Below are 72,089 nucleotides of genomic sequence, written 5' to 3' on the forward strand. Positions count from 1 at the left end.
TAGTGGCAATGGCACCAGAATACTAATAAGAACCAATCCTCCCCCCTCCCAATATTTTTCTCCTAAAAGAATTTCTGAGAATGATAGTAGGCTCAAGGCCTTTGGCGATGGAAGGTTATTTTAGCAAACATAGAAATATATGTGTATTTCTCATTTAATTATTATTTAAGCAGGAAGAAAAAGAGAGTGTGAGCACAAAATTTTTAAATCTTTCCAAAAAAATAAAAATAAAATATTGGAGTAGAGTTCCCTTCAAGAGTTAACTCTTTCTCGCCTTTCTAAAGCAGAGCAAGTTCCAGGGTCTGGAATTAAGTGACAGACCGTGGGCACTGGAAGGTCTCGCTTAAATCAGGGGGGCCGACCCGCCCCTGCACGCAGAGCCGCCGTTCCCCAGCCGTAGGCCGACCTGCCCCGGGCACCGCCGCTCGGGGCGCAGCGACGCGCCAGGAAGCGCCCGCGGCTGCCCCGCTGCCCCGCCGCTCCGCTGGTGGCCGGGAGAAGTTAGTCACCGGGAGCCCGAAGCCTGCTAGCGGTGGAGTTCAGAAGGGCGGCGGAATGAGGCGACGGGAGAGCAGGTACCGGGAGGGCTGGGAAGAAGCAAAGGGAGTGCGGGGCTCCGGGACGCGCCGGAGGCGGACCGCGCCGGCTGTGGAAGGAGCCACTGGATCTGCGGGGCCAGGGCGCTGCGCACCCGCGTGCAGAAGGGAAAAACTTGCGGCAGGAACTTCCTACCGAGGGCAAGGGAAGCCAGCGCGAAGGCGGCAGGGAGAGACTCGAAGCGTCTCAGTAGCTCTAAAAACACAGCAAACCATCCCTGCAGGAGGTGAGCTAAGCCGAGGTTAGCCAACCCCGATTGGTTGTGAAATATCCCACAGACCCGGAGTCGCTGTGGCTTTAAATGAGGCCAAGGAAATTTTTCGGGTTTTCCTGCCCAAATACTTTTTTTCTCCCCTCCTCGCCGTAGCTCCCTGCTTTGTCCCTCCTTCCCCGTGGTCGGGTCCCGGTCCTTTCCTCCGTCCCGGCCTGGCTTTCTGCGATCGCCCTCCTCCTGGCCTTTCACCCTCCCCCTCTGATTAGGCGCGGAGGGGCAGGGTGGGAGTGGTGGGGGAAGCTCTCCCTTTAAGAGGCAGCTTGCAGTGACGAATTGTTGAAATTGCCATTGCAGGATGGCAGGCCGCTATAAATGCATTGTTCCACCTCCTCGCATCTTCACAGCGCTCGCGCTGCTCCCTGCGCTCGCAGCGGCGGACTGGGGGTGACCGCGGGCAGGAGGACGCCGCAGCCGGAGGGACGCGGAGGCGCCGCGGGGCCAGCTCGCCGCGGGCCACCCCCTGCGCTTTTGTTCTGATTTTTAGGGCCTTTTCCCGTCTGTTTCTTCCTTTCCTCCTGCTTCCAGCAGAGCCAAGGAAAGCCACAAAATAAGAAAGGAAGTGCGCCCCACAGCTTGGAACCCCCGCAGCCGGCAAGCCCCCGAGCGACACGGGGCAGGAGGCGGTGCGCACCAGTTGCCAGCCCGGTGCGCGGTTTCTTCTCTACTTTTCTTGGTGCGACGACCGGACCGTGGCTGCCTTTCGCTCTTCTCCTTTTCCTATGTTTGCTGAATCGCCATCACCTGGCATTTGTCATTCTTTATTTTTCTCCTCTCTCTTACTCTTTCTTGTTTTCCCCCCCGTTCCCCCTCTTTCCGGACCATAAATCCAAACATTTTCTAAACCAACAAAGAAAAGTTCGCACGCTGGCATTGCGGCCAGGACAGCCTGGCTCTGCTGCGGGTCCCCCTCCCGCCGACACTTGACTCGACCTGCAAGCGAGTGTGTGGATGCCCCCCCCCCCCAGGCAACTTCCTAGCGAGTAGCAAATACCCGTAAAGTCCTGGTGGCGCAGCCCCTCCCCGCGGGCAGCGCACTATGCTGCTCGGGTGGGCGCCCCTGCTGCTGTGCGCGTTCCGCCTGCCCCTGGCCGTGGCCAGCCCCGCCGCGGCACCTGCCCAGGAGAAAGCCAGGCAGCCTCGGGCTGCTGCAGCTGCCGCCCAGCCCCGCCAGAGGCAGGGGGAGGAGGCGCAGTTGCGGGTCGAGCCTCCGGGCCACCCGCGCGCCCTGGCGCCGGCGCCGCAGCACGGGAGCAGGGGGCTGGTGCGGAACATCGACCAGCTCTATTCTGGCGGCGGCAAGGTGGGCTACCTCGTCTACGCGGGCGGCCGAAGGTTCCTCTTAGACTTGGAGAGGGATGGCTCCCTGGGCGCTGCTGGCTTCGTGCCTGCAGGAGGCGGGCTGAGCGTACCCGGGCAGCACGGCGGCCACTGCTTCTACCGGGGCACGGTGGACGGCAGCCCTCGCTCCCTGGCTGTCTTTGACCTCTGCGGAGGTCTCCAGGGCTTCTTCGCGGTCAAGCACGCGCGTTACACCGTAAAGCCGCTACTGCGCGGGCCGTGGGCCGAGGCGGAGACCGGGCGCGTGTACGGGGATGGGTCTGCGCGGATCCTGCACGTCTACACCCGCGAGGGCTTCGCTTTCGAGGCCCTGCCACCACACGCCAGCTGCGAGACCCCCGCGTCCCGGCCTGGGCCACACAAGCGCCCCCCTGCGCACAACAGCCCGGGGCGACAGGCGGCGCTGGCTCCGCAGCTCCCAGATCAGCCAACTCTTTTGCCCGCTGGAGACCCAGGACCTCAGACTTGGTGGCGGCGGCGACGCCGCTCCATCTCCCGGGCACGCCAGGTGGAGCTGCTCCTGGTGGCTGATGCGTCCATGGCGAAGATGTACGGGCGAGGCCTGCAGCATTACCTGCTGACCCTGGCTTCCATCGCCAACCGGCTGTACAGCCACGCCAGCATCGAGAACCACATCCGCCTGGCTGTGGTGAAGGTGGTGGTGTTGGGAGACAAGGACAAGAGCCTGGAGGTGAGCAAGAACGCGGCTACCACGCTCAAGAGCTTCTGCAAATGGCAGCACCAGCACAACCAGCTGGGAGATGACCACGACGAGCACTACGATGCCGCCATCCTGTTCACTCGGGAGGTAGGTGCGCCCCGGCGGGCACGCCGGGCCCTGGGAGGCAGAAGGGACACACAAGGCACCTGCCGCGATGGATTTGTTTAAATGTATTTTGCAGGAACCTCAGCCAGTCTCTATGTCACTGCCTTTAGCCTCAGTAGGGATTTCTGCCTGAGTGACTACACTTCCTAGGCAATCAGCAGTTCATGATACTGGACGTCATCCCGTCTGAGATGGGATACCATGGGCACTTAAACCCGGGAAGAAAGCACTAGAGTGGTAGAAAATGTACATAGTTAAACGGGGAACAGGGAAAGCAAGATCACCTTTGGAACCATCAGTCTTCTACTTGCCAGTGAATCCAAAAGTAGGCCTCTGACCAACCTGATAGAAAGAGCTCAGTGGTTCCTCTGTGGTAGTCACTTTTATCTCATGACTTTCCTTTGTAAGTGTCCCTGTGTGAACCCCTTCTGCAGCACAACTGAAGGGAAGACTTTCCAAAGGGCTCCTCCTAATCTGGCTCTCTACTGGAGTTCTTACACATTCACCTTGGAATCTGGGTTCTGGGAAGGAAGGAAGGAAGGAATGTGGGAGGGCCAGAAGGATACAGAAGCCCAATCAGCTGACGGAACAAACTTCTGAGTTTTCTTAACAGGCCCTGCCCTAGTCAGTCAGTGCATCAGAGGCTCTGCCCTGGCCAGCTGGGCAGCCAAAGAAGGCCTGAATCCAGTTCCCAGGTCTGGGTTCTGGATGAATATGTTCCTGAAGCCCCGGTTCAGAGTAACTGGGCAAAGAGTCAGGACTCGAAGAAGGAATGCTTTCCCAGGATTTCCCCATTTTAAGGAAGATGGTAACAGGAAAGGAAAGACATGGGTCTTTCTAGTTCAGCAGCTCTGGGAGGAAGGAAATATCTATTTCTGCAGTTATTAGACCACCAAGTTAGAGTGATATTGAGGCAAAGTCCGGATTGGTTTGGAGCCTGGCTTGCCAGCAGTTCTGAGCCTCAGTTTTCAAAACTCTGCTTTGATTGGCAGTTTTAAACTGTGTCTCTCAAATGGCTGGGAAGAATCAGCTTCTAAAGCCATTCTTGAGGTGTTCGAGATCCATCCAGAATAGATGAAGGATTATAAACGTTGAAGTATTATGTAAAGACATGAAATGGAGCAAACAGGCAAGAATAGGAAATTAACGATACATTGCAGGAAACTTCAGAATCACACAGCTTCACTACTAATTTTTCTATTTTTTTAAGGTGCCCCTGGTATGAAGGAAAAGTGTTGATAAATTTGGAGTAGAGAAATGCTTGTGGTTCCTGACGTGGACATAGATGTAGACCACATGTAAACAAAGAAACCAGAGGAGCTGCCCTACAGAGAGAACCAGACCGTGCCCGGGGCAGGCACCATGGGAAATCTTTCTCCTCATTAAGTGATATTCTGGAAGCCATCCTTTAATTCCACTGCCCAATATTAGTCTTTGAAATGGTAGAGCATTCAGTGTGTAGCCTGCCCTGTGAAGTTCTCCTGTAAAACTATCCCTTTCTTATTTGGCTTCCAAGTCTTTTTTTTTTTTTTTTCTTTTCATAAGCAACTTTCCATGCCTGGGTTTCCTTGCTTTGCTAACATCACAAGAACCTGCCAAGAAGGAGGCTTTGGAGAGTTTATGGAATGAGGCACCCTAAAGAAAGAGGAAAAAATACTTTTGCAGCTATATCACTCCAAAGACTAGGTCATTTTAATAATTTGTTTTAATTTTTGAATAAAACCTATATTCTTCATGCTTCTAAAATAATAAAAATGAGAAGGCCCATCATTCATTGCCCTCTGACCCATAATTTTCCTAATTGTTTCCCAGCCGGAAAAAAAAAAAAAGGAAAAAAACTAGGCAGGGGATTCTAAATGGTGTCTGTTGCTTTTTCTGGATTTCTTTTTTGCTTGAGTAGTTAACAACTCCTATCTCCCAAACTGTGAAACTTACCAGCACACTTTAAATAGGTGAAAGCAAAGAAGAAATAAATTAATGGTGTATCATAATTTTAATAATTTTTGTAATAACATACTTTTTTCAAACTAATCTGCACATGGAAAATATTTTACATGGTCCCTTCCTGGACTCTTTGCCAAAGAGAAGCATAGTTTAGGTAGAGCAAATGTCATTTAGCCCAGAGTTGGCTTTCTGGTGTATAAATCTAATTTTATAAAAACTGAATATTTGAAAAACACTTGTATTATGAATATATGCATCTAATTTTAAAAATGTCAAGACCTTTATGAAGCATCCAATTGCAAAGTTAATCTCCTAATACTTAAGAACGTGAAAGAAAGTCAAGAAGACTAGAGGAGAGATTATCTGAATGCTTCAATCTCATGGAAACCAGATATCTTCAGGCTTAAAGAAAAACTTTCATAGCTATTTCTTTTCAATGAGAAATAACCAGAGTTGGCACCAGGATTCTACTTTTACTACTCTGTTTTGAATGTAAGAAGTGTGTTGCTTAGCAGCGAGATGCTAAACCATCAAATCCATGTTTTGATGGGCTCAGAGTCCTCTTCAAATTTTGAGTCCAGATGTCTTCTCCTAAATTGCTTGTTTTTCAGACATGAAGCGAATGTCTGAGGACATGTTCTCCACCCCTGTTTACCAGCCCAGGCCACCTTAAACTATATACCTGGGCATCAGCAAATAGTGTTCAGATGCACCTGTCAATTAATACAGTACACTGTCAGGACTGTAACCCAACACTTCAGTACTGCTCTAATTAGAGAACTTAACAGCCCTGGATTTTCTGGCAGAGGAGCCATTTTCACTGTGGAATGGCACTTATGCTGGAATTCACACCATTTATGCCATCAAAAGTAGAAATTCTCTGGGTCTCTTTGGGTTTATTTTTGGCATTCCAGAGTCCTTTCTTGTTTCTGATTTTCTCCTTAAACCCATGTGCAGATTGATCACGCTTCCTAAGAAACAAAACCCTGGCTGATAACAAAATTGAAAACTGTTGAAGATCTCCCTGCAAACCAGAGAAAGCTTTACCCTTTCAAGCTTTGAAAGCATTAGTTTGAGTTGAACCACCTAAGTGGCTGTCCAATATGTTTCATTCACTTTTATTAGCTGTCGATGTACCATTTAATAGGCTACTGTCCCCCAGCTAAAACCTCTTCTATTCTGCCTTTGAGGCTGGAATTTTAAGGCATTTCTTCTTTACTGCCTGGTTTCTTCTTATGTCCTGACAATAGAGGGGGCACTAGAGGGAGACATAAAGCTTGGGAGAAAGGGATGTGCTTTTTCTTATTGGCTTGCTGATTAGACCAACTAACTTAGTCATATTTGAGTTCAAATTCATTTAAAAGTGAACCTTTATCAAGAAATCATAGGCTACAGATACATCTTAATGGATAAAAGTCTAAATAACTCAAAAACAGGGAGATTGTGAGCAAGTTGAGGCACTCTGGTTGTTACTTTTAAAATAAAATGAGAAATAGTTCTGAAAAATCTGGTCTGTGAGAGGCAATATACCACAATACACAGGACCTATGACACTGTTGTGCTTCTCACATTTGCTGGACAGCTATGTATACCACCTATGTGTGAGAGACTCATTTAGGAAGCTGAAGGTAACAAAGTGGAAAATACCTGGTCCCGCCCACCAAGCTTATCAGCAGCAGAGAGGAAACAGACACGTGCATAAATCATTCTAGTATTAGGAAAACTGGTAAATGCTGTGACTGACGTATAAACGGTGCCTGTGAAAGGAAAGAGAACACTTCTACATATGGGTCGTCACACAGGTCTGATTGCAAATGGAGAGCTGAATTGGGAATTGGTTGGTCCTCAGAGAAATGACAGATCTGATTTAGATTCAACCACCTGTTGTTAAGCATTTTTATATGTGCTATCTATGAGCGTAAACCATTTTATAATTTTTCCTTTCAGCAATCTGCAACCCTTATAGTATTTTTAAAATTTTACAGATGAGAAACTTGTGTGCAGAGGAACAAAGATAATCTCAGAGGAATGGCTTACAAATGGCGGAAAGAAAGATAGTCCTGGCTAGTGCTCTCAACACTAAAAATAATTTATTGAAACATTCAATATGCCTTAGGCACACAAAGATTCAGAGGTTTAAAGTTGACACCTTTCTTAAGAATCTATTCCAGGAAATAGACAAAGAAATGGGTTACTTTGGTTTAAGATGATGACTTTTATGATACTTAGATGTGGTTGTCAGACATGATAGAAGGATATTGTGAAGAAAGAGTAGGAGTGAGCTTGACCATGAGGAGGTAGGCGCCATAGACACACCATTGATACACCAGACCAACACATGTAATCGTGATGATTCTAGGAGGTAACACAACAGGAAAATGAGGGTGGTATGGTGATGAATTGGTTGGAGAAGACATTAATAAGCAGATTACAGAAGAAATGGCGCATCATGAGTGCTCGTCATAGAATGGGTGGCTTTTAGAGAAACATATTTTCATTTAGTGTTAGGCTGAAAATTTGAAGATCAAAGTTCTAGCCTATTCAATGAGGCCTCATTTTTGCCTTTTTCCCTTTTTTCCTAGATATCTTTACTGTTCCCTCACATGGCCTTTCCTAAATATGTGCACTCAGAGTGAGGAGGGGCAGACAGAGAGATAGATAGAGACAGAAAATTGCTTTAATGCACCAATCCTGTCTGATCTGGGCTTCGTGATTATGATCTCATTTAACCTTATTTACTCTCTCACAGATCCTTTCTTCAAATACAGTCACATTCCGGGTTAGGGATTCAGTTTAGCAATTTAGGAAAACACAATTCAGTCTATAACACCATGCTAAGAAGTTAACATTGTAAACTAAGTGCAGGTGGTAAGAACAGCAGTGATCAGAAGGTGTGTTCTCTAAAGAGCTTTTGGCCTAAGTGGCTGCACTGGATCCTATGGGATCCAGGCTTTTCCAATAATCCAAACTGCAGAGGAGCCTCAAAATGGTCTCAACTAAAGCAGGTGCACTGGGAGGTGAGAGGCATGGCCCAGTAAAGAAGTGCTAAGAAGAGGCAGATGTGGGTAGATTAATGTTTTCTAGCAGAAAGAATATTTTGTGCTAAGGTTGTGGACCAAAATATTCACGAGATATACAGGAAATCATGGACAAGATAGAACAGGAAGGTCAGTAGAGGGAAGTAGGAAGTCTGGGTTACTCTGTCCAAGGATTTGAATGGCAGGCTAAGGTCAATGTGGAGGAGCAGGGGAATCTTATAAGGCGCACACTCTAAGAAGATAAGTGATCAGAGCATATTTATTGGGACATTACAGGAGGCAAAAGGACAAGTTAGAAGTCTCAGGTAATAGAGGAAAGAATAGCCGAAAGAATGCGAAAGAGCGCGCACCTACAGTGACTTAGAGTGGCCGATTAGATGTGGCAGGTAAGGGAGAGAGAGAAGGGCAAGTCAGTGGTATCATCAGGTTTCCTACCTGTCACTTCTGTTTTCTTATTTTCTGGAAGATCTCTTACAGGGCATTGTGTATATTTTGTTTGCCTCTAAATAATTGAATTTTGCCAAACATACCATAGAGATGAAGATCGTGCTGTTTTCATTTAGGGTAAAAAGAAATTTGCTTCATCAAGAGCAGATTGTGAATGTAAAAGATAAGATTAACGTCAAAAATAACATATGTAATTATTTAGCAATACCGTGGTGAAGTAAATTCGGGAATTGAAATGTCTAGATGTAAGTTTGAATTTCAGCTTTACTTTGCTAGAGCTTCAAACCTTGAGCACTTGCTGCTCCTGAGCTTCAATTTGTTCACCTATGTATAAATTGGAATGGTTCCAGTTAATATCAGCACCTGTGTAGCTGGACCTAGCCCTAGAGCTTGCCGGATCCAAATGCCTTATGTTAATAATGAGAGGACTTTGTCTCAAATTATCTAAATAATTTTTACAATGCTTCTTCCTTCCTATTAGAAATACACTTTTAAAAGCAATCTACCTGCCATTCTCCTTTTCTAACAACTTTATTCTCATTTCCAGACTAATTCTGCCAAGTATCCAATCTTTCCATCTCCAGTTTGCTTTGTCCCTTCTTTTCTTTCTCATCTTCTGACCTCATATCTAACAGAGAAGTCCTTTCTAGTAACTCTGGGTCCAGATCATCCTCCCAACTTTTCACTATAGTCCACCCAAAACTTGTCATTTCCAAAACACACCCTACCTTTTTACCGCCAGTCATGTTTCCATGACTCCTTCTTTGTTAAAATCCCCCTCATCCCACACTGTCAGATCCAGTAAAGCTATCCGCAGCCCTTTGAGAACTTCTGTTGATTCCCTAAAGAAAAGTTCACCAATTCCTCTTCTGTACTCCGCAACAATCTTTCCCTCATAGCATCCTACCTTTTGCTTCCCTCTTGACTTCTCTGTTTTGCTTATTAGATTATGTTTCTTCTTAAGGATGGAGATTATATTTTATTTACTAGTCATTTTATTTATTTATCATATATTTTATTTTATTTATTTACTATTTATATTTTATTTACCGTAGTGTCAGCACTTAGCACAATGGCTTGCAGATTGTAGGCATGCAGTAAATGATCCTGTACGTCTTAATCCCTAATTCATCTGGGCTCTATATATTTCTTATCACCTAGTCGTGTCCAGAGATATGAGTAGAGATTGTGCAACATGAGTATTTCAATGATTGCCAATTTCCTGTTAATATAGTTTCTGCTAAAATACAAACTAAGGCTTCTGATATTGGGAATTACTATACAAGTAGCCAGAAAAGTGAATGACACCTCAAGAATTAGATGCATTTGGATATAGGTGGTGGGTAAAGGGAAATGAAATTTGATCAGGGCATATTGTTTGGATATGTGGAAATATGACATTGAATCCATTCATATGTACAATTAATGCATACTAATCAAAGCTTAAATAATTACAAAAAATACCCATAGAACAAACATGTATGAGTATATAAGCAGGTATATACAGTATGTGTAATATCTATGTTTAAATATGCACTGAACTATTAATTCTTCTGTCACTAATATCTCTCCAGTGAAAACTGTGTAGATAGAGGGTTGGACATCTCAAGACAGGCAAGCCTTGTTTATGCCCATTTCTTTCTTTTTTTTTTTTTAGTTCCACTTTTTAGTTTATTGAAAGAATAATGGTGATATTTTGTATTTCTTATTTTTCTGCACTTTTAATTGGTTTGGTTTGCCCTACAGATTCTTCTCATTGATCCTGAGATTTTTTTTATTTATATATTAATTGGTACAGTTTAGGTATACAATACATTTACATTTATCATTGGGTGCTTGTACCTGAACATGATGTATCTTGGTTCTTATTCTTTTCCCCACTACCTGTGCACTCTTCACCCCCTCCACCCTTCCCTATTTACATAGGAGGTAATTACAAGAAACAGAAATCGTTGTTTAACTCCCATCGGACTTTGGCTGCCACTGCTGATAGTATCTACCCTTATCGGCACTTGGGTTTCCTCTAGTCCTTCCCTCAGCATATTTGTGCTGCACAGGAGACCAGTCTTCTCAATCAAGACAGGAAATCTCCCAACTCTTGGGATTTGTTCCATTTGGGTATTCGTGCCTGCTTGATTCACACTCCCCACCCAGTACTACGGAACACTGGGATTTTTCCAAGCTACACAGTCCTCTGGGCCTTGCTTCTCAAGGCAGTATAATGCCTCTTCCCCATCCCCACAAAGAGGGCTCAGGCCTGTTAATACTTCCAAATTCAATGACAAATCACAACTTTCACCATCTTCATAGTCTTCTAAGAGTTCCTGGCGGATAAATGGTCATGATGTTAGTGACCTTGATGTCCAGTCTTTTTGTTTTGAGGATCATCTTAGATATATTTTTGAGTTAGATACAATGTCTCCATCTTGTACCCTAGCCAAATCACATCGCAAGATGACAGTTAGATTTCTGCATACTTTTACAGCCCTTGCACCTTATTAAATCTTTCATTGAACTCCTCTCCAAACCGTGGTGATAAGATAATGATCTTGTGTAAAAAGAGTCATCTTTGATATGATGAAAATGTAATTTACCTTTAGACCCACATGGAATAAACAGAAATCCACTTGTCAGCACTTTTAATCTATTTACCTCTTACGTGGATACTGCGTAAGATTAATCTTTTAAACAGACAGTATTGTCAGAATAGTACCCTTAGCCCTCGACTTTAATTTTAAAAAATTCTGTAAGGTTTACATCTGTAAGTATTGTTATAAATCACCCTGAGAAAATAGGGATGAAAGTATATGCTGTATTCTTATTAATTTGATACACAAGTTAGTTTTCATACATTGAGATGAACATTGAATCACAAAGAAATTCAGATATTCATTGTAAATCATGAGGACAGAAACATAACTGTTCTGTTAAGCTTTGAAATTGCATTCAGGATGTGGAAAGGTTGCCGGTTTGTAATTATAGCTATGGAAATAAAATAATGTGGCTATATAGTCAAGAGGCTTAATCAGTGTGGTTAAAAAAAAAAGTGCTTCTGTTCATAATTTTGTCATGTGCACATATTTCCATGGCAAAAGGCCAAGTGCATTTAATGCAGTTCAAAGATGACAAGGAGGGCTGAGGGCCACTAATGAGCAATTGATTAGCAGTAAACAGAGATATTAAGATTCTCATTGAAACTGCATTCAGAACAGGAAGGCTGTTTCCCTTTGCTGTGACTCTTCAGCCAAGCTTGCTGTTGGAGTAAAGAGTAAAAAGGAAAATTTAATTCTGGGATCTAATTATTTGAAAAGAATGAAACCAAAATTCTGAAGATAAATGTAACTCTTAGTTTAAAACACTGTGTATATAACCCTCAATGTCTAGCAACTCATTTAAACTATGACCTGGCATTTAGTCATAGAGCTACTAAAATGAAGGTGGGGAAGAAAGCAGGATTAAAAAATGTATTGTTCTATATTAATATGTCAAAGGCTATTATGCAAAAGTGTGCTCCAAATTCAATTTTAAAAACCACTAATTTATTCTCAACAGCTGTAATTTGGAATCCCAAGGGATGACATATGAGGCTACATAGAAAATTTGAGAGGACTATTGTTGGTTTGGTGCCTTGATTCACCAAAGCTACTTGGCTGAGATTTCCACTGTCTGAAGCTACAGTAACATGATGACCACAATGTCACTCATCACAGGTAGAAACTCATGATATACAGAACACAATAAAGGTGTAAAAATGTTCTAAAAGGAGTAGAATAGGGGATATCTTTCAAATATTCTTTATCTTGGTTAGATGTTTATGGCAAGATAGAGAAAAGTTAGGAAAGCGTTTTGGCTCTGAGTGTGTGGCATTTCTTGTACAGTGATGTTGTTCTTCACTGATTGCCTGAGGTTGTTGAAGTCCTACCAGCATGCAGCATGTGAAAGGTGTATAAGGACTACACCGAGCCTCACCATATGTCACCATTCAACTCAGTTAAGCAAATGTCTGTTGAGTCCCAAAGAGAAACACTGTGGTCATTTCAGATCCAAAGATGACAGCTATAACTGAAACAATACTTATTATTTCACACTATAATTAATAATTTCCCTGCTGCATTTATTGACTTATGGCTTCTAGAAATACTGCCTATCTTTTTTGCTATATACATACACATGCCATTGATTAATTTTTGCTAAAAATAATAGATAAACACAAGAAATTCTAATCCATTAATTGTTAAATAGCACTTAAAAGGAAAGTTTATCATTATAAATCTATCACCTGAAATTGTGGCTTATATTTCCTTGTAAGCCTCATATTTTTAATATCTTTATTGTTCCTTCATCTAAATCAATAATGTTTAAATATTAGTGAGGTCTGATCTTTTCCCCTTTGAGAATCGTTTAAAAACTATGCAGTGTATTATCAAATATGCATACACTCACATGCACACACAGACTCCACCTTCATTACATGTATTTTCTAAGAACTAATAATGCTAAGGACACAAAATTAGATGCTACAAATAAAAATGCGTAAATTTCTGAAGGTAAAATCTATGAAATTAGAACTCAATTTACAAATTAGGAGGTGATCTTTTGATAAATAATATGATTTAAAATTACAGATAAATTTATATTCTGTCACAAGTTTGTGCTACTGTGACCAGTCTTCTGGTAAATTTAGCATATTAGGCTTTTCCTAAGCATGACCATATGTGAAAGTTAACCTTGACATAAACATATGCATTACAGCTTTATTAAGGTTGCTTCTGTGATTGCAATGGACAAGCTATAATCCTAATACATCTTTTTAAGTGTAATTGGATTCTGTTTCCTCCTATGCCTCCGGGTCCCAGAGTAGATCAGAAGAGTGGCTGCTTTCAGCTTGTCTTTGGCACATTTCCAGAGCTGAGCAGGTGATAACCATAAACATATCCCGGTTTGGCCATGTGGGGTGAGCAAGTGGCTCTACATGGTGGCTCCTTCTGGATGTAAATTGATTTTAATGATTTCTTTCTTTCTCTTGGGATAGGATTTATGTGGGCATCATTCATGTGACACCCTGGGAATGGCAGACGTTGGGACCATATGTTCTCCGGAGCGCAGCTGTGCAGTGATTGAAGATGATGGTCTCCACGCAGCTTTCACTGTGGCTCACGAAATTGGTATGCAGGGCCTTTTTTCTTCCCTCGCCAAATCAAACACTTGTAACAGCTGCAAGAGGAACCAAAATACTTGGCAATTAATTCCAGATTTCTTCTGGTTCAGATGTACCCATTGGGGATTAAATCTGCTTATATTTGCACTTTTAGGGTTAACTAATACAGGACAAGGAAGACAAAGTCAGCAACTCAGTAGATGTTTCCTTCTGACAGCGTCATTTAAAAGTTAAGAAATTCACTACTTCTGCTGTCTTCCTGTCTTTCTAAGCATCCCTAAATGACTCCTAGACAAGATTTGTCACAGTCGCCTATAGAAGGCAGAGTTGCCCTTTTTTGAAGTTATTCAAGACAGGTTTGACTCATCCAGGGCTAATCAGTTTGCACAGAAAAGTAACATGTTTTGCTGCATTGTGAATGATAATAGTAGGTTCCTGTCAAAGGTAATCAGCAACTTCTGATAAATATTCCTCCTTCTCAATAGCAAGGCAAATGAAGTGAAACTGGCACTCCATATGCTTTGCTTGAAAATGTCACTTACTCAATTTATCTGTTAGAAGAAACACATCTAAATCCTATGAGTATAAATTTAGGACTGAGTTAACTATGAAAATATATCCCTCAATAAGGAAGATGCGCTTCCTAATTATTGACTTGGGCTATTAGGTGTATGAGAAATCGTATTTGTACTTGGGAATAGATATTAGAATCAGAGACATCTACATTCAATTTTTGCTAACGTACTTTCTTCCTATGTCACATCAGTCTAATTATTTAAACTCTAAACTTGAGTTTTCTATCAGAAATATAGGAACAAGACTGTCTATTTCACAGAATTATCTTAGGGAGCAATTTAGGTAGTGTATAAGTAGTACGTGTTATTTGTATGCACATGTACTTCTGTTTCTGGTTTGTTTTTACTTAGATAAAATGTTTCATTTACTTTCTGAACCTGTGCATCCTCTTAACCTCATCTTTGAGGGAGCAAAGCATGGTTTGATTATTATTATATTTGGTTTCTAAATATTTTTCTGTTTGTATAAAACAGATTTCATTTTTAAAGCTGAAACCATAACTTTGAAATGGAAATTAAAACTTGTTTTATATTCCTAGTAGGCAGAGACTATGTTCACAAAGTGTCAACTTTCCTAATTGGTAAATTTCTTTTGAAGAATTGAAGCAACTTGTAATTAAAGATATCATCTCATGAGTCTGAATGTTTCACCAGTTCAGTAGCATTAAGTAGTAAAATTTTCACACTTAAGTTTTAATCATGACATTAATGTCCCTAACTTCTGCTCTTCATATAATCCAAACAATAAACACAAACATGAAACCTTAATACAAATACAACCATCAAAAGGCTTCACTGATGGTAATTCATTCCAGCATTTTAATAGGCCTCTTTTGTCTCAGGACCTCAGCTCTATCTGAGATAGAGCCCCACCTCTGGCTCTGTGTTCTCTGTCATCTCAGCAGTGATTTGGACAGTGGGTCTCTGTTTGCTCCCTGTATGGTGGACCGAGGACCAGGCCTGGTGTTTCCCTGTGCTGCACTGGCAAAACCAATATGCCTGAGGGTGTTTTTAAAACACAAGCTATTTGGGCTTCAGAGTAGGGATTATGTCTTCACATGTCTCTCACTCATGCCTATGAAACTAACTGATAAAGGTATGACTGAATACAGAACTTTAATCAATATTCACAACATATCTACCATGTGCATGAATGAGTAAGTGAAAGAAATACGAGAGCTGCTCAAGGCAACATTTTGATCTTGCAGTGGCAGATAAGAGAAGTTAGCCCAAATATTTAGGATTATAATTAAACAGAGGAGATTTACCAAGTGAAGGGCTATTTCTTCTCTCTCTCCTGCTTGCCTATAGTAGCTGTTTTCACACACTGACAGCACCAGAAAGTTTTCACTGTAAGAGAAGCAGTATGGCTATAAATGCAGTTTCTTCAGGGCTGCTTTGACTAGCAATGCTTGTAGGCTGGAATGAAGAGCCTTAGTGTCCTGAGTCTTCAACCAGGGCCTGGGATTATATAGGCAGATGAAATAGTCTGAAAGGTAGGAGGACAGGTACTGATAAAACCAAACATTATATTGAAACTATATACAATAAGAACTTACCTTAATAAACATGGTTATACAAGAGAGGAGTGTAGAAAAGATATTGGCTTCCACATGCAAAATAAAGCTGAAATCTTTGCTATATGATTACATCCTTGTGTCTCCTTTAATTTCTCGATTGGATCATTTGTTTACTTCTTTAGAATTCTCTGTAATTACTTCTTGAATCAAACACTCAATTTCCCTTTTTATATTACACATGGCCTAATCTGAGATATTTAATTTCTGGATTTAAGAGGATATGATTTTAATTTTCTTTTTCATAAAGAAAGCTTTATTCATTTTGTTTTCTAATTGTTTCATTATTTCATTTTGCTTTTTGCCTAAATATTAGAAACATAGATTATGAAATATAAGCCTTAGATTTTTTAGGAAAGATAATCTCACAAAAGATTTCTAAATTCTCTGCATATTATTAGAGTCTTCCCCCTGCACACCCTGTGATCTTAGCTAATCCAACTCACTAATCTGTTTCCAGTGCTTTTATTTTTAAGTTGTTTCATGAAGCTGTCAGCCTTGCCTCAGCCCTGCCTGAACTAACTATGCTCTGGATTCTAATTCTACTCTATTCTTTTCACACAATTTCTTTCTTTTATTTTTACTAGATACTTGCTACTTTCCACATGGAGAATAGACTATGTGTGATGATTAAAATGACATTTTAAAACGTGTTTTCTAGTGTTTTGAATCTTTTTGAACCTCACCCTAAAGTGTGTGGTTTCTTCATGCAAACAAATAGTGTAAATGTGTTATTGCATTCAAAACACAAGCTGGGAGAAAATTTCCAGACTGTTCCCTTAATTTGTCTGCTTTGTTCTTTTTCTGTGAGAAGTGAAAGGATATATTTGATTAAGAATAGCATGTTCAGTAACTCACTCCCAAGTTCTCATCAGAGTGTACAACTGCTTCCTCTTTCTGAACATAGTGGTTTCAGATATAAAGCCTGGTTCATTTTATGCACGAATAAGGTAAATCTTAATTCCTTATCCTCTCCACTTAAAAAAATTCCTACATTGGAGATTACCACATAATATAAATAGAGACGAAGCTGAAGTCCATTCTTGCACCATTTCTATTGTGAAAGCAAAATTGCTTCTATTAGAGTGTCACAGATTAAATGAACAATTCAGAAAAGTTGCCCTTTTTGTGTGTAACGTATTTTAGCTGGGACTCTTCTCTCTTCTTGCTAATTCTTTAAAACAACCACAGTACCAACTAGATTTGGAGATATGTGATCAGCAGATGCCAATGCAGACTTCTAGAAGGTTGATGTTGATAAGTACAAACTGGATAGGCATTAATAAGTCGCCATCCCCTCTGCTGTGTTATGTGCATGGCAACACTGACTACATTGCTAGAAAATTTGAGAAATTTTTCTTCAAACCATCAGAAACACAGTCCCCATCCATGTGCCTTGGGTGGAGACAGGAATGCATTACAGCCATTTTACAATCCAAATGTGAACTGCAGAAAGTTTTTAAGTTGATGTAAGTTTACATTTTGAGTTTATGTTTTTAACTTGTCAAACTTTTATTATCGGCTTGTAATAATAAAGGTTTCACCTGCTGCACACATGGTGGCTAAAAACAATAATTTTATTGATGTCAAGCCAGTTTCTAATATACTAGGGGGAGCAATCTGATTTTATTTAGATTAATGAAATCCATAATTTGCTAACATGCCAGAGGTTTGCTTTATAGTAGTTAATTATAAAATGTGCTAAGTGAATCTCTCCACTCTGAAAGACTCTAGTGTGATTCCTAAGCTAGTGTCAGGCAGTTTTAAAAAGTCAAGACCAAATATTCAGCCAAAACTTAGGAAGTGGAGGAGACACAGTAGGCGGGCTGCCTGTGTTTTGCTGTGGTTAGAGGTGTTCTCTGGTTGTGCTGATCTGCCTGGGACTGCACTGCCATAGATGATTAGATTAAACAAAGCCATGTTTTGAAAAGCTGCAGAGCCCCTCGAAATACCATAGACCAAAGCCAAGGGCATAGGATCAGATGTCTGAGCTGCCCTTAAGATGTGAGGTGAAAAGGAAGCTAGGATTAAACTTGTTATTTATCCCCAAACTCATCACTTTACTCAACATGAACTGAGCATTCTTTTCTATTCATTTGGGAACGGTGCCATACTGTGACTTTCTTAGACCCCAGATGAAAGGTGGAGATACCTCTTTGCTATATGTCTAACAATACTGAGCAATTTGGTGTTTATTGCAAAGTTGTAAAAAATCAAATCCCAATTTGTGTTTCTCTGGGAGGGGCTTATTGATTTTCTGCCACGTGTGGAAACTAGCAAGTTGAAGGTGACGTGAAAAGTAAAGTTGAACCACTGTGTAATTTATTTTTTCTCCTCTAATTAGGAAAATTTCCCTTCCCCCTCAGTTTAAGATGTCTGTTAAAATTAAAATGTATTAAAACCACTAAAGATTAGAGTATGCTGTTAAAAGTATAACAAACCTAGGAGAGGACAATAAATATAGTTGGCCCTTTGATATATGTTGTAAGATTTTGCAAGTTTTATATCATTTAATTGTCACAATTTCCATGAGGTAAGTACTATTATGGGTCACCCCAGAAAGAAGGAAACAGACACACAGAGAAGTTTCTAGACTTGTCTAAACCAGCAGTATACTGCTATCCAGATCCACATCATCTGGCTCTAGAGCCCAAGATTTTATTGCCATCCTATAGTGTTTGTTTAGACAGTATTCAGCTTGAAAGATATAATCCTGAATTTGATTCAAAAAGATATTGGCACTGCTAGTTATAAGGTGAAAGAAATTTAGTTTTTTCTGTTCAAATTATGTAATTGATAGCATTTATGTTTAATATTTTGAAATAGCTACTATTTTAACCACATCTATACAATGTGATCAAATTATATGGAGAATGTTTAAATCAAAAATTTGCAATAAAAGACACATTGCCATTAATCTCCCTCAAAATTCCCCCTTCACTTTGAACACACTTATCCTATAATTTCTGTCACTTTCTGAAGCACCTCTGGACGTCTCTTTCATGAATGTCTGTAGGAGGTGTGATCAAAAATACAGTGATACATCTGCTGAGTATCCTTCAATGGAAAGGCAAGCTCACAAAGCATTACGGAGTGCCCTCATCCACCTTATTCACCAGACCTGGCATTTTTTTGTCTTCTGCCTAGTCACCAAAGTCAAAGTGACTATTAAAGATAAATGTTTTGAATTGATTCAGGACCTTGAGGCAGCCACAACAGCACAAGACACTCACAGAAGAGCTCCTCCAGAACTGCTTCAGAAAATGGCGGGAATGGTGGGATGAATGTATTCCAAACAGGGGGGAGTATTTGCAGGAGGATTAATAGCGATGTGTTTTTATTGTAATAATTTTTAATTTAAACATTTATTGTAATTATGGATCACACCTCATACATAAAGCTTCATGTTGGAAGGGACACGTACCATCCAATTCTTGGAGCGAACGGGTCTCTTTCTCAGTGATTCTAGATTCTGATCCCAAGTGAGCTGTTGACTCACTTTTCAACCCCTAGCAAGACCTTCTTGTACCTTCCTAATCCCAGCTGGAAAATTAGGTAAAATAGAAACATGACCTCATTAAGAAACAGATGCTTTGGTCTGAACAGCACTTTCCCAAGTAAACATATTACAGAGCTTCTTGTGACTTTGGTGGTGGTGGTGGGATGTGGTACTGTGTCCCCTTGACCATCGGTCAGCTTTGGATCAGAAAAGAACAGTTAAACTTCTGTTTAATTTGCAGTCCAAAGTTTAGAAAAATAACTCATTTCCTTCCTGACTTTAATATTGCAAGTCAGTTAATGTTGTAAGTCAGCCCAAATTGTACAGTAATACCTGTTGAATAAGAAGCTGACCCAATAGTTTCCTTTAATTTAATATAATGTGTCTTCGAATGGCTGTATGTTATCACAGATTGCTACCACCAGCTTTACTTGTGAATTTAAGAAGGCAAACTGCTTTTTAAATCCATATTGGGAATATCAAAGATGAAATTTACTTATTAAGATATTACACATTTGCCAATTAAAAAGGGTCATAATACTAGAAAAATGATCAGGTAAGTAATGCTATTTCTGAGCTAAAAATATAATTCAGATTCCTTACCCCACAGGTTTGGTTTTGACATACTGCATCTTTAAATTCATTTCCTTATTACAATTCAAATACACTCCTTCCTGATGTTAATTTGTGACAGACTTATTAGCAGGACTGTTGTACTATGTCATGATTCAGTATACATTGCAAATAGACCAATATTTTCTACCAAAGCTCTTATGATTTACACTTTTATTTTTACTAAAGATTTCAAACAGCAAAATACTTATCCCATCATTCTTGCTACATTTCTGAAGTTGTTCTGGAATGCCAGACTGTTTTGAGGTGTAAGAATACCTAACATTTTCCCAGCGTAGCTCTTGGAAAATACCTGTAGATTAAACAGTTGCATTACTTTCAAAATTTTACTTTGGCTTCTTTCTGTCATTTCCCCCTCTCTTTTCCTTATTTAATATATAAATACAGATGCCATCAGCAAGTTAATCCACAGTATGAGGACATTTGCTCCTTAACTGCCTCAGGATTTTAGGTGAGAAGTTTCCAATTGGATCATCAAGAACTAAGGATTTGCTGAAACAGATAGTATTGTGAACAAAGTTGCCCAAGCAAACTTCTTTGTGATGTCTTGTATGATTACTGATTAAAAATGGTTCTAAAGACAAATTTTAATTCTTCCCCATAGTAAGACTTGGAATCTCTCCTGGAAACCCTAACAGAGAATGGATGCCCCTAATGGAATCCTACTTTTTGTCTCCCTAGTTTTCATGTCTTGTTTTCCTGAGGGAACTTCCTCAAAAGCCTTATTTCACATTTCCAAATGGCTTTGAATCTTCCCCCCTCTTTCCCCTGCTACTCTCAGACTCTTGAGAAAGAAATATTTCTCCATCTCTCCAAGGAGAAGAATCGCCTTTTTAGGTGGCCTTTTTCATTCCATGCCCATCTCCTCCAAGACTGGACCCCTCACTTAACTTTGCCTCTCTGTAGGGCTGTAAATCCCATTACAGGATACAATGGGTAAAAACAACGAACTGCTTTCAGTATTGTGAACCCCTTTTCCAATACATCTTCAGGTTGTTGTTTTTTTTCCCAGGCCTTTTATCCTCTGGGGCCCAAGTGGCTCAATCCCATCTGCTGTTAATGCTCTGAGAGCTTCTTGTTGCAAAAGTCTTTATCTCCAATCCACAGAATGCATTTTAAACATCCTTGTGGGTGATCTGTGGACAAACTCTCCCTGAAAAGGCGGACATCTGAAAAGCTAAAGTATCTAGATGATCAGTGTAAATTTTGACTCCCCTTCGAAACTGAAACACATGGTTATCGGCTATGACATTTTAAATTCCATGACTTCACACTTTCTTGGTTAGTAAGCTTTAATATCACACTGCATTGTCTTTCATGTAAGTGTTCCTTAAAATTCTATATTCTTGTGCGTGTAACTTGTTATCTCAGGGCTCAATGATGGGCAAATTTCAGACTGGTATTAGCTGTCTTAGCACAACTGATCTGAGACTCACATTTAAAACTGTCCCTCCTTTTGCTGTTTACAGCTTTTAGTATGTGTGTCACATTCTCCCTGAAGAGCATCCAAACATCCCTCACATTGATCTTGCCTTTCAGTTCCCCTCCTGCTCCTGAGGGGAAGTCACATGGGTCTGTCACTGTGCCTGTTTCCAGCCACTCTAGAGCTGGCTGTCTGCTTTGGAGGTGCTTAGATGTTCCTCCCATTGGGCATGACTCCTTGCGCTTGAGAGAGCATGCCTCCCCTGACAGACTTTCCTCATGGGGGACAGAACAGCTCTCTTTCCCTCAGAAGAATCAGTCTCTGACTTTTGGAGACCTTACAAAATTAACATCTTCATTTGCTCTAGCTGAGGTGTAGCTAAGATTTGCTCATGCTCAGAATGACAATCTTTACTAGTGGGGAAAAAAATAAATACAATAAAAAATAAAAAAAAATAAAAAAAAATATATATATATATATTTTAGTGACAAGTTACATGAATAAATTACAACACTTAGGGAGCATAAAAATCACAACATAATGCCAAATAGCATGCTTAAGGTTTCACTAATTATGCCAAGATACTTTAAAAGTAAATTGTCTTGCTGACATAATTGAAATTTTTAAATCTATGTTCCTTGATTTGCTGTACAAAAGAAAAAAAAAAAATCTAAGTACTCTCCTCAGCCCCTTAAAGTGAATTTGATGTTTGCCATATGGCTGTATTTTAAATTAAAAATCTAAAATCTACCCTCCAAATGATGTGAAAATCCCTTGATGGAATAAAAAATAATGCATGTGGAAAGTGCTATTTATATCAATTTGCAGGAAAAGACATTACTCTGATAAATATTTGAGTATCTTATTAAAAAGAATGCAAAAATCACATTTTCTAAAAAATATGAAACCTCAATTTAAATGCATACATGTTACAGCCATTACCTTGGGCCATTTTCCTTCTTTTTCTTCTATGCCAGAGTAAAAAACTCAAGTATGAAATTTCCATGCAAACCCCACAGTGTTAGCTGATAAAGTTCAGAAATTGACAAATGGATTTTCAGCAAATATTTGAAGGACTAAGTCAATTTCAGTAGTATTAGTAAAGATTCCATTTTCCTGTGAGCTTTGAGTTCCATAAAAATCTCAGTAAAAATCTCACTCAAAAATTGGATGGATCCCTACAAAAATTATTTTGTAGGGATGGGAATTTAGCTCAGTGGCACCGCTGCCTGCCTTCTGAGCTCAAGGTCCTGAGTTTGATCCCCAGTACCAAAAAAAAAAAAAGGAAAGAAAGAAAAGAAAAAAGAAAAAAAATCCTTTGTATATCATTTGGGTCATACCTTATAAACTATGGTGCATATTCATGCCACTGACCAAACAAATCGTGAGTGGTGGTGGAATATTTCCCCAGAGAGAAATTGCTAGCCTAATAAATACTATTGAAGTTAATAACCAAACAAATAGCATAAGTATGTGGAGACTTGGAGGGCCACTGAGCTCTCATCACTTAGATTCAGCCACAACAGCAGTCAGCTGCTCAGTGAACAATTTTGTTACGAAACGTTGGTGATTTAACAAGTTGGCCAAAAGTAGTTAGACTGTCACATGTAAAATTTCATCTCTCCTGCGTTTTACTGGTGTGTATTGGACTCTTGATAGAATGACCACAGTTCTTAGAACTGGCATTCAAGAACCTAAGAGGAATAGAATAATCAGTTTTCTGTAATATTGTCTACATTTTTTCAATGGTTTTTATATGATTCTAGCAAGCTTTGCTAAAAACACTACTAGGGTAACTTGTCTAATCTTTAGAGTTTCCGCAAAATGCTCAGACTGCTGACGCAAATTTTTTAAAAATATCTTTTAGATTTGTTGACTAATGCTATTTTGTTCTGAGTATGTGTGAAAATTAATAACAGGTAATAAAAAGCAATTTACTTGAAATACAAGAAAGTGGTGATGCACTCTGGGAAAGAATGTGTGGCCGACAGAAGGGTGGGATTGCAGACAGCACTGTCAGAAGTGCTATACAAACGCGACTTGTCTGAGTACTTCTGAACAATCACTCACTTCTCAATATCTGTTTTCTCTTCATTCTCTAACACACCATAATGGGCATCCTGACTTATTAGACGTTTCTTAAATGTAGATGTGTGTAAGTTCAGAATACACTGTTCATTTATGTAAGTAGTAAACATTTATAATTCACTAAATAAATGAAAGTGTGAAACAAGCTTACATTTAATGGAACTGTAGAGTTACTAATTTCACTTCTTCTCTCTTCCTCCCTGAGTCATCTGATATAACTATGTAACTTGACTAAGAAAATAGAAGTCACTGACATTCAAAACCCCTCTATTTAGTGTTTGCAACTTGTATGCCATTAAGATAGAATACAAAGGTTTGAACAGTGAACGGCGACAGATGCTCTTTGATCTCAGGGGGCTTAGGATGGATCAGAAGAGGCACAAAATTAGACAATCAAAATAATATGTGCTAAGGACCATGACATAATCCTGCAGTTGCCTCACAAGCACTATATTCTAAATAAGGCTTTGAGTCTACGTGCCAATGAGCATATGTGACCCAGATGAATTATGGGAAAATCCATTCCTTACTTTAATTTTTCAGTTTTCATCTAAATGTTACCCCTAAGTAACCTTTCCAGTAACTACATGCAGATTGTATTTCCCTGGGGATCAAGTCTCTGTCTGAATCAGAAGGCAGTTGAAATGAACTCATTCACAATTAAGGGACAAAACAAGACAAGTGCTAACACAATTGTCGAGGAGAAATAAAAATCCAAAATCACCCATTGTTTGCTGCCTTTATTCTCTCTTTTATAAGCACTTCCTCTGTTTTCTCCCTAGGACATCTACTTGGCCTCTCCCATGATGATTCCAAATTCTGTGAAGAGAACTTTGGTTCCACAGAAGATAAGCGCTTAATGTCTTCCATCCTAACCAGTATAGATGCTTCTAAGCCCTGGTCAAAATGCACCTCAGCCACTATCACTGAATTCCTGGATGATGGCCATGGTATGTATCACTTTGGACAACTTAGGGCCTGAAAAACTTGAGGATTCTTTGGAACTTTACTTCCCCTCCCCTTTATAATGTTCATCTTCCCTCCAAGACCATGGATTAGACAGTGTAAGAAAAGGAGCATGGAAATTGATTGTTGACATGTAATGCCAACATCCTTGATGGCATTACAGCTATGGTATGTTTTGAATGGAAAGGTCTAAAAGAGCAGCAATGTGGGTGACCACACAGAATGCCTAGCTGGGCCCCCGAAACCTGGCTTTTGTTCCCTCTTTCACCACTGGCTTCCTGCAGAACTTTGGCAAATATCTTGGTTTGCTTGCTTTAAAGAGACTCTCTGAATTATTTGAATTATTTGTTGCCCATTACAGGGGTGTGGCTAAAGTGTTGGGGACAGTTCTACCAGATTCTCTTTATGGTAACATAAATCCAGGAAAGGAAGCTCTCTAGGTTTGCACTGACTGGAAGAATTTGATTTTATCCTGACAGCAGATTCTCCTAAAGGAATGAAAACTGCACAACAGGAATAGAAAAGCAGTCTTAATGATGGGAAGGCACTTTAAAAATGTCAAAGAAAATCTTTGGATTTATTCTTTAGAGACAATTTAAGAACGTAGCATACTTTATTAAATTCCATAGGGCTAAGATTAGTGCTGCAAGTTATATAAAAATAGAAGAAGTCACAATTTTTAGAAATAATAAATCCTAGCCCCTAAGTAGTCTCTGAAACAAGCTGCTGCAAATTTCATAGCATCCCTTATTACTTTAAAATAATAGGAACCCAGTAGGATCGACATGTTAAGAGTTGAAAAAGATCTTCAGAGACCACATTGTTCAAGTTTCTCATCTTACAGAAAATATTCCTTTTTGCTCTCTTCAAATTCATCTCTTTCTAAAACTAGAATTAAATTGAGTATAAAAGAAATTCTGATCGTAATTTTCCATAAAATTTTCTTATGTATGTGGTTCAAAGGTGGATAGTCTGGGATAATTAGCTTTTTCAATTCTACAGTGTTTATGGTTTAATAATTTCTTAGCGTGTTAGGTATGTTGAAATTTCTCTATACAAAAATGACAAGTTCATTTCAGACAAAAAGAAATTCAGCCGCAGAGTTCTTTGATATCATATAGCCAAAAGGTGTTCATTAATTTATTTTTGTTACATTAGTGATGAACCAGTAAGGTTTTCCTTGCCCATTATATTTATAGTTTCTGCTTCTAAAAGTAATCTAGGGCCAACTTGGTTTAAAATGACTCTCAATATGAAATCAATGCTTTTGTTGGTCAAGAAGAAACTCTGAATATTTTAAAGATGTAGAACTTATACTAAGAATCAATGTAGTAGACTTTCCCTTTAATAAAAAAATGTTAATTTTCTGTTCAGTTCAGTTTATAATACTGATTAAATGCTGGTAAGTTTACTTTACTTATCTATCTACCTACATTAATCAAATCAACATGTAATAAAGTGTTTCTTCAGTAGAATCTTAACTCCCCACTCCTAAAATTACTTTTACATGTTTTTCAAGTTTCCTGAACATCAAATAACATTAATATTTTATTTCAAAATCACACATTACACATTCCAAAGGGTTGAGCTAAATTTTGAAACATTAAATAAATGGATTAAGTTGCTAAGGCAGCAAATACTTACGACTAAAATGGAATCAAATTTTTTTTCCTGTACAAATATTAGGTCAACTTCTTACAGTGCTGTGCAGAATTTTGTTCCTTATTGCCATAATTTTAGAATGATTCATTTATTTCATTTTTGTGAAATTTATGATCTTCCTTTCTGTGCAGTAAAGATGCATTCAGCAGTGTCTCCACTTTGTAACATTATTTCTCTATTTAAAGAAATCCATACTCTGATTTTAAAAACAAGTTTACCACAGATTTATATAATTTTTAAACATATCTCTATTTTTATTACAAAGGACTCACACGACAGGGAGCAACTAAGCACATAATTTGAATATGAATAGGTCTTATTCATTTGTACTGATAAAAGTTATCCAGATTGCCTAGATGTATATTAAATAATTAAATTCAATTACCAGAATTTTTTAGACAGAAAATGTTCAGTTTATTTTTTAGTAATGTATTTAATCAAATCTAGGATCTGTGACTTTTAAATGCACTGGTATTTTTAAATACACTGGTATTTTAAATACACTGGTATTTTTGGTATTTTTTTAACCAAACCAAAATAATCTATTTTATAAGTCCCTCATAAAATGATTAATTTCAAAATAATGAAAAACAAAGAAAGGTGGTGTGGAACCCTGGGAAGGATCAATTGTATCTCCTTTCGGTATTCTGTATCCACAGGTACAGAACTGAAGCTAGGACTTTCTATAGCACTGCTGTTTAATTGTGAATTCAAATAGTTTAATCATTTTTTTAAATTGAGGCTAAAAAACTAGTGTAAGTGAATGGATGGCTGTAAAAATAGCCCAATTTTGAGAGGACTGAGGTTCTGACAGTTTGACAAAAAAGCCCAAGATGAAAGTAAACAAGTACATGTTTTCTCCAAGAGTGATGGGTTTCATGAAACCATGTCATAAAATCTTGTCACTTAGGAAACTACTCAGGTTTCCCTTCAGACCCTATTCATTCATATTTTACAGTTCTATTCTCTTTTTGTTTTAATTTCCTACTTAATAAAATAGTATAAGTGGTGAGGAGGACTTCAGACAAACTGATAGCAGGAAGTGATTTTGCTTGACGATAAATGAAAAGCCACAAAAAGCTGTAAAATACATCCCTAAACCCTAAAAAGTACAGTGATCTGGTACCACTTTTCATAATTCAAAAACCCTATCCCATTATTAGTAGCCCTAAAGAGACCTGCATATTTCAGCATGATACAATCACTGATACATAGAAAAAAAGAATGATTTTCAATTGTTTAGGTAAGGAAGATTAAATGGGGACACTAACATAAAGGCAGCAAAGCAATTACTATGTTTAAGGGGATATTCTCACAAAATCTACATAACTTGTTGATGAACCCTGAACAGTATTTTATCTGGAAAATCCATGTATGCATTATAACTTATCCCTCCCCTCCCTGCCTCCAAAAGTGCTGGAAAGATGAGATCCTAAAGTAAAATTAACTTCAAAGCATTTGATTTATTTTTAAATTTATTAGCTGTAAGTAGCTGGACATTTGCACCACTCGACCACTGCCAAATTTAAATTCATTAGTACTGAGTGTTTCCTGATTTAGATCCACCAAGGAACATGTAGCAATTAGGTTATGGTTGAGAAGTCAGTGTGCACACTCAAAAGTAACTGTACTGGAGATTTGCGATTCAAAAAAGGAGTGTGGATGTGTCATGGACTCCTTTGGACCAAGGTACTTGTAGAAATTCCGTGGTGTTTGTACAAGTGAGCTATAGGCAAGCTGGCTAGGAGTATGATCTTCTAAAATAAAGGTAATCACTGGCAGAGAAATTGTGCAGTGAAAGCAGGTTATTGAATTTCCTTTCTCAAATGTTTAATAACCTTGAGGGCAAAAAAGATAGCTGTGTGTGTTGTACCCTAAGTCCACAGCACCAGGTGTTGAGAAGGCCCACCACCTACTCAGGTTCAACTCAAGAATGCCCGCAACACAGACTGCTAAGGAAAACCTAGAGACAGCTTTGAAAAATTAACCTGCAGTTGATGTGCAGAGCTAAGTTTACAGCCTCTCACTAAACACAGAACGTTGGATAGAACATGGTATTAGAAAATCCAGTCTCCTAACCTTTTATTAATTGTCCACAATACATCTAACAATAAGGTGGTATTAATAAAAGTCAAAGCCAAGTTATTATGCTTATGTCTCGATTTTCACAGTAAATACATTCTTTGAAAGTGACCAGATAAGATATACTGTATTTGCAGGCCATGGTGACCTATATTTTTTCAAACCTTTGTTATATCCTCAATCATGGAGAATGTGTAATCCAATTCCCTTGCTGTTGCACCTGCTGTTCAGTGTACTGAATGCCTCCAACAGCTTCACGGGCTCCTTGAAATACTTTTGTTAACACCTTTTGTTCCTTTGTCAATTCCCTTCTTCCTTTATCTGTTGCTAAGTCCAAAGTAATTCATCAAACAGCAGGCAAATGCACCAGTTTTCCCTTTGAGAGTAGAAATTTAAACAAACACCTAAAAGAAGTGATATAAAGACAGGGAGATGAAGATACCAAACACAAGGTTGTATGCAGTGTGTTGGGCTTCTTTGCGTGTTTTGTTAGGAATATTAATTGATTCTTTCCCAAGGCCTTTTGGCTTGTCTGGGCCTCACTGAATGCAGAGGAATTGTCTTGGGCACCATATTAAACAGTTAGTGTATACATGTAACAAAATTTCCTATTTTCATGTTGTTATTATAATATTAATTTTAAGAAATAGGGGATGTGGTCTTCAGTCTGTGAGCCCCAAGTTGAACATGCCTGTTCTAGGCCATGGATACTTGGGCCTATGCCTAATTTTATGACTGAGTATTGAAAAGGAGGAGAAGTATGAAATAACTGCCCTGCTAGAAGTGGGAAAGAAAAATGAAATTATACAGAACAGCCTTAGTCTGATAGTTTACATTCATTATTAATATGAAAGAAAAGTACTATTAGAAGTTAGACATACAATACTGGAGATTTTTCTCTTCCATTTCCTGAAGGCAAGGCATGTCTTTCATCACCCCTGGGTGGAATTTGGTGGCTAGAGAGAAACTACATTCTTTCCTTTGTTCATCCCAAATCACCGCCTTTTACTTTTTAATCCTTTGCTTTAAGCTTTTGACTTAACATGGATAGTAAAATATACATGTGCAATATGTACATATTTCCATTAACTTTTAAAAATAAGTGATCCACTTTTATCTACAAAATGCTAAAGGAAGGAGGAAACAGCTTCACAATTTGTGAAACAGCAAAGCGAAAAAAATGTTTACAGCAAAGGCCAGATAGAATTTCAGACTAGGGTAAATTTAAAACTCTGTGAGAAATAGTAGGAAACAAAAAGGCAAACTTTTTGGAGGTAAGGAAGGGGATAAAGGAAAGGGAAGACATAAGGAAAGGGGGGTAAGGGAATTGAACATGAGTAAGAATGATATATGCATATACCACTAACTGAAACAAACATCACTATTACGTATTGCAAACATACACTGACAAAACAATGTGAGGTTGATATTAAGAAGTTTTTGAGAATGAAAGTAAAACTGACTTTAAAAAGATAACAGTAGATTAGATGGCTTTAGGGGTCAACATAAATGATGCTGAAAGTCTGATAAAGTTTCCCTTTTCCTAAACTGTACACATTTTTTTAAATGCAAGATGTATGTCCAATTGAGTTCTACTTAGATTTTAAATATTCAATGTCATGAGATTTAGAATCAGGCTCAATAATGATTTGCTGTCATTATTACTTGGCAAGATTACTGCCATTAGGTAGAGATGTCTGTACCTATTCCACTGCAAAAAACATAATTTAACATAAAAATGAAATCAGTAGACTGTATGTTTCAGGATAAACAGGAACAGATATTGCAACAACGCCTAATACTTTGAATGGATGACAACCATTTAATACAAGAAACCATTTTATTTTAAGCAAGCAAAGGTCATCTCCACATGACCTCTAGGACAAAAATCATAGAAATATACCTAATTTTTAATAGCAAATTTGTACTGATTTAATAGCAAATAGTTTGTTTTTTAACATATACTGGATTAAGCTTTGTAAAGAGATGCCACATCTTGAAGTCTCCTTGTTGTAGACAGATTTCAAATTACTTTCTATGTTTCTTTTCACTCATCAATTACTGAGATAAAATGGGGATCAGTTACTCTGTATCCATTGTGAGGGGCTGAGCTCCGCTCAGGCCAAATGCACCCACACATGGCAAAGACTTCCCAGCTAATATTTAGTGACCCCATCCTGTGATCTGTTCTTTTTAGTAAAATTGTTGAAGTTTCTTAAAACAGCATTTTTGAAGAATTGGAAGGCATCCTTGCTGACTCAGACTTGTTGATGGTCTTCTAACCTTAGCAACTTGCTGAGCTTTTCTTGAATTACACAGCCCTCTTCTCTATGTAGCAGTGGTGGTGATAGGCTCTTTGCGGAGTCTGAAGTGCCTAATCTTTCTCTATCTATAAATAAGCTTACTGAGGTCTTACTAGGATCCTTTCCTAGTGACTTGATGTGGATGTTTCTCTTTTAACTTCATGTTTTCCTCCCTGAGTTCTTGGCGGGATCCTTAGGTTCAATGCTTTTTCTGGCTTGCCTTAAGAAGCTTTACCTCTTCAAACACCCTGGCTCAGATGTTAAATGGGAAATGTGGTCTTTATTCATTTTCATACAATGCCTTCATCACACATGGGCAAGTAGGTGTAATGTATTCACGTTGAAGAAGCTTGAGTGTAGTTGTAAAAACATTTTCAGTACACTTAAAATGTGCTCGGTAGTCTGTTTCTCAGTAGAAAGTAAGGATTTGAATACAGTTTTCTTCTACTGAATAAAAGGAATAATACATCTAAATTTTGTTAAATAAGCTGGACATAGAAGCAACTGTGATTGTTTCATATTTTTCTGGACTCCCATCATATTTTGTTATACCTAAGTTTATTTTTATAGTGTCATAGTGAGAAAAGAAACATTTCACTTATCTTGAAAATAAATGCTGGAAAAGTTAACTAGTTAACCAGGCCATTTAGTGTTTCACCGGGATTAGACTTGAGACAACTGTTTTTATCATTAGGCATGATATTCCCTATTTACAGGATCCTTAGACATACCTGCCCTTCAGCAGGAAAATAAGACAGATGTCCACATGCCTGAGGCAATGTAGTTAAAGATGAGAAAGGCAGGCTTAGAGTACAAAGCCCTAATACCTATCATGTCACCATGCATAAGCGACCTGATCTATCTTTTGTTTTCTTCAGTTATCTTATCTGTGGAACAAATAAAATAAGTGAATCTGCTTTATAGGGTTTTCATGCATTACATAAGCTAGTACATGTTAAGAATGGAGGATAGTTTGTACAGTGTAACAAATATGTATTATTCTTATTGCTGTTATAATCACTGCATGAATCCCAAAGACAAGTAAACAAACAAACAGAATTAAGCCCCTGAAAATGATGGGAAATCTGCTAGCATGAATGTGTGACTAGAGAAAATTAAGGCTGTCAATTTATTGGGGAGGGATTCTTAGGGAACGTCCAGGAAAAGGAAGTACATTTCACCCTCTGACTTTGCATTATAAATGTTTCAGCTTCCATGGATTCCGTTTGCCTGTCCCCATGTTAGCACCCCATATACAATGCAGTAAGATACCAACCTGGTTTTGATAGATACACTTAAAATGCCCAACATATACCAACTCCATAAAAGAACAGACACAAAGAGAAGAAAAAGGACAAGACTATAAACACCATCCTAGTCCTGAATTATCAAAGATTGTTCCTTCTCTTCTATCATTCCATTATTCCATAAATTATGAAAGCTTTTCATTAAAATTTGTATTAGTCTGGGAGAAATATTTTATTTAGTCTAGCCCCTTCACTTTAGTCAGAAACAACAAGGGGTAGAACACGGTCATTTTTCTGTATTCTGAATACCTAGAATATGTTGGAGGGCATCCTAAGTACTGAGAAAATGCTTGTTCAGTGAGTACAAGAATAAATGAGGTACCACCTTGAGTATTATTTGTGGAACTGGTGGAAAGGAGACATGTGATAAGCACACGAGGAGAAGGATAAGTTGGAAATGCTGAATAAGATATAAACAGAACACCCACAATTCTCTGTTTCTCAAAGTTGGAGTGTTACAGTTTGGGTCCGATGCCCCTTCAGAGCCTCACGCAGTCAGAAGTGGCTTTTTCAGAGGTGGCTGGATCTAGAGTGTGTGATGCTGGGATTAAGGGCATGTGATTACTAAACTAGTCCACTGATCAGTTTGACATCCACCTAATCCTGGTAGTCTGGATAAGATAAAAAGGGCAGAGAGACACTGTTAAGGTCCCTTGTTGCTTTGCTACCTTCAGGCTGCCGGAAACTGTTTCTCCTCTGCCATGGGCCACTCTGCCTTGGAGCCACCCAATTGTGGACTGAATCCTCCACAAACTTTAAGATAAATAAACCTTTCTCCTTTTAACTGTGGGTGTTGGGTATTTTGTCTCAGCAATGAGAAAAGTAACTAAGACAGAGAGTGAAAGATTTATTATTGTTAATTTCACTATCAGATTTCCTCTGAGTCCATTTGAATGTTTTTTGGGTGTCTCAGAAAACTATTTTCATAGCTAAGTATTAAAAAGTAATTTCATGTGGTCATACTACTTCCAGCAGTATAGGTACTGCAGAGCACATGACCCACGGAGAATGCTGGAGTCCAGAGAGGTGCCCAGCCAGGCCCCAAACACATCACCTTCTTTAGGGGACCATACTGCAGAGTTAAGGGTGCTTTGTGCTTCAACATCACCTGCAGCATTTTATTTTTAAAGGCTTTGTATTAGTATATGTTCTTTATATATAATAAATACATACATTGTAGGGAATTGGCACATGTACATATCACATCTTGATCCTTCTTTACTTCCCCTTCCTCCCTTCCTTCCTACATCCCCCCAGGTTCCCTTCCCATCTCCACAAACTCTGCTTCCTATCACCTATCTTTTGTTTTGATCTTTAAATTATTTATACTTGGGATCTCTCATATAGGAGAAACCATGCCTCATTTAACTGTCTGTGTCTGATTAACTTCATATATTTAGATCTCTGATTTTAGGGTCTGAATCCTACACACAGAGCTGTGGTTGATCTCGGTTACTTTTTTTTAGGTAACTGTTTGCTAGACCTGCCACGGAAGCAGATCCTGGGCCCTGAAGAACTTCCAGGACAGACCTATGATGCCACGCAGCAGTGCAACCTGACATTCGGACCCGAATACTCTGTGTGTCCCGGCATGGACGTGTGCGCCCGGCTCTGGTGCGCTGTGGTGCGTCAGGGCCAGATGGTTTGTCTGACCAAGAAGCTGCCTGCCGTGGAAGGGACGCCCTGTGGGAAGGGGAGGATCTGCCTGCAGGGCAAGTGTGTGGACAAAACCAAGAAGAAATATTATTCCGTAAGTGGTGTCCTCATCCACTGTGGGAGGTGCATTCCTGACATGTGTGGCGCTTACTTCAGAGGGCTGCATATCCTAGAGCAAACATTTGACCTTTAGAGATCCATTACAGCTTCGTCTTTCCCCACAGTGGCCATTCTCAGTAACCAAATACTGGGGGACATGCAGATAATAGGGATTTCTTTGCAGATCCCAGCCTTCCACAATAAAACATGCAACCCAGAGTCTGATTGAGACCCCAGGTAGGGCCCCAGAAGTTGTCTTTTGCAAGTTCACTTTTAAACTCCTCTTGCTAAAGTTATCGGACTACATCTACTTAAATTGAGCAAGAAAATAGTAGCAGAGCATACATTATAGTTCTTATAATTATTTGACAACCTCCAGTAGGACCATTTTTTACCCAGGCTCTAAGTTCATCTACATTTAGGAGATACTATAAACTAAGGCTGCCCCAGGGAAACATTTCTACCACTAAATGCACGTGCATCTGACTCCTTAGTCTTCAAGGCCAATTCAGAGTATGTGTTCACTGTCATTCACAAGGTTTTTCCAGTCTCTAACAAACAATGCTGCCATGTGCTCATTGGCCATGTCTTTCAGGTTGTCACCCGATCAGACATCATCAGACACCCGACACCAGTAGTGAGGGGCAGTTCTGCACATGTTCTCGGGGAAAAAATTGACTGGAATATATTGTCTTTGGGAGTCTCCATTTCCTCCCAGAAGGTTTCCAGAAGAATAGTCCTGGGGTGGCATCCCAGACTCCTCCTTCCTTGTGGGGTGTATGGAGCAAGGGTGCAGATGCCCTTCAGCAAGTCACATTCAATTAGGAATTATGCCAAGCTGAGCTCAAAGACATTTGTATATGAAGCAGAGTCAGTCACAGGCAGGATGTGTGATGTCAACAAAGGAACTGCAGAACTTTGGGGCTAGAGCGATAGAGATGCAAACACAATCAGACAGTGTTCGGCATTGTGCAAGGCCATTAGCCATTATACATTTCATTAAAGATCCAAGATCGGAGTACACAAAAAGTTAGCGTGGCTTAATGGTCCTGAACAGCCTTGACAAAATCAGAGAGCATAATTTAGAATGGCCTGGAGAAAACAAGAGGAAATCTTTGCGAAGTACTCAGTACTTAAGGGTGATGTTTTATCCTTTGCTGCTGGGAGTGGGATCCTGGAAAAAAACAAGTTGCTTGGAATTGGAAATGTGCTATAATTCCAGAGCATGACCTTGTCCAGCTCAGTAAAGAGTTGCCTGCATCCGCCTTGAAGTTCCCACTGTAGAGGTACATGCAAGTGGTTTGCAGAGGTACTGTACATTTTGGATATTTTCTTCCTCTTTGAGTTAAACTGGCTTCTGTTTTTGATTTCAGACATCAAGCCATGGCAACTGGGGGTCTTGGGGCCCCTGGGGCCAGTGTTCTCGCTCCTGTGGGGGTGGAGTACAGTTTGCCCATCGCCACTGCAATAACCCTGCACCCAGAAACAGTGGCCGCTACTGCACAGGCAAAAGGGCCATCTACCGATCCTGCAATGTGCTGCCCTGCCCGCCCAACGGTAGGCTGCTCCAAGTGTCAGTAACCACCGAGTATTCATATCCTAGCAGAAGCAAATAGGGAAGGCTGGAGAAATAGTGCTTACCTGATTGATGCGCAGTCCCAGTAGTGCTCAAATCAATAACAAATATGTGATTTTTAAATTATTAACATAAACAAGTGTATTTGGGGAACTAGAAGAAAAACATCCTGTTTTCTGCTCCCTATAGATCAAACCCTTCAACACTGTTGCTTATAAAAGCTCTGTGGTAAAAAATGTTAGTGTCTTCCTTTTAGAATTATTTAAATGCGCAAGATCATATCTAAGACACAGAAGAAATAAAGTATTCATGTAATGTGTTTTGTTCCCTAGATAAATCTTTTCGTCATGAGCAATGTGAGGCTAAAAACGGCTATCAGTCTGATGCAAAAGGAGTCAAAACATTTGTGGAATGGGTTCCCAAATACGCGGGCGTCCTGCCGGGGGACGTGTGCAAATTGACCTGCAGAGCCAAGGGCACGGGCTACTATGTGGTCTTTTCTCCAAAGGTAACTATGCCCTGACTGTCCAGAAGCAGTAGGCGTCCTCAGTGAAAATTATTTGGTAGAATGACAGCTGCAGATGCCAAATGTAAACAGTCATTATTTGGGGGGTGGTTGGATTTTGGAAGGTTTTTATTTTCATCTCTATAATTTCTATTTTTTCAAACTTTATACAATGAATAAGTTTTTAAAAAACAGAACAAGTAAATGTTTTAAAAGCTATTTTTGAAAAGGCATAACTCAGTGTCAAGGAAGGGAAAATGTGAGCTTAACTTCAAAATAGCCAAAAAAATATTCAGTATTTGCTAGACACACTTGCTGAAGGGATGGACTATAAGAATTCTTTGTGGAATCATAAGGATGGGATCAAGCCCAGTGTCTCTGATGCAAGTTTTTCAGTAAGTCTTGGCCGCTTAATACAAATCAGTATCTCATCCCTTATTTTACACAGAATAAGATTTTCTAAGTATACCACTGGGTTTTTTTAACTTTCAGTTTTTTGGCTGCAATTTAAAAATACTGATGTTTTAACTTGCAACAGGTACAACCTTTAAAACACTTCTGAAACTGGCCTTCAGATATATATGTTATTGAAAAATAAGCTAATGTCCACCATAGGTAATGCTTAAAATATCATATTTCACCTATGAAATAATACATTTTTATTAAAAATATTACGGAAAGATAAAAATACCACCTGGAAATACCACCATCTGGAGAACTGTTAATCTATTGAAGTATATTCTTCTTCAGTTCACACACACACATGCACACACACACACACACACCCCTTCACTCACACACATATATGAAAACAGAATTTTGTATACACACACATCAAAAAATTCACATTTATATGTTGTATATACTCGCCTGCATGAGCCACAAGAGTTTATGTACTATTTTATATGCTATTTTGACTAGCTTTTCAACAACATATACTGATTTTTTATTCAAAATATACTCAATCTCTTTCAGTATGTACTTTTATGACTCCCCCATATTCTATTTTCTGCAGTCACCTGTTTGTTTCTGCTGCATTGTCTAACAGTCTAACACACAATGGGAAATGTTCTTCCACCTATGACATGTTTTGAATAAGTTTAATGTCCAACTTGTTGCTATAAAAACCTTTATAAAACAAAGAAGAGTCTCTGTCCTTAACCCTGTTTATGCTCAGCTCTTCACAGCAGTGACAGTCCCATACACTACATGAAAACATCGTTTTGGTCAGTGTAAAAAGCCAAGATACGCTGCTGCCTGTGCTCGTGAATACTTTTGTTTACAAACAATTTGGTTCACACACAGAAGCATTTGGCACAATTTTGTTTTTGTTTCCAAACTCTGCCTCAGGTGACAAACACAGCTGTGGCTATCTTTCCCAAACACACACATGGCCGTATTTTCCAAAATCGTAGAACAAAGTAAGTTTGTGAACCGAGCTATCACTGTAATGCCTCGCAGGAATTTGTTACGCATACAAAAATGGAGATTACTACCTTGGATCACCTAACATAAGTTTGAGGGGAAGTGCATAACCAAGACTTCCTCAAATCTTCCTACTGCCGGTAGAAAGATTTTTTTCAGTTAAATGCTTGTGAAAACTAAGTGGTGATTGATTGTTGGTTACTTGTTCTTTTCCAATGTATGATTTCATCCAATCAGACTCAAATTAGAGCTTGCTAGTTTACCAAAGGAACCAAGTACTGATGCACAGATGTGCCCCATGCTGAAGTACCTGCCATGTTTCAGGTGACAGACGGGACTGAATGCAGGCCTTACAGTAACTCTGTCTGCGTGCGGGGCAGGTGTGTGCGCACCGGCTGTGATGGAATCATTGGGTCAAAGCTGCAATATGACAAGTGTGGTGTATGCGGAGGTGACAACTCCAGTTGTACCAAAGTTATTGGAACCTTCAATAAAAAGAGGTAATGAAATAGAACCCTTGCCCTTCCATGGATTGAACAAAGCTTTAGACCAGCAATCTTGATACCAGGGGACTCATATGACCACAACAGCTCTCTGTAGGAGGCTGGCTAACGTGGCTCTAGTAGCACATTGTGAATCTGACAGGGGAGGAGCAGAGATGCATGAAGCTTTGGTGGCTCAGTGGACACTTGTCACTGCTACAGCCCCGGGCCTCAAGGTCTTTCAGAGTCAGACAACCCAAAGGAAAAAGTGGGTAGCATTTCACTGGAGTCATGTCCTGCAGATTGATTATTTCTAAAGTATAATTTATGAAAGGATGGCTGATAGACTGTGTTCTTCTTGGGAAAATATTTCCTCTTGGAAAATGTACATTAATTGAGGTGGCATGGGTAACAGTCCTTTTTTTAGGGTGAACTATTCCGGTTTATAACTAAGGAAATACATGCTGCAGTATCTCCTGGTTCTACAGTTTTGCTCTAAATGTGTAAGATCATTAATGCCCAGTTTCTGGCATGAAATATAATGCTATCACATGATGACTGATTTGGCTAAAGACCCTGATGAAACACAGGATTATTTTTCTTGTTTGCAAAAACTACTGATTCATATGGGTTGAGTGTACCTGTGTTTGGAATGCAGGTGTAGATTTTTAACTTCAAAGTGATACACAAACCAAATTAACAATAAGAACTTACTAAAAAGATTAAACATTATGTTAATGGAAAAAACTGAAGATTTTCTTTGATATGATTAAAAAATGTATGGCTGAAAAATTTATTTTGAGTTAAATGTGGGTTACTAATCTTACTTGCTAATGAAATAATAATTATTTACCTAATTATTCGGGGCCACACATGTGAAAAACTCTGCACATCCAGTTACATCTTGGATTTTTGTGTATTTCAAAGGTGTGAGACACCTTAGAGATTATCAGTTCAATCTTTTGTTCTACAAATGAGGAGACTAGGACCATGGACATTTAAGATTGATCCAGTTTTGCAAGGCTGATGAATGCAAGAACAGAGCAGAGGTTCTAACTTAAGTCATGGAATTTGTAGGCCATTTTGTAATTTACAAAAAGAAAAGAAGAGAGGGAGGGAGGAGAAGAGAGGAGATACAGAGAAAGAAAAGGGAAGAGAAGAAGGGAAGGAAAAAGGAGAAAAGGGGAAAGGAGGAAAAATGAAAGAAGGAAGTTTATGAATTAGATGGAGAATAAAATTATCTTAAATTATACTTTATATACTATTTGCTAGGCATTCTCCTACATAAAGTTATAAAGCACTTGTAAAAATGTTAAAGACTATTTTAAGTTTTTGTGTTGACAACTAATATCTGCATATTTCATGTTACATGAACAGATGAAGAAATCTATAATAAAAACAAGGGATATGCAACGTGGCCCCTTGTAAATTGATTATATTATTTGGTAAAATGTAGGAACTAGAAATTAGACAAATCAGTTTCACACACTTCAAACCGCATAGGCAATTGTATTTCTCTTTGAGTGACTAAGAAAGTAAAGTAAGTACAGTAAAGGAGGACATTATTATGAAATTTCTTATAAAGGCAAATATTTTGGCAAAAGTGTTGCTCCTCCTTAGGTATGGTCCCTTGGTGCTTAATTAGCATTTCTGCCCTAGCATTTGCTCCGAGCTTATAGATAGTTGAAATGTTTATACCTTGGTCCCTTCTCCTGAGTGGATGACAGATCTTTAGAATCTATCTTGTCACCTACCCTAACACCTTACTCAGTTTATCAGAAGATCACATGGAAACCAAGCATTCAGGGACATTTAGAAAGATGTTAAAATCTATTTTTCCTATGAGAGTACTAAGTTGTCATTATCCAAATACAGAATCTTACCTCAGATTCTCAAGTATAGTAAGACTTAGTACTAAGATGACAGCTTTTGGAGAATTACTGGTTTTTAACTGTTGAAGGGTGTGCTTACTTTCTCTTTTCCTCCTCCTTCTCTCTTTCTCTCCCTCCCTTGCCCCCTTCCTTGTTCTCTGCTCTCCTGTGAACATTTCTGCCTCCAGTAAGGGTTACACTGACGTTGTGAGGATCCCCGAAGGGGCAACCCACATAAAAGTCCGCCAGTTCAAAGCCAAAGACCAGACTAGATTCACTGCCTACTTAGCCCTGAAAAAGAAAAGTGGTGAGTACCTTATCAACGGAAAGTACATGATCTCCACATCAGAAACCATCATCGACATCAATGGCACAGTCATGAACTACAGCGGCTGGAGCCACCGGGATGACTTCTTGCATGGAATGGGCTACTCGGCCACCAAGGAAATTCTGATCGTGCAAATTCTTGCTACAGACCCAACTAAAGCATTAGATGTCCGGTACAGTTTTTTTGTTCCCAAGAAGTCCACTCCAGCAGTAAACTCTGTCACTAGCCATGGCAGCAATAAAGTGGGATTGCACACTCCACAGCTGCAGTGGGTGACAGGCCCCTGGCTTGCCTGTTCTAGGACCTGTGACACGGGCTGGCACACAAGGACGGTGCAGTGCCAGGATGGAAACCGGAAGTTAGCAAAGGGTTGTCTTCTCTCTCAGAGGCCTTCTGCTTTTAAACAATGCTTGCTGAAGAAATGTTAGCCTGTGGTTATGCCCTTGTGCACACAGATAACTGGAGGATGCATCACTGATACAGCTGTGGTAAACAAGAGGTCTACCCCATGCACAGAAAGTCACATGCCAGTGGCATTGTCACCAGGAGTCAAATTATGGGCAGAATCTGCTCTCTGTGACCAAAAGATGTACACTGCTTCATGTGACAATGGTGACCTTAAAGTATAGAAAAACTTGGGAGTTATTTAACATCCCCTGGGCCTGCAAGAACACAAAGTAAATAAACAAAACACTAATGAATGTAGAATCAGGGGACATTTGAAGATAGCAAAACAATCTCCCCTTTGTCACCTACCTCTTATAGAATGTCTTCAAAGGCATTGTAATCAATTTCACCCATGATACACAGTAGCTTATTTTTACTGTTTATAAGTACATTTTCCCTTGGTATGTCACTTTATATCACTTGGTTCTATTTATATATGTGTGTATATATATGTGTGTGTGTGTGTGTGTGTGTATATATATATATATGCATATATATACTTCTATCAAAAAGTGTTTGACCAAAGTAGGTCTACAGCTATTTCAACTCCCACTTTCCAGAAAGAGCTGTAGATATTTTACTGGAAATTAAGAACTTGCTGCTGTTTTAATAAGATTTAGTATATTTTCTGACTACAGGAGACAAAATATATTCAAAAACCATTTTGACAGCAAGCATTTTCTGAGCAATTCTGAAAAGAAAAAGGATCTCAGTATATTTAGTCATTTAAATATATACCTGGGTCAATCTACTAATCCCTTTGACTGCTTGTATTATTTTTTCAGGCAGCCAGCCAAATTAACGTACCAATACAATGTAGAAATAGTGTTTGCCTGTGTGTATATGATCAGTATTCAAGAGTCTAAAAATTAGTTTTCTTGTATTGGAATTTTAAAGAAAAAATATATGTCACCACATTTTCAATTTATATTTTCACGACTGCTTGCTCTTTCTATGGCTTCCAACTACTATCTTACAATGTGTAATATACATACAGAACACACTGCATAGAGTTTTCTATTACATCCAACACTTTAAACATTGGTATACCTCTTACCAGCAAGCCTTTAAAATATGTTTGTTTTCGCTCCTTTGTCTGTTTCATTCAAGGGTTCTGAAAATCTGCAATGCTTTGTACTTCTTTTGGGTTTGGTTTAATAGGTATATTAAACATCACTTGACAATAAACCACATCTAGAAGAGGTAATCATAATTAATGTGGTTAATGCAAAACAGTGGTTAACATTAATAAGACTGTTTCCACACCACAGGCAATAATTTCTTAATTTTAATATAAATATATTCCTACTGTATTAAAGATTTCTCAATTGGAAAATGTTTGGTTATACCAGTACATATGTGAGTAATAAAATGTTATGATTTTCAGGAAGTTTATTCCATTTATTTCCATATCTTATCTAGATAGGTTAGTAGCTTGAAGAGTCAGGTGTTGAAAATATTTTATAATCATATACATGAAAATTTCTTTTTTGATTGTAAACTGCATATCCACATGGCCATAATTCATAAAATCAAAGATATTTTAGTCCATAGATATATTTTTTATTGTGAAATACTAAAAAGCAATCATTTTATATAAAATTTTATAACAACTAAACCAAATGTGCCTATTGCTAAAGATTTAAATATAGAAATTTTAGGGAATCATTGATTGGGTTCCATTAAACTTATGAGAATTTATTTTTAGTATAAGCTATTTTTATTATAAAAGAATTATGTAATGGATCTCACCATCTCGCATTAATTCATTCATTTCAGGAGCTATGAAAAACCTATGTCTCAATGTTTTAAATGTTTCTTAAGAAATTATTTTTTAGAACAGATAATTGTTTTACGAAGCCAATAATCATCTTTTGGATTTTCAGAGAATGATTTTGCTTTAGACGTAGAAATTGTATCTTAAGGAATTATTATTTCAGGAATTTGGTCTACACCGGACTGGTACCATTCATTTAATGGAGATGACCAAATAAGAAGGACAAGGGCATGAAACAAAGCTAGTCAAATCACTCAGAAAGTAAAAGAAGGATTAAAAAATCATACTGCCATTTGACTGTGAGAGCAGAATTAACACAAAATTCAATGTTACTTTATCCAATTTTGAAAATTATTTTAATCAAATAATTCAAATGTGACAAAAATTCATTCTCATCTTTTGTGGTTATATTTCCAACAACATTAAAAACTATCGAAGAGTAAACATGGTTGTCTTCTACTCTGCTTCACCATACTATATTCATAGATTCTGAATAGTATTTATCACTTACTCACTTTTCCCCAAATTCGTGAAGTTCTGTACTTCTCACTGAAACAATCCTAGATTAAAATAAAGAAACCACTATTCAGGGTTTTTAAGTTTCTCTCTTTTTAAAAAATGAGTATCACTAGATTGACTGAGGAATGTATGTATAAACTCCTAAGAAAAGTTGCATAGACTGGAAACTGAAATTCAGAGAAATTGAATGTTCAGCAGATAAAAAGTAATAATAATAATAATAATAAGCAAAGGGAAGTGCTCTATGGCTCTGTAATTCAGTCCAGTTTAATTTTATACTGTCTTTCACCTTTTTGTACCTGCATCTTGAATTTAAAAGAAAAAACAATCTAGGGGTCAAGATGCCAAAAAGAGAGAAATAAAGAAGAGCGTTTAAAAATGGTCAGGTTTGTAAGAATTTAATCTCACTTGCATAACTAAGCACTCTAAGAATAAGTTTTATTAAGTATTGAGAGAGCCAAGAAATAGCATTTATTTCTTCTAGAATAGAAAAGGTTAAATTAAGCCCTGCCTTGTGGTTTAGAAGTATAAGAACATTGCTATAATTTATTTAACGAATTCAATTTCTTTTGCCTTCCTGTGGAAACAGTTTTATCCCATTATACTAAGAATTAAGGGATGAATCACAAACAAAAAAGTTGCAGCACTGAAAAATAAGTAATTTATTGTTTTTGCAACTGGTGTGTGAATTTGTGTGATAAAATTATTTATTCTTATTTAACGAAAATATGTGCAAATTCTTCTATATTTAAAACATTTTCCTGTTGTCTTACTTATTAATTTATGCTTCATGTTTGTGTATAAAGTACACTTTGTGAGTTTACATAATATACAACACTGGTTGCTTTTGTATTTTTTTATGTAGAAAGGTTTCTGTGTGAATCAAGTGTATATGTATATATTCTCATGTTTCATTACTCTGATACTATCATTCTTTCCAGGGAAATTTTTAATTTAATCTTTCTTGATCATTAATGTTCATTACTTATAGCTACATTAATAGGTCTTTTATATTTCATTAACACAATTTTTCCAAGTCACAGGTAAGAAAAAAGGCTTATTCAATCAAATAAGGTGCAAGTTTTAAACTTGAACATACAGATAGCCTAGAGCAGTGGTGGTAAACCTCTGGCAAGCATTCTGCAGCAGGCTGAAAACGAAAACTCTAAAAGGTTCATCAATGCATCATTGAAAACTCTAAAAGATTTACCATCCCTGGCCTAGAAGCCTTGCATAGAAGCTAAGACACATTAAAGAATCAGGTTCATTCATTTGTTGGATAAACACAAAGTGTTGTTGATATATAACTGAAAGTCCTTTACACACAACTTTTGAGTGGTAAGAATGACAATAAAAGCAAAACTTGTCTTTTGCTGCTTGAGAAACACTTCCTAAAATTAATATCATTTATTCTCTGGTGTCTATAGCATTCTATAGATGAGCACAAAAAATTGGATTTCTGTGATTCAGATGCCAGTAATTTCAGCTGCTTGTATAAACATTGGATATCTGTTGGTGAAATGTGATTTTTTTTTTTTACAACTATCAAATTACCCAGAGCAGTCAGACTGAGAGGAGGCAGCAGCCACACCTCTGAGAGCACTCACTTGCCCTGACTGTGTGTGGCTTTGCAGTCTGATTCCAGTAAGGCAAAGCACTCCCAAACTCACAGCACATTCTCTGGGCTCCATCTTTGGTCCTGTCACTCTCTCTTGACTGTATCTTCTCTGACAAGCACATCGTAACAGCTAAGGTGATGACAGCAGCCAGATGGAGAAGTTCAGGACTTGTTTGCAAAAATAGGTTGAATTTAATAATGACCAAATCTTGCTAGTAGTCTAGGTCTGAGTGTGAAATTTCATTGGCAAAATGAGTGTATATTATTAAGTCCTTATAATTAAATTTGAGGTCAAATACCTTATTTTCATACATTTCAAAGCTATGAATAAATGAAATAACCATGAGTACAGAAGTACATATAAGAAACAAATTCAAGGTGCTTTTGTCATTTAGACTCATAAAAAATAAATTTATATGTTCCTATTATTTTTCTCATTTGCCAACAACCTGTAATTTTATATTATCAGAGGTAGATCAACTGACCTGACTAGTCCACTAAAAAAATCTTCCTAATAGTCCTCTGTTAGCCTGAACTACAAAATGATTCATTGAATTATATCATCATAAAACACATCAATCTATAATGAAAAATTGTGTTCTGTTTAAAGTATGGGAACATATTGAAATATGGAACCAGGCATTAGCCAAAACATGGGAATACAAGATGGTGATGTTCACATCAGCAAAGCATTCATCAATCTAGTAAATGCCTAGTGATATGATATAATTCTATTGCAGGTTTTGTGGGGAAAATAAAGGACTATGTTGTTAGAACTTGTTTGTTTTGAGAGTAAGACTTTAGTATACGTATTAGCTATCCCAGTTAATTGTATCTTACTAACTCACTAGCACTTTAGCCATAATTTCATTGTCTCTAATCCTTATCTTGTGGCTCCATGAGCTAGTCCTTACGTACTGCATAGACCTAATGAAAAGATAAATAAGGGTCCATCTTCCTATAAGCTATTGCCACATCAGTGACCTGGAATCTAACACTGTAGGAAAACTGTCATTTATAAACGAAACAGGGCATTTTTTTTCATTTTTCTTTGGCACATCCACTGAAGAATTGTTACTGAGGTGCTAACATCTTCCATGATCAACTGTCAAATGTAGCATTTCTGAGTTCTACTTTTTAAATATGATCTTACAATTTGCAAGAAAGACCTCTGAATTTTTTGTCAAGCCTGGGCACAACTTCATACTCGAAGTTCAAGAAATAAACATGACCAATGGTCATTCTGACCAACAGTGGTTAGTGAATAGACTGTATGTATTTTTGAGGATATTTAAATTGTCAACGGAACTTGAAGTCTGTCAAGTCAGTCACATTTAAAGGAGTCACATTTCAACATTTTGAAACCATCAACATTACATTCAAACTGGTGTGTTTGCCCTAACTTGTTTTAACTTTGTGATATTTTATGCCTGCAGTAAACACTTAGTGACTATATCTCAACGTTTTATTTAACAACTCACAGTGTATTAGAAGCACATATTCTATACTGAGAATGTATTTAGAAGTTCATATTGTGTAACTGAAGCTAGACTTTTGATTAAGAACTATTTACTCTCTGAATGATATTTTTACATTGTACACTCAGGCATGACATAAATATTGCTGCTTTATCTTGCTACAATTAGGATTCACAAACACTCCTTACATTTTAGTAATGACCTGTTAGATCACGCACATGCTTCATAAACGGACACTGCAGATAACTAAATTGATGACAGAAATATGTTCCTTTTGACATAGGCAGTGACACAAATAATTTGATTTTTATATTAATGGCTGAGTAAAGTCAAGTAATAAACCTAAATAGAGATGGTTGATATTTTTTAAGTGTTGAAATATGCTTTCATTGATAGAGAATAATGAAAATTTACATACTGTGCATAAGATAAAAATTTGTAAGCTGCTTATTATCCTCAGTTTTCCAGAAGTGATCTCGTATAATGCAGTGGAAAGACCAAAAATCTTAGAAAAATCAAGATGGTCTTATTTAAAGTGTTTCTTTAGCTTTGGCAAACTTCAAATCTGAATCAACTACTTAAAGCATTGCTGTGTCTTGTAGCTTGCATTCCACAACAGCTCTGTCATTCAGGTAAACCACTTGAACTGAGCCGTTTGGGACCTGTCTATACTGTAATATTTTTCATTGAGGAACAGTATCTTATTTTGTAAAGCATTTTCCTGTGTGTGACTTAAAACTGTAAAACTAAACATTGGTTTTGTGGTTTCAGTGGACACAATAAATATAAACTGTAAACTAGTTTAAAGTACGAACTGCATATAGTATGTTTTAGAGTTGAAACTACTGTCTATTTATATTTAATTTTCTTATAACATTGGTAGCACAAAAGCCGGTCTCAAAGAAGTCCTAGGCACTCTAACATCTATCATCCATCATCCACTGTGGCCTAAACAATATTATCTCTTAAAGTACAGTGGAGGTATTACTTCAAGTTCCTCTTATTAGATTATCCCACCCTAAAGTCTGCCCATTTTGAAATTTGGTGTTCAATTAGGAACAATGAACAACAGAATTTGCATTATTTTTACTTTTGGTACATAAACTTATTCCAGACATAAAATTAAAGAGCTGACATAATACTACAAGCTGAGAACTTCTTTTTCAAAATGAGATTCTCTAGTCATTCTGTTTATTTGGTAACAGAATTATAACATTAAGTTTCTGAAGATCATTGATTCCTTTTAACTCCGAAATCATAACTGTTTAGTATAAAGATACAAGCATTGAATTTCCCAAGCATTATTTTAGAATTATACTACTGTTTCTCCTTAGTAGTATATGTACTTTTTAAAGAAATGATTAAAAGAAGATTTTTTAAAGGATAGTATACACACTGCAGGATCATAACATGACTAAGAGTTGTTGAACATCTCATGTCAGGCCTTGTGCTAACCAGCTCAAAAAATTTTTACTGCAGTTTCTCTCTATAACTTTATGAGGTTGGTGTTAACGTTCCAGTATTGCAGATGACAGTCACAATATGACAATCATTAGTGACTAGCTTTCACCTAGTGCCAAGGACCACTGTGAGCACTCAGGTATTTATTCTCAATTACTGCCACCTCTGGGCACTAAGTCTTAAATCTTGATAAACAGTGAGTCTGAGAGAGCAAATGCAGCGTGAATGGAAGGCTTGGGAGATTGGAGCAGGGGAGGGAGAAGTGTTTAGATGCCCTAATATGTGGGGGCCCGAGTACAGCAAGAGCAGTCCTGAAATTGCAATGAAAGTGCCAAGGCAACTATGGAGAAACAGGCAAACAATAAAGATAAGCTCCAGAGCTAAGAGTGGGGCAGAGGACTATTGTTTAAAGAGAGAGGAGAGAAAATTTAGTTTGAAAATTATTAAATTGTTAGTAAAGGTTAAAAAAACACTCAAACTTCAGCATTTAGCCTTACAAACTTTGCAACTAATAATGAGCTGTTTTAATGTCAAAGACCTAGGAATGTTCTGAGGGGTAGCTTTTAAATTAGGACTAGAATGACCAAAAGAAGTGGTTAGAAATGGACATAGAAAATGTTTGTGAAGTCCCAATCATCATCAAAGTTTAGATCCTATTGTATCTTTCTAGATACATAGTGTTGAGTATTTTGTCTATTCAACTCTACTTACGTTTTCCCACAGAAAAAATGATTGCAATCAATCCTCCAAATCTATGGATTCTACAAATTTGGAGTTTGATCTCTGTGAAGGATCCCTAAAACAAATTGACTGCTATGCTTTTATGTAGACACAAGTGAGAAGGAAACGTGATGTAAAAGCTCTGTTTTCCAAAGTTTCCATCCATGTCTATTACATATGTAAAGAGAATTGAACCCTAGAATAGTTCACCATCTGAGGCATATCCCTAGGGATGGAGGAAACTATGCAGAGCTAAAACTGAAGACCACTATCTAACAGATGTTTATAAGATTATCTGTAATGTAGATTTCTCCCTTCTCCATACCTGCCATGCTTTATCTCTCCACTTCATGCTTCATCTGGATTTGCCTTGAACTGAAAATGTAGTCCTTTGGTTGCTGCAGTTATTACTTTGATTAAAAGCATCTAAATCTTGGAAACCAAAAAAGCATATTTCTTAATTACTGGTAAGTAGAATCATTCCAAAAAATAATGACTGAACTAGTTCAAGATTAAAAAGAGGTGTTTCATCTATAAAAATGTCAAGAACAATTATTCCATCATTTTTCAAATATGCCTGTTACCTTATAAACATTTTCCAAATATGCCTGTTACCTTATAAACCATAAAACCTAAAAGAATTTACCTAGATTGTTTCTTCACTTTCAAGCTCCTTTACTATTCCTCTGCCTTTTACACGCATTTTCTCTCATTCCTTAGATGTAAGTTGTATTTTAATGAGTTTTAAGGACCTCGGGATTTACAATTGGATAGGATCAGACAGAAGACAGAAAAACACAACAGCCTTTATAGGCAGAAGAGTAAAGAAGTGCTAGAGGTATGACCAGCTGTGATCACATCAGACAATGTTTCCTTATGAATACAAGTAGGAGATGCCCTTTCCTTCAAGGATATGCTATGACCACTCAGTTCTTAGCTCCTCCATTGCTACCACCTAAGTCCAAACCACCAACCTCTTCCACCCTGAAAAACAGCAAATGCTTTTAAATGAGGCTTCCTGATTCGTTCATCAGTAAGATTGGTCATATAATACCACATTGGATCATTTAATTCCTCTGCTAAAAAGTCTTCCAATACCTTCCTATGTAGCTCAAAGTCAAGAAGAAGGTCCTGCCTGTGGCCTGCAAGGATCCAAAGGAATGGGCCTGCTGACCTCCCAAGTTTCTTTTCCTGTTACCTAGCTCAGTATTCCAGTTACTTTGCCTGCCTGCTTATCCTTCACTATATCAAGTATGAACCATGTCTAGAATTCTTGCTTAGAACATTCTTTTTCAGATATATACTACCTCCTTCTCTTCCATAAAATCCCTGTTCAAATATTCTTTTTCTAGGAGAGGCTCCTTGTAATAACCCTAAGCCAAATACTTTCCTGCTTAATTTTTTTTTCATGCCACTTACCACAACTTGTGGTTTCATTATATGTTCATTCATATTTGTTATCCCCATAAATATGCCCAGATCTACAAATGTACCTACTTGAGCATATATCTTTCTTATTATTTATTACCAGCTCCTAGGAGGATACTTAACCTATAATAATTGCTCAGTAAGTATTTTTGAATAAATAAATGAATGAATGTATTGATGGTAATACAGGCAGATAATCATTACTAAGAAGTTCAGGAAATAGTAGCAAGTTATTGATAGTGGGCTAACTCTGGTAGTGAGAGTATTTTCAGTAGGTAGCACTGTTTTTAAAAATTTAGAAAAAAAGTCAAGTCACACTTAGACTAGGAAAGTTGGGCATTCAGAATACATGGGTTAGTAAGAAGGTGACTACTTGATTCCAAGATAGGTCTATATTTCTGGGGATGAAACTCTGTAGAAAAACAAAGGTGTCACCCAAAATTCTCATGCCTGTATTATCCAAACACCAATCTAGGTACCTCTGTGAAAGTATTGTGCAGACATAATTAATGTCACTAAACAGCAAACCTTAAAACAGGGAGATTATCCTGAACTAACTGAGAAAGTCTAATGTAATCCTAAAAAGTTGTAAAAAGCAGAACAGAAAGGCAAAAGGAGAAATCAGAGAAATTTCAAGCATGCAATGTATGCCATGCTCCATTGGCAACTTGGACCATGTAGAAAGGAGGCCATGAGCTAAGGAATGCAGGCAGCATCCAGGAGATGAGAATGACCTCTGACTGACAATCTTTGTAAAGCAAAGACCTTAGCTTTACAACTTCAGGAAACTAGGTTTTTAAAAAAATGAAGGAACTTTGGCACAGTTTTGATGTGTCCTCCAAAGTTCATTTCAAACTTAATTCCCAGGGCAACAATATTGAGCAGTGGGCCATTTAAGAGAGGTGACTGGGTTATGAAAGCTGTTCTCTTATGAATGGATTAATGTGCTTACCGAGAGAGGGTTAGTTATCTCCAGAATGGTTTATGATTTTCATATTGGTGATCTCTCTCTCTCTCTCATAGGTGATCTCTCACTCTCTCTCTCCCCCCTGTCCCCCTCCCTCACCCTTTCTCCCTCTTTCTTTCTCTCTCTCCCTCTCCACCCCCCTCTTACAACTTCTGCCATGTTATGGAACACCAGGAAGGTCCTTGTCAGATGCTAGTCTCTCAACTTTTGGATTTCTAAGCTTCCTGAACTATGAGAAAAAAATATATTTTCTTTATAAATTACTCCAGTCTGTGGTATCCTATTATAGAAACACAAAGCATTCTAAGACAAGAGTGGAATCAGTTTCATTCTCAAAGCCTCAAGAAGAGAAAGAATACAGCCCCAATGATACTTTGGTTTCAGTCTTGTAAAACCCAGATCAGAGACTGCCTGAGCCATGCAGAATACGAACCTTTCTAGAACTGTGATATAATGAAAGGGTGTGCTGCGTGCTTAGCATTTGTTATTCTACAAGTAAAAAATGAATATATAGGTAAAAACAAGTTAAGATGTTGACCTAGAATGGAATATCATAAAGGCTGTCATGTTAGTCCCATAGGCAAAATTTCCAAGATTAAGATCCAGTTATCATTGCTATAATACAAAAAAAGAACACAAGGGAAATAGAATCAGACTTAGTAGATTTGGCATGAAAATTTGGAATAAAACCATCATTTAACCTAATTTTGATATGCAATCACTTTGGGGTCTACACTTTGGCTCAAAGATAGGATTTGCTAAAAGCTTGGTTCACATTGAGAATCTATAGCCAGAGTGAGAAAACCAAATGGAAACAAGATAGAACACAGGGGCAAGAAGAAAAGGCACTGAAAGACTCGGTCATCTATTATGTGAAACAAAATGAGTTTAAAAATTCTGTGTTGACAGTAAACAAATAAAGATTTTGATTAAGTAAGATAAAGGTTTAATGAAAATGGTCTGGTTTACTTCCAAAACTGCTATATAGATTTAATGCAATTCCAATTTAGATCCCAGCAGCATACTTCATGGACCTTGAGAAAACAATCCAAAAATTCGTTTAGAACAAGAAGAGACCCAGAATAGTAAAAGCAATTCTAGGTAACAGAGACATGGCAGGGGGTATCACAATCCCCAACCTGCAACTATACTACAAAGCTACTGTGATAAAAACAGCATGTTACTGGCAAAGAAACAGACCTGAGGACCAGTGGAACAGAAATGAAGATGCAGAAACAACGCCAGACACACTCAGCCATCTCCTCTTCAATAAAGGAGCCAAACACCCTCACTGGAGAAAAGACAGCCTCTTTAATAAATGGTGCTGGAAAAATTGGGTTTCAACATGCCAAAGATTAAAACTAGACCTATATCTCTCACCATGCACTAAACTAAAATCAAACTGGATTAAATATCTAAATATTAAAATAGAAACTCTGAACCAATTGGAACAGAGGTTAGGTAGAACTCTTGAAGATATCGATGTAGGAAAAGATTTTATGAACAAAACCTCAGTTGCCCGTGTACTAGCACAAACAATCAACAAGTGGGATCTCTTCTTATTAAAAAGTTTCTGCACAGCAAGAGAAACCACCAGCAGTGTGAAGAGACAACCCACAATGTGGGAAAATATCTTCACCTACTTTTCCTCAGACAAAGGTCTACTCTCTCCAGTCTATAAAGAACTTAAAAAGATCAGACCTCCCAAATGTAAAGACCCAATCAAAAAATGGGCAACTGAAATGAACAGACATTTCTCAGACAAAGAAGTAGAAATAACAAATAAATACATGAAAAAATGTTCAACATCACTGGTCATTCGAGAGATGTAAATGAAAACAACACTGAGATTCTACCTCACTCCAGAAAGAATGGCTGCTATCATGAAATCAACCAATAACAAATGCTGGCGGGGCTGTGGGGAAAGAGGAACCCTGCTCCACTGCTGGTGGGAGTGTAGACTGGTGCGAGCACTGTGGAAATCAGTATGGAGATACCTCAAAGAACTAGGACTGGAAGTCCCATTTGACCCTGCTATTCCACTGCTGGGGATCTTCCCCAAAGAATTAAAAGAATCATACCACAGTGATATATGTGTGCCCATGTTCATAGCAGCACAGTTTATGATAGCTAAAACTTGGAAACAGCCCAAATGCCCTTCAACTGGAGACTGGATAAAGAAAATGTGCTTTTTTTAATAAAATGGAGTACTAGTCAGCCATAAAAAATGAGAAATTAGAGACATTTATAGCTAAGTGGATGCACATTGAGGCAATACTCTTAAGTGAAATAAGTAGGACACACATGTATAAATACTGAATAGTTTCTCTGGCATAAGAAACTGAAAGTGTAAATAAGGACTAAAATGTATAATACGTAATGTGAAATAGGAAGAAAAGGGGCAAAGGGGAAGGAAGTGGGTGGGCTAGGGGAAAGGATAGAAGGGAATGGGATTAATATGAGAAAATGGAAAAATAGGAACAAAATCTTTGTAAATAGGGAGGACTGGAGGGGTTGAAGGGAGAGCTGGGCAAGGGTGAAAAATAAGAACCAAGAGAGATTATGTAAAGGTGCAAATTTCCAATGATGAATGCCATTATATTGTATACCTAAAATGTACCAATGATTAGAATGAATAATCAATAATGCAAAATAGGCAGAAAAGGTCCAAAAGGGTAGGGGTAGTGGGAGGGGCAGGGGAAAGGAAAGAAGGGAAAGGAAAAATGCTGAGAAATGGAAAAAATGGAAATAAAGTCTTTGTAAATAGAGAAGGGTGGAGGGCATGAAGGGAGGGCTAGGAATGGGGAAAAAATAAGAACCAAGATGCATTGTGTAAAGGTACAATTCCCAATGAGAAATGTAATTGCATTGTATAACTAAAATGTACCAACAAAAGAATTTAATAAATAAATAAATAAATAAATAAAATAAAATAAAATTGCAAAGAAAGTTTGTATCTATTGCATGCGTGAACCTAGACAAAAGATCTTCATTTCCCCAAATATATTAAGGAAGATATATTTAATAGTGAAATGAAGTCTTTAAACATCTGCTGGGCCATTACATGAACAACTGAAACCTATTAGAGGAAAAGAAGAAATGTGGCATTTAAGAAATGTCTACAGCATCTTAATATTTGGTCCCTCTTAAGCCCAATCAAGTTTCAGATCCTTTAAAATAATAAACCTGACTCCTAAATACTGTTGCTTTCTCTGGCATTGATCCTGCAGGGGGCAATTAAAAAATTATGAATGAATCAATATAAATCTATCGACACAGACTTCAAATGACCTCTCCTGCACAACATGGGTCAAGAGACTATCAAAGGAGAGTTTATATGTTGCATCTGTATGTTGAAAAAAATGAAACTATTTCAATATTCGTAGCATGTTTCTGGAGGCCATTATTGCTATTTGTAGAATCCACTAGAAGTAGACTCCCAAAGCTTTCCTGGAATTTTGGCATAGACTAGTCTTCATTACATGAGCTTTCAAAAACATGTCAAAGTATTGAACTTCTCATGGAAGTTGAGATTCTCAATCCTGGGAATCCCAATTTGAAAATAATATAAACAGACTGAAGCTCCATGTGAAGAAGAGGGTTGAAAGGATGAAATTTAGAATAATATCCTATTTTATGACAAAAGTGATGAACAAAGAACATTAGAATGATATAGTATGCATTTTCAAAGGGGTGAAAGGCTACCATGGGAAACAAAAGCTACGATTTTTTAATATAAGCAGAAGGAAAGAATAAAATCAAACTAATGACTGTCAAAATAAGAACCAATGTAGAGAGGTGTTTCTACTATTATCTTCTTCTAAGTTTTTCCAATCATGAATGCTTCATAAGAATCAACTTTAAAAAGCTGGGCTTGGTGGTGCTGGATACCTGTAATCCCAGAACTCTGGAGGCTGAGGCAGGAGGATTGCCACAAGTTCAAGGCCACCTTAGGCTACATAGTGAGTTCAAGGCTGGTCTGAACTACATAGTGAGAACTTGTCTCAAAAAAAGAGAGTGAACTGTAGAGTTGTGTTTTTTACCATTTCCCTCCCTTAGTGAAAAGGTTTCCAAAAGTGTTAGTGTATATGTTTATGTTTTTATTAGCAGATGTTGCAATACATAATAAATACATTCATCATAGAGAAATTGGTGCACATAGATATCTTGTCTTGATCTTTGTACCCCTATGCTTTACATTTATTTTAAGAATGATTAATAGTTGTTCTAATATTCCTTTTCATTCTGTAGACTATAATTTGAGGATTAAATACACATTTCTAGTTTTAGTTTTCCCTTAGTTTTTAGTTAACTTTTCATCACTATTTTTTAAAAAGAAAATGAAGGTAGCTAACTTTCTAAAGAAAAAAGGGTTTCTTTAGGTCACAACTTTGTGCTTCAAGGTCATGGCGCCAGCAACACCTCAGTTCTAGGTGGAAAACAGAGGATGGCAATTGCAGGAGTGACAAAGTATGCCTCGGACACGGCTAATACTGACTTATGCTCCACTTGCGGGAGCTAGTGGTCACATTTTAAGCCAGGAAATAGAGGGAGCTTGATGGGACCAAACTCAGCCTCTTATAGCAACCTCCCCAGCGAACTGGCAAAGGGATTACGTGAGAACTGTCATAGATTCACAGAGAAATACCCATGTGCCCAGTGTCCCTAGGACTTCCCACTAGGCGCCATCTCTTCCATCTCTCAGAGTTTCCACTGCTTACCAACAGCACAACCCTGGCACTGAGACTTTCATCACAATGGACCCTGCCAGGGCCCAGACCACATTCAAACCATATGAACTCAGCACAGTTTATCTCAAGCAGGCAAAATTTTTCCCGCTAGGAAATATCAGGAAACATTTGGAAACATTTTCAGCTGTCATAGTGGTGGAAGGGATGCTACTGGCATTTGATAGGAAGAATCCAGGGAAGCTGCAATACATAGAATGGGCTCCCAGATAAAAGAACAATCCTGTCCAAAGTGCCAGTGGTACTGAGGTTGAGAAACTTTCTTAATACATCATTCCTGCCCTTATCTGCCTGAGTGATGCAGACTCTTGGGGGAATACTTCTGACTCTAATTAGAGGTCAGTAAATTAGCCTCTGATTCTTCTTGCTGTTCAGAGGCTGCAGTAGCAGAAGCTGGGAGCCAACCCTTCAATCCTGGAAGACTGGCACTTGTATGTGTTTCCTGAGAACCAAGTAACCTTAGGTAGATTATGAACCTGGCACACTATTGGAATGACTGATAAATTATGCTGGTGAATGTAGCATAGACCAGTGGCAAGCAATTTACTATAAATCGCCCTGAATCTAACTTCCAGCCACATACAATTAATTGCAAGAAATCTACAGAAACGAGCTCTGGCCAATCCATTCTAGAAAATTGGTGTTATATATGAAGCCAGTTTACACATTTTTTGGAATGAGCTAAATGGAATGTTTTCCATTAAGCCAAATGAATAGAGTTGAGAAGAATGAAAGTTTTGTTACTTCAAAAACATTTCTTAAAAAGTCTTATTTTACATGCAAATAGCACATATTTTAAAAAATTAACTTCTATAAATGAGTGTGTCTAGTTACTGGGGAATTCTAGGAAATACAAAAACATGGCACCAAACTCACAATCCCAACTCAGTTTCCAAAATAAGTCACTCATTATAGATATTTATTCTTACATTTAAAATAGTTTATTTAAGAATACTGTCCTAGCATGCAGAATGTTCTTGTTTAGATCCCCCACACCACAAAAACGAAAAGAACAACAACAACAACAAAAGGATTCTCAAACTGTTGCTAAAGACTGAGTTATAAAAAATATATATATGAAGATTTATGACAAAATCTACATTTTTAAACTTAGCCTCTGAGAAGAGGCCCCTTTTCTAATTGAATAAAGTGGGGGGAAATGGGAGAAGTAGTTTCTTTTTTTTTCCTTTTTTTTTTTTCTTTTTTGTTTGTGCAACCACAATTTCCTAATTTAGGAAACAAATTGCCAGTAATACAATAGCTGGAAATTTGGTCAACCCCATAAAGGAATCACAATAAACAATGTCTTAGAGATTTAGCATAAAGAGAGACAAGGAGAAAAAGGAGGGGGGAGGGGAGGATAGGAGAAGTGAAAGAGAAAAGGCCACAAATCTTACAGCTAAGAGCAGGCAAGATTGGAGGAGGACAAGGAGAACACACTATGAAATTCTGCCTACATTTTTATGAAGTTATTATTTATGTTTAGATATATCCATTGTACTGGCCACTAGATTCCATCATGGCAAGCCAGAAAGATTCCTGAGAGTTTTGTTTATTTCTGCTGTCCAAAACCATTACCTTCTGCCTCCTAAAATACTCAACACCACAGTTTTCAAGTCAAGGCCAAAGATGCTGCATCTCTAGAAGAAAGTGGACAATTTGAAGAAATGGTTGTGGAGAAATAATTCTCAATCATGAGATTCAATCTTAGCTCAGTTCAAAGCCTCATGCAGTAGTTGGTGGATTAAAAGTTGGACAAGTCATTGGAATAAAGGGTCATCTTCAGAAATGCGCTATCTTGGTTCTGATTCACTGTGCCTGTGTAACAGATGTGGAGTGGATAATTCCTTTTGTCAGTTCACAACCAAGGTTTGGAGTCAGCATGTTTTCTGAGATGTTTAACTACATCATTTTGCCTTAGTTTACTAGTCAAGAACTACAAACTTCCAACACACTACTGCGTGGAGAAACACACTGAGCTCTCATTTGTGGAGATTCCGTACTTTAAAGAATATTTGGAGCTCAGTTCTTCACCCTAGAGTACCCAACCCTGCATCCAGTAGACGTTAGGTGCTCATTCAAATTCCAACCACATGTCCAATGTTTGTACCTAACCACACATACTTATGACTCTGCCACAAAAGACACCTTTTTTTCTGGATTTCCTCCATATGTGCAAGTCTCTGTTCCTTTGCCACCTTTTTGTTCAGTCTGGTTATCTCTTTAACAAAATCATACACAGTTAAAAAAATCAAGTTGTTCATAAGACATTACTTTCTACTTTACTACTTACTACTGATACTACACACGCACACACACACACACACACACAAACACACATTCTTATCAAAGTCTATCATTCCATCTTCTAAATAACCATACTATGGGTTATCTGTATTACTTTATTTCTCTATTTTTGCTTTGTATTAAAATTACTTGCAAAAGTTTGTATCCGGCCTACCATACCAAATTCTGCATCTCAGCTCACGTTAGATTACAAACTCTTTGAGGCTAAAGGTCATGTTTTAAACTCGTATATATAAAATTACTGCCAGTTTATTGTATGAGTGATTGATACCTCAAATCTGCATTGTAATATTACTTTGGAAAAACATACTCATCAATTTATAATAATTCATATTTAATCTTAAAATTGTAATCTATCTTTATTAGATTGTTAAGGTTTTATTTCCCTTGAATTTTTTCCATTAATTTTGTTTTTTTATGTAACAGATTTTTTCCTTGAAAATTGAGGCTTATGAAACATGTGCCCCCCCTAAATTTGATTCTGGGCACAAGTTTTTCACACATCCTAAACCCAATACTGGACTACCTATTAAATGTAAAGCAGCTGATGAAAACTTAGCAGCATGTGCTTTCTGCATGACCTTTTGTCTTCAATGCTAATTAAATTCTGCTACTAAGGAGAAACATTTTCATGTGTAAATTAGAGAAAAAAGAAACATAAATCATATAACCCACTTTCCTCATTTAAACATGACTCAAGCAATAGAGGATCAGGGAGTTTAGGAGTAGTTGAGGAACATATTTTCTTTGCTTTTTTGTCAGTATGCTAGGCCCTCACCAGGCAGTTGCTTGAGATCTGTGGCCATTAGCAGAGCTCAGTGAACCTTGCCATTCACTGGTACCAGAAGGGCAACATGCATTACCTTACTGGTCCTGCTCTTTACCGTTCTGAAATCAAATATCTGGGAAGGCAAAACATTCCAAAATCAAGACACAAAAAAGTAATTTGGATCATATGCAATTTTGTCTTAGTTAATTTGCTGTTTGGCTGTAATGTTTTCATGTTGATGTGTTTCCTTGGAAGATACTGTAATATAAGCATATAGGAAAGTAAAACATTTCTAAGAAACAAAAGTATGTTCCTCAACTACTGTCACTAAATAAATAAATAGCAGAAGATATAGCTTATGAAGGCCTCAAGTTCAGTGCCCATTACAACAAATACATACATAGATACACACACACATAAAAATGGTGGACACATGTCATTGTACATCTATCCAAACCCACAGAATATCTAACATTAAGATTGAACTCCAGGGCCAGGAATTTAGCTCAGTGGTTCTGCTGCCTGCCTCACAAGCACAAGGCCCTGAGTTTGATCCCTGGTACCAAAAAAAAAAAAAAAAATTGAACTTCAAGGCAATCTGTGGGCTTGAGGTGATGATGTATCGGTGTAGGGTCATCAGTTATAACAAATGTACCACTGTGGAGTTGGTAAGTGTTGGTAATGGGGGCAGTTATGCATGTGTAAGGCCAGAGGATATAGGGAATAATTATATACTATTCTCAGTTTTGTTTTTAGGTACTTAATTTTTAACCTAAAAAGTAAATATATTAAAAGGATAAATGCTTGGCTTAACTTGAGATCGATTAAATCTGAAGTACCGGAGTTGAGGGCCAAGTGCTATTATTGTTTCCAATCAGGAGTTTCCAACATGAAGCCAGGTAAACAAATCATTTCTGCACATCTTTGTGGCAATGTATTCATTCTTTATATAGTCTTTTCATGGGCTACATCCTTTGTTTCAGTTTGACTTGTCGCTATTTGTCTTTAAATGTAAAAAAATGTCTAACCAAACATGACATTTACAATAAAGAGAGAGACTTGCCTTCTCCAGATCCCCTTGAATTTGGGGATGTGGTTTTCTATCTCAATCTCAAAACACAAGAGTTGCATATTCCATTTGTCATCCTGCAGAGGTAGCAGAGGTTTATCTGGTATTCACCCAGACAACTGTGTTTGAGTCTTGTCACCACTAACAGTAGAGTGCTCTGCAAATGCTAGAATCAATGCAATCCACAGCTCTTCTTTAGATCTTCATTAAGCTATCAAATTGCTTCCCCATCTCACAGATTTCTAGATCCCTTTACTTCCTGGACTTTTTCTTTTCTTTTTTTTTTTTTTTTGTTAAATTCTTTTATTGGTACATTGTAGGTATACAACACAATTATATTTCTCATTGGGAATTGTACCTTTACATAATGCATCTTGGTTCTTATTTTTTCCCCATTCCTAGCCCTCTCTTCACCCCCTCCACCCTTCCCTATTTACAAAGACTTTATTTCCATTTTTTCAATTTCTCAGCATTTTTCCTTTCCCTTCTTTCCTTTCCCCTGCCCCTCCCACTACCCCTACCCCTCTGGACCTTTTCTGCCTATTTTGCATTATTGATTATTCATTCTAATCATTGGTACATTTTAGGTATACAATATAATGACATTCATCATTGGAAATTTGCACCTTTACATAATCTCTCTTGGTTCTAATTTTTTACCCTTGCCCAGCCCTCCCTTCAGCCCCTCCATCCCTCCCTATTTACAAAGATTTTGTTCCTATTTTTCCATTTTCTCATATTAATCCCATTCCCTTCTATCCTTTCCCCTACCCCTCCCACTTCCTTCCCCTTTGACTTCCTGGCCTTTTTCATGCTGAAACTCGTAATCTCTGCATGAATAGTAAAACAGAAGATAATGCACATAAAAGAAATGAGAGAGAGAACTGGCCTCTGGCTTGAAACAGTATACATGCCACTCAGAAATTGACGCCAATGCTTAGAGGACAGCAGCTTCTTCAACCTTCCATCTATCCCCTCTACTGAGTGGTAAACATGTTTGCCTCCTTGCTTTGGCAGCTTCTTTTCTTGGTTCAGAGGTTGGAACCAAGTGTGTAGCCCTTTGCAAATGTTACACCAGAGAGGCAATTAGAGAAAATTCTTTCCTAGTTCCTCGCTCATGTCTAATTTATAATGCTGCTGTCACTCTGTGTGTTATTATGGGTATTTTACTGGGAAGTTAACAGAAAATAAATTATTCATCATGCCTAGTATGCTAACTCAGAAATCCTATATATGGTCATAATCTAAAACAAAATAATACAACCAGACTGCTGGTGTTTTCCCCTTGCTCTGTATCATGAGGCTTAGTTTTTCAGTGGCACCATTTTACAAGCTACAGGTTCAGTCTAGTGTCCTTGCTCCTAGTCTCTATGCCTTAGGCCAGGTCTCTGATTCTGAAGCATTTTTTCATCCTGTTGCTCTCAAAGCTTAGACTTTCTGCATTCAACAAACCCAGATCCATATGCTCAATGTATAGATTTCAGCAAGTTTCAACATCTCTGGCTCTTAGTTTCCCTGTCTACACAATGGGGCATGTAACACACCTCTATGGCATCTAGTACAGAGAAACAGCTCCGTAACATTTTCTGTTTTTTCATTGTCTCTTTCTATCTTGCTCACTTTCACTTGTTGGAATTCTACTTAAAATTGTCACTATCTACCAACAGCCAATTATTAAAATAAACTCCTAGTGCTGGCATTCTGGGCTGAGTACCAGCCTAACTTTCCAGCCTTACCTTCCATTTTGCCCATGTCCTGCGCCATAAACTTGCTCTAAGTTCATTAACAGGATTTGGCTTTCACCCACTCTCTACATTGAAGCATCCCCTCTGGATAGGGGAGTTCCTTCAGCCTATTGTTGTTGAAACTATGCCTTTCACTGCTAAGGGCTGATCTAACTGCTGCTTCCTCCGTGAAGCTAGGAGACCTTCCTCCAAAGACCTCCAAACTTACAGTCTGAGATTCATCCCTTACCTTTTAAAGTCAAAAGTCAAATAAACCAGAGCACACAAAGGACTTATTTAAATTCACAGTAAAATCAACAAATGGGACAAAATAAACATGTCTAAAAGAAAATTCGAAAACCTGTTTTACATAAAAAACTAATTTTCATTCCTACGTGTTTTTTTCTTTTTGCAAAAAGACAGATAAGCCAAATGCCACGTGCTTGATTTCAGCTTGCCCTTGCTCTCTTTAAAAGAAGGGAATGTGTTTATAGTAATTCTCTACGTAAATGAAATTCTTGTGTCCTGTGGAGTCTGGTATACATCCTGTTTGCAAAGTAAGACTTCTTTATGAATGAATAATAAAATGGGCATGTGTAGTCCTGAAACAGAAACTTTGCTCTGGGGCATTGCTATTAGTTCCAATCTTTATAATCGGCATCTGAACTGTTCCAGTTTATAAAGTACAAAGCCCGTTTTCATAGTTTCCTCATAGCTTGTTTTCCTAATGCACTCCAATCAATTTGATGCCAGTGAGCATCTGTTGTGTTTATTATATTTGTCTTCCCTCCACCCAGGGAGGCCCCTACCCTCAAATCCCACATTGTGAGTGAGTCTTTGAGTAACCAAAACCTTGTTAGCAAATTTTCCAGCAAATAGAATTTTTTGGAATTTTTTCCACCTTTGGAAGATGGATTTCCCTTGAAGTAAACTAGTTATCCTGTGCTACACGTCTAATGGAACTTCACTTTCACTCACACCAAATGAATGAATGACAAACTGAATATACCAGCAAAATCAAGTCATGAATAAAAATAGAAGGAGACACTGAGTAAAACAGAAAGAATGTGAAAAAGAACCTTTGAGAAAAAAACGAGTGTTTATTCCTGTGGTTCTTATAACAAAAATGTAAATATATTTTTCCTTAACATGATTATGAATACCATTTAAGAGAATCAATTTGGTAAGTTAAACCCTTGTTTTATTTTTATTGGATCAATTCCATAATTATTGGCTTCCTCTACTGGCAACAAAATGTCGACAAATCTACTGCTAATGTAAGTGTTAAAAGTCCCAAAGTGAATATAAGATCAAAATGGACTGAATTCAAATACCAAGTAGGCCTATCTGGAAGAGTATGGAGGCACAAAATAACCAAACTTTACCCAAATGTCAAACCAAATGAGCTCTAGACTTACTTCCTCACTACTGAAATGTTCCCACATCCCTATGTTCCCTCCTTTAATTTTTGGTTCCACACATATCTTTTCTTCTGTCTTTTTTCCACTTAATTTCTCTATGTCCTTCTTCTGAGTTTTAAAAAAAGTGCCAAAATGTTAGCTTTCAACTAAAATGAATAACTCATTAACAAAAGGAAAGTGAGAAGGAAAAAAATAAGTGAAAATAAAGACACTTTTTAAATAGTCACATTTCTTAAATTCAAGTCACTAGAGTAATAATAATTACTATATTATATTTTCATAAATACTTTCAAATACTGCATTTTTGTGTCTTCTGACACAAATAAGGTCTGGTTTGATGCTTGTTTAATTGGATACAAACATATTGAACTCATGTGAGAAACTTTCATGTGTATTATGGACCTAGGAAATGAAAGTCAAACTAAGTATTGGTTGGAGACAGGTTTGTACAAAGCCAGATCAGAGCTAAGGACCAAGCTTGTTGGAAGAGTTAACATAGGAACAGCTGGAGTAAGTTTATTTACCTGTGGGAGAAAGCACACTCCCAGAGAGGTGACCAAAAGCCAGCAATGCCAAAACTAATTAGGAAATCTTTGGTCACCTGCCATTTTTCATTTTTATGGGAAGAGATTGATAATTCGTGACTAGAAGTCAAATTGCCTGCCAGTGGTACTGACACCATCCTTTTATCCGTTGATTCAGGGGACCTAGACCACATTCATGCTTTCACAACACACATTCCTCTGTCACATTTCTGTGTGCCCTTCCATGGCAGGCATTGTACCATGCCCAGCCTCTCCTATTGCTGTTCTACTGCCAACAACACTGACCAAAACTAATGCTTCTTTGAGCTTCAGAGGCTTAGCAGTAACACATGACTTCTGGTCCTCCCTAAGTAGCCTGGGATTGTCCCTCCCACAAAAGCTGCTGCCTTTGTGATGTGTAATCTGATTTAAAGCAAAAGCAGACAGTGAGATTCTGAGGAGCAGTGGATCCATGGATTATGCATGACTGGGATTGGAAATGGGAGAGTCCTGTCTAAGAATAGAACACTATCTAAAGCTTCCAAAGAGAAGCATTGAAACTCACTTTCCTATTTTACATTACAGGCAGCAGTATTGTCTAATTTTTGTTTAGTGTGTATTCATTTTGTGTGACAAAATAATTAATTAAAAGAGAGCAAAGAAATTTAAATTCAATATAAGGATTTTTCCAGATGTTCTCATTTTTTTATTAAATACAATACAAGAACATAATTCTCTTATATAAAATAAGAATTAAGAGCAGAAAATATCTATGACTACAAAGTTATGCTAAGGAAATGAATTTTGTTTTTAAAACTATAAATAAAAAATTAAAATAAAATTCAATTAACTAGTTTAAAAAATGTGGATGCTTTGGGGAATTTATTTGTTTAAAGGTTTTATTATTTGATGATACTATCAAAATGGAAGCCATATTACTGTTTGAGTAGTCTGAGGTACATAAAGATTCCAAAATTAAAAGTTTCTATTATAAATTCCTCTTAAAACCAGCATTTATGACAACCACGTGGGTTTTTGGATGTATGATGTCACAGATTATCTCTACACAGATTTAAATTTCAGAGTAGAGATTAAAAATCTAACAAAATGGTTATAATTTCTGCCTGTATCATGGTCACAGAACCTAAACTTGCCTTCCCACTAACAACAATTAGAAAATCAACAAGATATGTGAAACAACTATTTTTAGCCCTCAGACCCCTGGCAATACAGTTGTGATACCTGGGAGAAGGAAGTCAGCTATATAATCACCTCAACTCTCTTCCTAGAAGCATTTTCTAAATTTTGGAGCAGAGAAGAAGAGCTAAAGGCAGGTGTGACAGTCCCACTGAGTTGATGGAACAGAAATTATATTTCAGAAAAGCTGAAGAACCTGGACTTGAAAGGGAGAATACTGAAGGTGAGAGAGATTCCAGGGAAATAGCTCTGGATAACTGCATAGGGTCTTTGCTGACCAATAAGTAATGTATACATGGCTCAAAGCTAAACACTGCATAGAAGAAAACCATGAGGCTAGGAAAAAGCAAATGGCTGTTAATAAAATGGAAACAGCATAATCCTCCAAATTTACACAGGGTTGAGAGACAAATTTGAATTGATCAGCCAAAATGAAGAGTCCTAGTTGAATACCTGAGTATGTAATAGAGATCCCAGATGGAGGCTTCATACTAGCTACACTCTATGTCACCTTTAAAATATAAAAAAGAGAGGGGCTAACCCTTGAGGAGTGGAGCCGCCTGGAGCCATCCGAGCTACACCACCCCATCCCCCATCCCGGGGTGGACAGGTGAGGATCAGAGCCACACAGGTGCCTGCAGCACCACCCCAGCGCCCCGCCCCCCAGGCCTCCTGGTTGCACCTGTACCTGGATCCACACTCCAAAGGCACAGGGGGGCATAAAGGCCATTGTCCTGAGCTCCAGAAGATAGAGCAGAAGTGAACAACAGAAAGAAGGCCTCTCTCAGGCTCCTGGATGAAAATTAAAGCCCACTGGAAAAGTGAAGAGAATCTCTGCAATAAATGCACACCAGACCACCATAGTTGGTAAGTTGGAGGAATCACCACCTCCCATCTGACCCTGGACTATCTTCAGGGGAAAGGCAGCTGAAACCTGCAGTAGAATTTTACAGAGTTCAACCCTGCAGGAGGTCAGGGAGCTCAACTTGGGCCTTGCAGCCAGAAATCAGCCTGAATCTCAAAGGTCTGCTGCTGGCTTGCTGAGACTAATTGACTTAGAGCTGCACACTGTGGTCCATGTTGTCTATTGTGACAGCAGAGACATACCCTGAAGGAGGCCCTTCCTTTTTATTTTTTATTTTCAAAATTATTTTTTCTCTCATTTTTAATTTTTAATTTTCATTTGTTTTTTCTACTCTTTTCAAATTATTTTCCTTTCTTCCTTTTCTTTTTATCTTTTCTTTTTCTCACTCACTTTCTCACTCACCCACACTGTTCTTCACCTCCCATTTTGTTCCTGTTCCTGCCCTAATTTGGATTTCTTCTTTCTTTTTCTTTTCTTCTCACTTTTTGCTTCTCTCAATTGTCATTAGTTTCAAAGGAAAGTGAATACAGTGTCTAGCTTCCCTACTGCTGTTAGGTTGTTCTGTTCTTGTCTTTGTTCTTTCATTCTGTCTTTTCCTCTTGTCTTCAACAGTTTCTTAGAGTTTGCATGATCTTCCTGGGTCCTCTGGCCTCACTCTTAACCTTTCCTTTTCCTTCTATCTATCCCTCCCTCCCCAAATCCTTCTAAGTCCCCATCCTGAGGGGTAAAGTTGCTATAGTGAAGAGTCTATTCACTATAAACATGTTTTGAGCTGGTCCTCTATTTTGATTTAATTCACACTGTTAATGGGAATAGATTAATATCTACCACAAATTGTTATTTTCTAAGCTGTACTTTATATATATATATATATTTTTTTTAATTTTATAGCATACTGTTGGGCCTTTTGGTTGAGCTTCTTGCAGAGCTTCAAAGGGGGGATGCCATGCTGCTGTCGGGACTCATTGTGGGCCTGCAGGGCCTCATTATGAAACTGTTTGGAAGCTGAGCTTCCCATGACCAGCTCCCTGTACTTTATATTTTTGTTATTGCTGATTGTATCACTTGGGCTAAGATGTTGTGATTGATCTAATTAGTTATACTTCTGGTATAATGAAAATGAAATTGCCCCAGAGTCATTAGAGACTCAAAACCTTAAGACCAGCTGTATCTGGAAGACACCTCTGAGAAGCAATCATTACATAAGGGTTCTAATACAAGCAACAAAAATACCTACAATAACCAATATCAAAGTATCAACCCAGGAATTAAACCAAGGATAGTACCAATAACAAAAATAGAAATGAGAAGACATTTAAGCAAGGCTCAATCCCAGACTTCCAGCTCACCAAAGGCAAACTCTGGGGGTAATGAGATGGAAAAGTCTTATAATCAACCACCTGGACACCCTGAACTGATAGCACAGGAAGTAACAAAACAGATGAATGAAGCTCCAGAAAAATTTGAAACAGAAATAATTTCTCAGATAACTAAAGAGATGGTGAACAGAATGAAAGACATGATTAGACTTTAGAACAGAAACAGATAAAAAAAAAATAGATGAGTTCAGGACCATGATGGAAACCATGAATGCCCAGCATAGGAAAGAAATGGAAATCATGAACACCCAACATAGAATAAAATGAAATCCATGAAACAGATTCAAACAGATATCCAGGAGATTAAAAACTCTATTGAAAGCATACATAGGAGACTGAGCTAATCTGAAGACAGAATATCAGATATAGAAGACAAGATGATGGTCAGTGACCATGAAAAGAGAGATGTCTTAAAATCTTAGTAAGGGACCATGAGAAATCAATCCAACAGCTCCTAGATGATGCAAAGAAGAATAATACAAGATGGATAGGAATCTAAGAAAATACAGGAGAAAGTACAAATGACATTTAAAAAAAAACTGTTCACAGAATTAATAACAGAGAACTTCCAGAACAGAGCAAAAGAAATTGACATACAGATAAGTGAGACATATAGGACTCCAATTAGCCTTGATCAAAAAAAAAAAAATCTACACCTAGACATATAATACTCAAGATCCCGGAAACCCAATGGAAGAACAAAATACTATAAGCAGTTAGAGAAAAGAAACAAACCACGTGCAAAGAAAGCCCATCAGAATCACAGCAGACTTTTCAGCACAAACCCTCAAATCAAGGAGAGCCTGGGGTGAAGTATTTCAAACCCTAAAAGAAAACAACCTCCAACCTAGACTGATATATCCTGCAAAACTATCCTTCAAAATTGATGAGGAAATAAGAAACTGCCATGCAAAAGAACACTTGAGAAACTTAATGAATACCAAAGCAAGACTCCAAACAATTCCAAAAAATGTCCTAGAAAAAGACAATGAAAGTCACAACTCCATGAGCCCCAAGAGAGCAGCAAATCCATTAGTGAACACAAGAAATTAAAAGGTGAGGGGGAGAAAATAAAAAAGAGCTAGCAACAGGAAAATAACATGACAATGATAAGTCAATACATACCAGTTATAACCATCAATGTTAATGACCTCAACTCACCAATCAAAAGAAACAGACTCGCAGAATGTATTAAGAAGCAAATTCCAACAATACGCTGTATATAAGAAATGCACCTAGTTCAAAAAAAAAACCTCATAGGCTGAAAGTAGAAAGACGGAAAACAGTTTTCTGTGTGACAGAAACCCAGAAAAAAGCAGGGGTAGCTATCTTATTTACAGACAAAGTAAATTTCAAACCAAAATGAATTAAGAGAGATGAAAAAGGTCACTACTTCCTTGTAAAGGGAGCAATCCAAGAGGAAGAGATGACAATCATAAATAAACATGCACCAAATACTAATGCCCCCAAATATACAAAACAAATATTAAGGGACATGAAAAACCAAATAAGCACTAGTACAATTGTAGTGGGGGACCTCAATACCCCACTGTCATAAATAGATCATCTAGACAAAAAATCAACAATGAAATTCTAAAACTGAACCAAGCTTTTGAACAAATGGACTTAATAGACATCTACAGAGTGTTCTGCCCCACAAAATCAGAATAAATATTCATTTCAGTTGCACACAGGTCATTCTCCAAAATAGACCACATACTAGTTCGTAGAACATGTTTAAGTACGTGCAAAGGAATTGAAGTTATCCCATGTATATTATCAGACCACAGTGCAATTAAACTGGACATAAATAGCATAAGAAACTGCAAGAACTTCACAAACACATGGAAATTGAATAAAACTCTCCTGAATAACCAATGGGTCACAGAGGAAATCAAAGAAGAAATTAGACAGTTTTTGCAATTAAATGATAACTCCAGTGCAACATACAGGAATTTACAATGAAAGTAGTTCTATGAGAGAAATTCATAGCAGTGAATGACCAGACTAGGAAAACAGAGTGAACTCAAATAAACAACCTAATGCTGAATCTTAAGCTCCTAGAAAAAGAAGAGCAAGACAAACTCAAAGCTCATACAAGGAAGAAATTATAAAGATCTGAGCAGAAATCAATGCAATGGAGACTAAGAGAATGATACAAAAAAATCAATGAAGCAAAGAGTTGGTTTTTTGAAAGGATAAATAAAATCGATAAACCCTAAGACAACCTTATCCAAAAAAGGAAAGGAAAGGCTCAAATCCATGCAATTAGGAAGGAAAAAGGTGAAGCCACAACAGACCCAGCAGAAATCCAGAGAATCATCCATACCTAATTTGAGAACCTGTACCTTAATAAAATGGAAAATACAGAAGAATCGGACAGATTTCTAGGTACATATGAATTACCAAAGTTAAATGAAGAAGATATAAAAATCCTAAACACCCCAGTTACAATCAGTGAAACTGAAAATGTATTTAAAAATTTACCAACAAAGAAAGGCCCAGGTCCTGATGGCTTCACTGCTGAATTCTACAAGACAATTAGAGAAGAACTATTGCCACTACTCTTTAAGCTTTTCAATGAAATTGAAAGGGAAGCAATACTCCCAAATTCATTCCTGGAAGCAAGTGTGACTTTGATTCCAAACCAGGGAAAGACCCAACCCAAAAAGAGAACTACAGGCCAATCTCCCTAATGAACATAAATGCAAAAATCCTCAATAAGATACTGGCAAATAGAATACAGAGGGTCGTCAAGATCATACACCCTGACCAAGTCGGATTTATCCCAGGGGTGAAAGGTTGGTTCAACATACATAAATCAATAAATGTAATATACTATATTAACAGAGTCAAGGACAAAAACCATGTGATCATCTCAATAGATGCAGAAAAAGCATTCCATAAAATTCAACACCCATTCATGATAAAAACCCTGCATAAAATTGGAATAGAGGGTCTTTATCTCAATTTGATAAAGGCTATCTATGAAAAATCAATAGCCAAAATCATACTAAATGGTGAAAAACTGAAAACCTTCATGCTAAAGTCAGGAACAAGACAAGGATGTCCACTATCACCACTCTGGTTCAATACAGTTTTGGAAACATTAGCCACAGCAATTAGACAAGAGAAAGAAATAAAAGGAATAAAGACAGGAAAGGAAGAAGTGAAGCTGTTATTATTTGCTGATATGATACTCTATATTGAAGAACCAAAAAACTCCACCAAAAGACTTCTAGACTTAATTGACAGATATAGTAGAGTAGCTGGATACAAGGTAACAGTCAAAAATCACTAGGCTTCTTATACACAAATAACAGACTCACTGAGAGAGGAATTAGGGGAAAAAAATCCCTTTCACAATAGCATCTAAAAAATGAACTATCTAGGAATCAATCTAATGAAGTAAGCAAATAGCCCTCTACAATGAGAACTACAACACTCTGAAAAAAAGAGATCAAAGAGGATATAAGAAAATGGAAAGATATCCCTTGTTCCTGGGTATAAAGAACCAACATAGTGAAAATGGCCATACTTCCAAACCTGCTATACAGATTCAATGCAATCCCAAGTGAAATCCCAAGAGTATATTTCACAGAGCTAGAGAAAACAATCCAAAAATTCATTTGGAACCAGAAGAGACCTAGAATAGCAAACGCAATTCTAAGCAACAGAGACATGGCAGGGGGTATCACAATCCGCAACTTGAAACTATACTACAAAGATACTGTGATTAAAAACAGCATGAAGCTGGCAAAGAAACAGACTTGAGGATCAGTGGAATAGACTAGAACATACAGAAACAACTCCAGACATACTCAGCTACCTCATCTTCGACAAAGGACACAACCATCCTCACTGGAGGGAAGATAGCCTCTTTTAAAAATGGTGTTGGAAAACCTGGATTTCAACTTGCCAAAGACTAAAACTAGACCCCTATCTATCACCATGCACTAAAGTAAAATCAAAGTGTATTAAATATTTAAATATTAAAACAGAAACACTAAACTTGCTGGAAGATAAGTTAGGCAGAACTCTTGAAGACATTGGCATATGAAAAATCTTTATGAACAAATCCTCAGTAGCATGGGAACTAGCACAAAGAATCAACAACGGGAATATCATCTTATTAAAAACTTCTCCACTGCAAAAGAAACCACCAAAAGAACTAACAGACAACCTACAATGTTGGAAAAAATATTTGCCACCTGCTCCTCAGACAAAGGTCTACTATCTAGAATATATAAAGAACTCAAAAACATCAGACCCCCCCAATTCAAAAATAGGCAGCTAAAATGAACAGACATTTCTCAGACAAATAAGTAAAAGCAGCAAATAAACATATGAAAAAATGTTCAACATCACTGATCATTCAAGAGATGCAGATGAAAACAACTCTGAGATTCCACCTCACCCCAGTAAGATGGCTGCTATCAAGAAATCAACAAATAACAAATGCCAGTGGGGTTGTGGAGAGAAAGGAACCCTTCTTCATTGTTGGTGGGAGTGCAAACTGGTGCAACCCCTGTGGAAATCAATATGGAAATACCTCAAACATCTAGGTTTGGAAGTCCTATTTGACCCAGCTATCCCTCTGCTGGGTATCTTCCCAAAAGAATTAAAAGAATCATACCACAGTGATATATGTGCATCCATGTTTATAGCGGCACGGTTTGTAATAGCTAAAACTTGGAAACAGCCCAAGTGCCCATCAACTGGAGACTTAATAAAGAAGATGTAGGATTTTTAATAAAATGGAGTGCTACTCAGCCATAAAGAACGAGAAACTAGAGACATTTATAGCTAAGTGGATGCACATTGAGGCCATATTCTTAAGTGAATAAATAGGACATGCATGTGTAAATACCAAATAGTTTCTCTGGTGTGAAAAACTAAAAGTGTAAATAAGGATTAAAATGTATAATTAATATTGTGAAATAGGAAGAAAAGGTCTAAAGGAGTAGGGGAAGTGGTAGGGGTAGGGAAAGAAAAGAAGGGAAAAGAAAAAATATGAGAAAAGAAAAAAAATGGAAACAAAGTCTTTGTAAATAGGGAGGGATGGAGGGTTTGAAGGGAGGGCAGGGGAATGGGGAAAAAATAAGAACCAAGATACATCATGTAAAGGTATGAGATCCCAATGATGAATTTAACTGTACTGTATACCTAAAATGTACCAATAAAGTTAATGGAAAAATAAATAAAATAAAATATAAAAAAGATAATGTTTAAAATAATCCACAAGCAACTAAATTTCCTGCCAAAATGCACTTCAGTACTCTTTAAGTGAAGACAACAAAATGTATACATACATATCACTATAAAAATCACAATATGAAACATCATATCAAAAACTACTAAACATGAAAAGAAGAACATGTGGCTGAAAATCAGGAAAAAAATTGGTAATAGAAAGAGAAATGACAGAGACGATGACACTATCAGATGAATACATTAAAACAATATTACAAATAGTCTCAACTATGTAAATAAAGAGAACATAGTATAAGAAAAACAAAAGATTTTTAAAAATGTGATTACAGATTTTACAAATATGTCTCAGCAGAAATATTAACTAGGTTGACTAAGCAGATGAGAAATCTGATAATGAAATACCAATGAACCTGAAGACAGCAATGGAAAGTATGCAAAATAAAGTATATACTAAAGGGGAAAGTTTTGAAAAATACATATAAAAAGCCTGTTACCTATCAAACAACTGGGCTACCAAATAAAGAGGAAGAAAGAGAGGGAGATAAAAATAAAGAAATAATGGTCAAGTTTTCCCAAGTTTGATGAAAACTATAAACCCAGAGATCCAAGAAACTCAACAAAAGAACAAAACACACTCACACACACGAAAACATATCGTAATGTTATCATAAATCAGTGGAAAAAGAAGCATGTAGGGCAGGAAGTATCCTTGGATTAAATATCTTCACAGTTGAATTCTATTAAACACTGAGGTAAAATTTTTTTAAAAGTAAATAAA

The 72,089-nt window shown here is 37.7% G+C and overlaps 1 protein-coding gene across 2 annotated transcripts; it reads left to right on the plus strand.

Moving 5' to 3' along the window:
- The first annotated feature begins 420 nt into the window (after positions 1-420).
- Adamts5 (ADAM metallopeptidase with thrombospondin type 1 motif 5) lies at positions 421-46,318 on the plus strand. 2 transcript variants are annotated; one of them, XM_004842241.4, is made up of 9 exons: positions 421-575; positions 1,397-3,017; positions 13,497-13,629; positions 24,200-24,367; positions 33,204-33,487; positions 34,866-35,049; positions 35,401-35,576; positions 37,323-37,498; positions 39,540-46,318. In XM_004842241.4, exons 2-9 carry the CDS (start codon positions 1,908-1,910, stop codon positions 40,105-40,107), a joined length of 2,799 nt encoding a protein of 932 aa, XP_004842298.1. In that variant the 5' UTR covers positions 421-575; positions 1,397-1,907; the 3' UTR covers positions 40,108-46,318. The 2 variants fall into 2 exon arrangements, with proteins under 2 accessions (XP_004842298.1, XP_087069612.1); XM_087213486.1 differs by lacking the exon at positions 421-575 and adding an exon at positions 586-823 and having other exon boundaries at positions 1,166-3,017.
- Positions 46,319-72,089: the final 25,771 nt, after the last annotated feature.

The sequence above is a fragment of the Heterocephalus glaber genome, unplaced genomic scaffold (genome assembly GCF_053883595.1).
Source record: "Heterocephalus glaber isolate CG9 unplaced genomic scaffold, H.glaber_assembly_v1.0 deba00000122, whole genome shotgun sequence".
Lineage (NCBI taxonomy): Eukaryota > Metazoa > Chordata > Mammalia > Rodentia > Bathyergidae > Heterocephalus > Heterocephalus glaber.

Bases quoted from the DNA above. Each gene is read 5' to 3' on its own strand.
- Adamts5 (XM_004842241.4), top strand. From the start codon at position 1,908: ATGCTGCTCGGGTGGGCGCCCCTGCTGCTGTGCGCGTTCCGCCTGCCC. The intron at 24,368-33,203 runs GTATGTATCACT...ACTTTTTTTTAG, and splicing joins ATTCCTGGATGATGGCCATG to GTAACTGTTTGCTAGACCTG. The intron at 35,577-37,322 runs GTAACTATGCCC...GCCATGTTTCAG, and splicing joins ATGTGGTCTTTTCTCCAAAG to GTGACAGACGGGACTGAATG.